Genomic DNA, 72089 nt, shown 5'->3' with positions numbered 1-72089 from the left:
AAGAAAATCTAATATGTTCAGAACTTTAATATTTTTAAGATGTAGTATAGGCTACTGCAGTTTTATGGACCAAGTAATATTTAAACAAACTCATCAATAATTCATCCTGAAAACCCTGTGTAACTGCAGAAATCAAATTAACAAATTACACCTTACTGACTTACAAAAAAGGAATCAATCACACACACGCACGCACACACGTGCACGTGTTACTAGTTCTGTCATCGTTGAAATACGGAAGTTTTGCGTGTCTTTGACTGGTTTTGGCCCATGAAACAGTAGAGGACAAAGCCTTGATGTTTGGGTGAGTGTTGTTTGAGGATGGGTGATAAGAGAGACTCTGACAGATGGATGGATGCAGCAGCAGACAACTGCACCCCTGTTCAGGTCCCGCTGGCTGTGTGGACACATGACACGCCTCAGCCATCTCTTCCAATTCACTCCGATTCAATTGGGCAATTCCTCTTGATTCACAGCAGACGGACGTGGTGTTTTTGCCAAAGCGTTTACACGATTAACGGGTACAACAAACAGGAAAGGGAGCGTGTCTTTGCACATCAAAGATGCAACTCAACATATCTTTCTGAGAGTATTCATCCTGCTAGTCTGTCAACTGCCAGCCTCCGGGTTCTGACTGAAGCTTCACAGTGACTGAGCACCCTTTGAGTGCTGAATGACTTTGGGATGTATCCAGTGTTGGGGAGTAGTGAACTACATGTAGTTCAACTAGTAATTTAAGGAAGTGAACGTTATTTATAATAAGGGTTACATGGAGAATATCGGACCTCTATGAAATGAAAACAGATGGCCCTCCCTTCAGCTAAAAATATTTGACCTAAACCCTCCCTGAACGCTTGAATTTTTTTTTTTTTACCCTACCCTATACCCAAGATAATAACTAAAACAAAGTGGATAGCAGAAAACATGTTTGCAGTTTACTGTCACTTCTTTAACAGACCAGCGCCTTAGATATGCAGTTTTAGAAATTGTTCTTCCTCCTGTAAGTATTACATGGCAAAGCAGGAATTTTGATAGCGCACAGGGCTGTGGGCCAGAAGGTTATGGGTTCGCAGACCACCGTGGACAAGAGTAGGGGTGGAAAGACCTCATTTCTAGTAAAAGCATTGCATGAATCTATCATCATATTTGGAGGTCTGAGAAAAAATAGTATCTCATAATAATGTCATGCAATTCTACGTCATTTGAAAAGCAGTCTGGGTTTTAACTACATTTTACAGTAGTTTGGAGGTAGTTTTAACTACATTGAAATTTTGGTAGTGTTTTCAGTAGTTCATTACTTTTCTGCCATCTAGCGATGTAGCTAACTACTGGAACTACAGACTACTTTTTTTGTAAAAAGAAAAGAAAATATGGGTGAAGTAGGCAAGAATTTCCTTTCTTTTTTGGCATCAGACCAGCCTAATTCTCACCGGAAACATAATTTGGTAACACTTTATTTGGATTTTCCATCTGTAGATGCTCTGCCTGCAGACTAATTGGTAACATTTGCACTAACTGTCTACAAACCCTACCCTAGCTCTAATCCTAACATTAACCCTTATCCTAAGCCTAAACTTAACACTTACCCTAGCCCTAACCCTTACTCTAAACCTAACCCTAACCATAACCTTAGCAAGCAGTTTCTTAGCAACAGATCATTTGTTGACTATCCAAATAAAGTGTGACCCATAGTTTTTGTGTTTAATAGACTATATTACACATTCTGTTAATATCTGACTCCTGTGATCTGTTCTTGCAATTTGTAATCTTTGACATTTCAGATTTAGGAATGATAATTTCAAATGTAGTAGTTTGGCTACTTTTTTCAAAGTAACTTTAGTGTAGGTTTACTTCTTCCAGTTTGAAGTAATTGATAGCTTGGTAAACTATATTTTCATAGTAGTTTCCCCTCTATGTTTTTAACCCTTCAGTGGGGAAGTTGGAGAGCTACTCTGCCTACTGTGTACACAGAGTAGGCAGATCACCCGTGATACAAGTCAGTATTTGACATCCAACCATGTCTGAGGATGTCAGGATATGATGTGGAAACTGGCCACTAGGGGCCAACAGTGAGTGCTGTAGGTTTGGGTTTTGCTAGGGTTTTGTGGATGGGGATGGTGTATGAGCGTAAGCATGTGACACTGATTCTAAGGTTGCATATTCGAATCCAGCAATAGAAAGTTGTTTTAGCTATTTTAAGCTTATCCCAAACCTTAACCCTTACTGTAACCATTCGGAGTTAATGCCTAACCTTAAGAATTCTGAGTTAATGCCTAAACTTAAACTTCAACACTTACAAATTTGAGGTTTGGAACAACTTAGAAATTTGACGTTTGGGAAACATGGATGAACGTCTAATTTTGACTTGACAGTGTGAGAGCTTGTAGACACAGAGAGTAAGAAAGGCTGAAACATACAGAGAGCAAAAGATTCAGTAGAGGGTTAATTGATAAAGCCAATGAAGCTGTCATAGTGAGAGAGGAAGACAGATACACTCCATTAGTTGGCTGGCAGGCATTTCACGAACAGCATGACGATTCATTTCTTGGAACGAGATTGGAAACATCTGGACACCATAAAGTCTGATCTCTTTGTGGACTCGTGTTAGTGGGAGAGTCATTATGTCAATTTATACTGTCTGATCAGAAACATTGAGGAAGTTATTTCCATTGTCAGATTTTAAGATGCATACATTTCCATGTAAAAGAACCCATGATCAGCAACATGTGAGGTTCATAGGATCACATCAAATTTGGTGCCAAATGAAAGCTAAGAGTCTATATAATTTGTTTTATGAAGGGGCAATTCCATGTCAAACAAATATACTCTTAGTTTCACTGTAGTACTCTACTCATGCAAAGGAGGATACTACATTTCTCTACATTTGTGTACCTATTTAGCATACATCACAATGAATACATCACTTGTCCATAATTATGCATTTCTGTATAGTACAGATCAGGGACCCATGCTGTCACTTTGTTACCGGCATTCTGTTTTCAGGTGTTAATCTACTTCACTTACTGTAGTTCAAGGAAAATGACAACTTTGCAGTAGTTTTATTTGTTACATTATTAGCACAGAATTTTTTTTGTGTTAATACATACAGCTGGGAATAACTTTTGGATATCAGAGTGGCGGTAACTCACCACCATTACCAGCATTACGATCAGGAATACGACTTTTCCAAATCGGATCCTTGGTTTGTACCCCCCAGGGCAATTGAACTGATTCCAGAGGCTGATCAAATCATTGCCAGTGGAGAAGAGTGCACACCACCCACCGCTTCTGAGTATATTACTCACTAATGTTCAGTCTCTGGATAATAAAGTTGACGAGCTCAGGGCGAGGATTTCCTTCCAGAGATATATCAGGGATTGTAACATACTCTGTTTCACGGAAACTCTGGATATACTGTCTGTACAGCCAGTTGGGTTCTCAGTTCATCGCACAGACAGGAATACATTTTTCTCCGGGAAGAAGAAGGGCGGGAGTGTATGTTTCATGATTAACTAATCATGGGGTGATTGTGATAACATACAGGAACTCTAGTCCTTTTGTTCACCCGACCTAGAATGCCTCACAATGAAATGCCGACTGTATTACCCCCCAAGACAATTATCTTCGGGTATAGTCACAGCCGTGTATATTCCCCCTCAAGCCGATACCATGACAGTCCTCAAAGAACTTCACTGGACTTTAAGCAAACTGGAAATCACATATTCTGAGGCTGCGTTTATTGTATCTGGGTATTTTAACAAAGCAAATTTGAGGAAAACGCTATCGAAGTTCTATCAACACATTGACTGTAGTACTCGTGCTGCTAAAACACTCGACCACTGCTACTCCAACTTCTGGGATGCCTACAAGGCCCTCCCCCGCCCTCCCTTTGGCAAATCTGATCATGACTCCATTTTGCTCCTCCCTTCCTATAGACAGAAACTCAAACAGGAAGTATCCGTGCTAAGGACAATTCAACGCTGGTCTGACCAATTGGAATCCATGCTTCAAGATTGTTTAAGATCACGCGGACTGGAATATGTTCCGGGTAGCCTTCGAGAATAACATTGACGAATACGCTGTTACGGTGACTGAGTTTATCAGGAAGTGTAGATGTTGTGAAAACCTGTTTTTGCTTCATCATTATGGGGTATTGTGTGTAGATTGATGAGTATTTAAAAAAACAAGGCTGTAACAAAATGTGTAAAAAGTCAAGGTGTCTGAATACTTTCCGAAAACAAAAGTATGTGGACACCCCTTAAAATTTGTGGATTCGGCTTTTAGTGGATTCGGCTATTTCAGCCACACCCATTGATGACAGGTATATAAAACCGAGCACACAGCCATGCAATCTCCGTAGACAAACTTTGGCAGTAGAATTGCCTTACTGGAGAGCTCAGTGACTTTCAATGTGGCACCGTCATAGGATGCCACCTTTCCAACAAGTCAGTTCATGTCACGTCCTGGCCAGTATAAGGGTTAATTGTTATTGTAGTTTGGTCAGGACGTGGCAGAGGAAAGTTTGTTTTATGTGGTTCGGGGTGGTGTGTTTGTTGAAGGGCGTTTGATTTATTATTTCCGGGTTTTGGTTTATGTTTAGGTATTTCTATGTTTAGTCGAGTGAGAGTATTTCTATGTTAGGTTAATGGGGGGGTTGGGACTCTCAATTGCAGGCAGGTGCTTCCTCGTTGCCTCTGATTGAGAGTCCTATATATGGGTAATTGTTTGGTGTAGGTTTTGTGGGAGATTGTTTCTTGTCTAGCGTGTATGAGCCTGAGAAGACTGTTCGGTGATCGTGAGTTCGTTTTGTTATTTTGGTGTCCATTTTGAGTCTAATAAAAGTTCAAGATGAGCAACCACATACCTGCTGCATTTTGGTCCTCCTTTCCCAACGACAACCGTGACAGTTCATCACATTTCTGCCCTGCTAGAGCTGCCCTGGTCAGTTGTATGTGCTGTTATTGTGTTGTCCTTGGTTGCAACTGTCACTACCAAGTTCCAAACTGCCCCTGGAAGCAACATCAGCACAAGAACTGTTCGTTGGGTGCTTCATAATGGGTTTCCATGGACAAGCAGCCGCACACAAGCCTAAGATCACCATGCGCAATGCTAAGTGTCGGCTGGAGTGGTGTAAAGCTCGCCGCCATCGGACTCTGGAGCAGAGGATACGCATTCTCTGGAGTGATGAATCACGTTTCACCATCTGGCAGTCTGATGGACGAATCTGGGTTTGGCGGATGCCAGGAGAACGCTACATGACCAAATGCATAGTGCCAACTAGAGGTCGACCGATTATGATTTTTCAACGCCGATACCGGTACCGATTATTGGAGGGCCAAAAAAAGCCGATACCGATTAATCCGCCGAGTTTTATATATATATTTGTAATAATGACAATTACAACAATACTGAATGAACACTTAATTTAATATAATACATCAATAAAATAAATTTAGTCTCAAATAAATAATGAAACATGTTCAATTTGGTTTAAATAATGCAAAAACAAAGTGTTGGAGAAGAAAGTAAAAGTGTAATATGTGCCATGTAAAAAGCTATCGTTTAAGTTCCTTGCTCAGAACATATGAAAGCTGGTGGTTCCTTTTAACATGAGTCTTCAATATTCCCAGGTAAGACGTTTTAGGTTGTAGTTATTATAATACTATTTATCTCTATACCTTTTGTATTTCATATACCTTTGAATATTGGATGTTCTAATAGGTACTTTAGTATTGCCAGCATAATCTCGGGAGTTGAAATGGCTTGAAGTCATAAACAGCGCAATGCTTGAAGCACAGCGAAGAGCTGCTAGCAAATGCAGGAAAGTGCTGTTTGAATGAATGCTTGCGAGCATGTTGCTGCCTACCACCGCTCAGTCAGACTGCTCTATCAAATCATAGACTTAATTATAATATAATAACACACAGAAATACGAGCCTTTAGTCATTAATATGGTAAAATCCGGAAACTATCATTTCGAAAACAAAATGTTTATTTTTTCAGTGAAATACGGAACCGTTCCGTATTTTATCTAACGGGTGGCAACCCTAAGTCTAAATATTGCCGTTACATTGCACAACCTTCAATGTTATGTCATAATTATGTAAAATTCAGGCAAATTAAAAACGGTCTTTGTTAGGAAGAAATGGTCTTCCACAGTTTGCATCGAGCCAGGTGGCCCAAACTCTGCTTGCACAGAACGCAAGAGAAGTGACACAATTTCCCTAGTTAAAAGAAATTCATGTTAGCAGGAAATATTAACTAAATATGCAGGTTTAAAAATATATACTTGTGTGTTGATTTTAAGAAAGGCATTGATGTTTATGGTTAGGTACACATTGGTGCAATGATGGTGCTTTTTTCAAGAATGTGCTTGTTAAATCACCCGTTTGGCAAAGGAGGCTGTGATTCAATGATAGATTAACAGGTACCGCATCGATTATATGCAACGCAGGACAAGCTAGATAAACTAGTAATATCATCAACCATGTGTAGTTAACTAGTGATTATGTTAAGATTGTTTGTTTTTTATAAGATGAGTTTAATGCTAGCTAGCACCTTACCTTGGCTCCTTGCTGCACTCGCATAACAGGTAGTCAGACTGCCACGCAGTCTCCTCGTGGAGTGCAATGTAATCGGCAATGATCGGTGTCCAAAAATGCCGATTAATAATTGTTATGAAAACTTGAAATCGGCCCTAATTAATCGGCCTTTCCGATTAATCGGTCGACCTCTAGTGCCAACTGTAAAGTTAGGTGGAGGAGGAGTAATGGTCTGGGGCTGTTTTTCAAGGTTCAGTCTAAGCCCCTTAGTTCCAGTGAAGGGAAATCTTAACGCTACAGCATACAATGACATTCTAGACGATTCTGTGCTTCCAACTTTGTGGAAACAGTTTGGGGAAGGCCATTTTCTGTTTCACCATGACCCCGTGCAGAAAGAGAGGTCCATACAGAAACGTTTTGCCGAGATCAGTGTGGAAGAACTTGACTGGCCTGCTCAGAGCACTGACCTCAGTCCCCTCGAACACCTTTGGGATGAATTGGAACGCCGACTGCGAGCCAGGCCTAATCGCCCAACATCAGTGCCTGACCTCACTAATGCTCTTGTGACTGAATGGAAGCAAGTTTTAATTTTAATTTTATTTATTTCACCATTACCAGGTAGGCTAGTTGAGAACAAGTTCTCATTTACAACTGCGACCTGACCAAGATAAAGCAAAGCAGTGCGACACAAACAACAACACAGAGTTACACATGGAATAAACAGTCAATAATACAATAGAAAAAGTCTATATACAGTGTGTTCAAATGAGGTAGGATAAGGGAGGTACGGCAATAAATAGGCCATAGTGGCGAAATAATGACAAAATAGCAATTAAACACTGGAGTGATAGATGTGCAGAAGATGAATGTGCAAGTAGAGATACTGGGGTGCAAAGGAACAAAATAAATAAATAACAGTATGGGGATGGGGTAGTTGGATGGGCTATTTACAGATGGGCTATGTACAGGTGCAGTGATCTGTGAGCTGCTCTGACAGCTGGTGCTTAAAGTTAGTGAGGGAGAGTTGAGTCTCCAGCTTCAGGGATTTTTGCAGTTCGTTCCAGTCATTGGCAGCAGAGAACTGAAAGGAAAGACGGCCAAAGGAGGTGTTGGCTTTGGGGGTGACCAGTGAAATATACCTGCTGGAGCGCGTGCTATGGGTGGGTGCTGCTATGGTGACCAGTGAGCTGAGATAAGGTGGGGCTTTACCTCGCAAAGACTTATAGATGACCTGGAGCCAGTGTGCTTGGCAACGAATATGAAGCGAGGGCCAGCCAACGAGAGCATACAGGTCGCAGTGGTGGGTAGTATATGGGGCTTTGGTGACAAAACGGATGGCACTGTGATAGACTGCATCCAATTTGCTGAGTAGAGTGTTGGAGGCTATTTTGTAAATGACATCGCCAATGTCAAGGATCGGTAGGATAGTCAGTTTTACGAGGGTATGTTTGGCAGCATGAGTGAAGGATGCTTTGTTGCGAAATAGGAAGCCGATTCTAGATTTAATTTTGGATTGGAGATGCTTAATGTGAGTCTGGAAGGAGAGTTTACAGTCTAACCAGACACCTAGGTATTTGTAGTTGTCCACATATTCTAAGTCAGAACCGTCCAGAGTAGTGATGCTGGATGGGCGGGCAGGTGCGGGCAGCGATTGGTTGAAGAGCATGCATTTAGTTTTACTTGCATTTAAGAGCAGTTGGAGGCCACGGAAGGAGAGTTGTATGGCATTGAAGCTCGTCTGGAGGTTAGTTAACATAGTGTCCAAAGAAGGGCCAGATGTATACAGAAGGGTGTCGTCTGCGTAGAGGTGGATCAGAGAATTACCAGCAGCAAGAGCGACATCACTGATGTATATAGAGAAGACAGTCGGCCCGAGGATTGAACCCTGTGGCACCCCCATAGAGACTCCCAGAGGTCCGGACAACAGGCCCTCCGATTTGACACACTAAACTCTGTCTGAGAAGTAGTTGGTGAACCAGGCGAGGCAGTCATTTGAGAAACCAAGGCTGTTGAGTCTGCCGATAAGAATGTGGTGATTGACAGAGTCGAAAGCCTTGGCCAGGTCGATGAATACAGCTGCACAGTATTGTCTCTTATCGATGGCAGTTATGATATCGTTTAGGACCTTGAGCGTGGCTGAGGTGTACCCATGACCAGCTCAGAAACCAGATTGCATAGCGGAGAAGGTACGGTGGGATTCAAAATGGTCGGTGATCTGTTTGTTAACTTGGCTTTTGAAGACCTTAGAAAGGCAGAGTAGGATAGATATAGGTCTGTAGCAGTTTAGGTCTAGAGTGTCTCCCCCTTTGAAGAGGGAGATAACCACGGCAGCTTTCCAATCTTTAGGGATCTCAGACGATACGAAAGAGAGGTTGAACAGACTGTTAACAGGGGTTGCAACAATTTTGGCGGATCATTTTAGAAAGAGAGGGTCCAGATTGTCTAGCCCGGCTGATTTGTATGGGTCCAGATTTTGCAGCTCTTTCAGATCAGCTATCTGGATTTGGGTGAAGGAGAAATGGGGGAGGCTTGGGCAAGTTTCTGTGGGGGGGTGCAGGGCTGTTGACCGGGGTAGGGGTAGCCAGGTGGAAAGCATGGCCAGCTGTAGAGAAATGCTTATTGAAATTCTCAATTATCGTGGATTTATCGGTGGTGGCAGTGTTTCCTAGCCTCAGTGCAGTGGGCATCTGGGAGGTGCTCTTATTCTCCGTGGACTTTACAGTGTCCCAGAACGTTTTGGAGTTTGTGCTACAGGATGCAAATTTCTGTTTGAAAAAGATAGCCTTTGCTTTCCTAACTGCCTGTGTGTGTTGGTTCCTAACTTCCCTGAAAAGTTGCATGTCGCGGGGACTATTCAATGCTAATGTAGTACGCCACAGGATGTTTTTGTGCTGGTCAAGGGCAGTCAGGTCTGGAGTGTACCAAGGGCTATATCTGTTCCTGGTTCTAAATTTCCCGCAGCAATGTTCCAACCTCTTGTGGAAAGCCTTCCCAGAAGAGTGGAGGTTGTTATAGCAGCAAAGGGGGGGAACAACTCCATATTAATGCCCATGACTTTGGCATGAGATGTTCGACGAGCAGGTGTCCACATACTTTTGGTCATGTAGTGTGGTAGAATGGTGTCATTCCATTCGCTCCATTCGCTCCTCCCCTCAGCAGCCTTTAATGTATTTTACTTATCGGCAAACCACATAATGTTCTAGCAATCTGGTGCCCGACGGCATTGTCGATGACATGTCATTCAACCATTGGTTGATGTATGTAACGTCTGAGCAGGGGTACGCAACCAATTTAACAGCACAAAAATTAAAAGACACATAAAGGGTTAATCAGGGTTAAACCTGTATGTATGGTTGTATGTGCCTAACAGCATCACAATCTCACTCAGGGCATAATCTGTTTCTGTAATCCAGCTGGCCAGCCCCCTCCCCTCCACAATATGCCGCCCACCTGACCTCCTGTTAACCCTGTGTTTTACACGCAGAGAACAGAGTCATATGGTCCTGCCGTACATACCTACACGTACGCTACGGTCACAAGACGCAGGCCTCCTAATTGTCCCTAGAATTTCTAAGCAAACGGCTGGAGGTAGGGCTTTCTCCTATAGAGCTCCATTTTTATGGAATGGTCTGCCTACCAATGTGAGAGACGCAGACTCAGTCTCAACCTTTAAGTCTTTACTGAAGACTTATCTCTTCAGTAGGTCCTATGATTAAGTATAGTCTGGCCCAGGAGTGTGAAGGTGAACGGAAAGGCTGGAGCAACGAACCGCCCTTGCTGTCTCTGCCTTGCCGGTTCCCCTCTTTCCACTGGGATTCTCTGCCTCTAACCCTTTTACAGGGGCTGAGTCACTGGCTTACTGGTGTTCTTCCATGCCGTCCATGGGAGGGGTGCGTCACTTGAGTGGGTTGAGTCACTGACGTGGTCTTCCTGTCTGGGTTGGCGCCCCCCCTTGGGTTGTGCCATGGCGGAGATCGTTGTGGGCTATACTCGGCCTTGTCTTAGGACGGTAAGTTGGTGGTTGGAGACATCCCTCTAGTGGTGTGGGGGCTGTGCTTTGGCAAAGTGGGTGGGGTTATATCCTGCCTGTTTGGCCCTGTCCGGGGGTATCATCGGATGGGGCCACAGTGTCTTCTGATCCCTCCTGTCTCAGCCTCCAGTATTTATGCTGCAGTAGTTTATGTGTCGGGGGGCTAGGGTCAGTCTGTTACATCTGGAGTATTTCTCTTGTCTTATCCGGTGTCCTGTGTGAATTTAAATATGCTCTCTCTAATTCTCTCTTTCTCTCTTTCTGTCTTTCTCTCGGAGGACCTGAGCCCTAGGACCATGCCTCAGGACTACCTGGTATGATGACTCCTTGCTGTCCCCAGTCCACCTGGCCGTGCTGCTGCTCCAGTTTCAACTGTTCTGCCTGCGGCTATGGAACCCTGACCTGTTCACCGGACGTGCTTGTTGCACCCTCGACAACTACTATGATTATCATTATTTGACCATGCTGGTCATTTATGAACATTTTAACATTTTAACATCTTGACCATGTTCTGTTATAATATCCACCCTGCACAGCCAGAAGAGGACTGGCCACCCCTCATAGCCTGGTTCCTCTCTAGGTTCCTTCCTAGGTTTTTGGCCTTTCTAGGGAGTTTTTCCTAGGGAGTTTTTCCTAGCCAATGTGCTTCTTTCACATGCTTTGCTTGCTGTTTGGGGTTTTAGGCTGGGTTTCTGTACAGCACTTTGAGATATCAGCTGATGTACAAAGGGCTATATAAAAATAAATTTGATTGATTTGATTTGATTGATATGAGAGGTGTGTTTGCCTGTGTAGAACGGGGGTGGATGCAGTGGGCAGTAGGCCATGGCATGAGTGTGTGTAAGGGTGTATGACTGTGTGTTTGCAGGCATGTATTGTATTCCCCTGGTGTTATTCATGTTGGCACAAGGGAGTGTGTTTAGGAGCCTAGCTGTAGTGGGGGTCCCCGGCAATCTCACAAAATCAATTCCCATTTATACATCTCCCTGTATATCTGTAGAGGGGAGAGTAAGCCAGTCACTATGATGCCCTGTGGAAATCTCTTTTCGGCAAACAGAGGAGGATAAGTGGCTTGAAAACTACTAACACCATCAATACTAAATACATGACCACCCACATATGGTGACTCATATATGCTGAGGCTTCTTTGATCCGATGGATCTACTTCTAGTGATTTGTTCTTGTGTTTTCATCTGTTACGTAATGGCAGATACTGTGATAGATATTCATGCTTTGAGCCAAGTCAGCCTACATGTATATGGCAACACAGCAATACGATATCATAGTTATTGTGATTTTAAGTTCTTTAAATCCTCTGACTTTGTGGTGCGGTTGCGTAAACAATAGCTGTTTATCAGTTTAAGAGTAAACAAATCAGCCTTAGGAAGATGATTTCCAGGAATCAGTGCAGTTGTTGTTATAGGGCTTACACTGGCTTGGCTGGTGTAATTGGATAGCCAGAGAGAAGATGGTGCTCAACTTTGTAATTACGGAAAAACAAGCCAAAGTTTTTTAATTGGGGAGAAAATAAGAGGAGAAAACCCAATGAGAGAAATAGGTGTCTGAAATCATTATTTCAGAGAGAGGCTGACGAGGCTTAGAGACAGGAAGGCGGTGCAGTCTGAGAGTAAATGAACACAGGAACCATTACAGATGTCTCTGACCTTCTGCATGCTTTGTGTTAGCTTTTTCATGTATTGTGTAATTGATGTGTATATAGATATGTAGAGTTCATGATTGTTTATTGATGTGTTCATGCAGGGATCAACTGAAAAAGAGACTGTGGTCTCAGCATGACTCCCTGGCTTAATAAAGGTGAAATAAAAAAAGACTGCTCTCTGCATACTGTGTCTCCTTCCTCATCAGATGGAATAAAGACTACATGGTTTAAAAACATCCTCTGACAGACTGCCCATCTGGAGGAGAGAGGAAAGCAGATAAGAGGAGAGGAGAGAGGAGAGGAGAGAAGAGGAGGAGAGGGGAGGAGGGGATGTGAGGAGAGGAGAGGAAGGAAGGAGAGGGGATGGGGAGAGGAGAGAGGAGAGGAGAAGGAGGGGTTGGGAGGGGGGAAGAGAGGAGAAAGAGAGGGGATGGGAGGAGAGGAGCGAAGGAGAGGGGATGGGAGGAGAGAAGAGAGGAGAAGGAGAGGGGTTGGGAGGAGAGGAGAGAGGAGAAGGAAAGGGGATGGGAGGAGAGGAGAGAAGAGAAGGGATGGAAGGAGAGAAGAGAGGTCAAGGAGAGGGGATGGGTGGAGAGAAGAGAAGGAGAGGGGATGTGAGGAGAGAAGAGGAGGAGAGGGGATGGGAGGAGAAGGAGAATAGAAGAGAAGGAGAGGGGATGGGAGGAGAGGAGAGGAGAGAGGAGAAGAAGAGGGGTTGGGAGGAGAGGAGAGAAGAAGAGGGGATGGGAGGAGAGGAAAGGAGAGAAGGAGAGGGGATGGGAGGAGAAGGAGAGTGGATGGGAGGAGAGAGGAGAAGAGAAGGAGAGGGGATGGGAGGAGAGGAGAAAGGAGAAGGAGAGCAGATGGGAGGAGAGGAGAAGGAGAGAGGATGGGAGGACAGGAGAGGGTCAGTGTAGCAGACTGAAATATGGTCAATACTTGTGACCCAGCCCACAGCCCAATAGCAGCTGGCTAATGTTGATGTAATATGCAGACACCTCTGGAGGGGAACTGGTTAGTGGGTTTCTGGTGCTGATGCAAACAGTCCAAAAAGCTTTTTGCTTTCATTTGGGCTTCGTATGAACTCACAAACACATTTTGAAGTTTATATTCTAAATCCATATACAACATTTTTTTTTTAAGGGCCAAAAACCTCTCAGTTTACCCACAAACCCCTCTCCTTTTTGTGTTTATATTATATAAAACAAATGGAGCTTAATCAGACGCCAGCCCACTTTAGGGATAATCTGAATAAATATTACAAATGAAAGTAAACATCCTGAGGCAGTATGAACCTGCTCTCCTCAGAGACCCATCCCACTGAATCAATGAAATGACATTGAACCAACGTGGAATAGAAGTTGAATTGACATCTGTGCCCAATGGGATAGTATTATAGGACATATCAAATCAAATCAAATGTTATTAGTCACATGTGCCGAATACAGCAGGTGTAGACCTTACAGTGAATTGCTTACTTATGAGCCCATAACCAACAGTGCAGTTTCAAAAAATAAGGATCAAATAAGAGATGAAAGTAACAAGTAATTAAAGAGCAGCAGTAGATGCATAGATGACAACAGAGAGTGGCAGTGGTGTGGAGGGGGGGGGGGGGGGGCAATGCAAATAGTCTAGATGACTAGATGTTCAGGAGTCTTATGGCTTGGGAGTAGAAGCTGTTTAGAAGCCTCATGGACCTAGACTTGGCGTACCGCTTGCCATGTGGTAGCAGAGAGAACAGTCTATGACTAGGGTGGCTGGAGTCTTTGACAATTTTTAGGGCCTTCCTCTGATACCGCCTGGTATAGAGGTCCTGGATGGCAGGAAGCTTGGCTCCAGTGATGCACTGGGCCGTTCGCACTACCCTCTGTAGTGCCTTGCTGTCGGAGGCCGAGCAGTTGCCATACCAGGCAGTGATGCAACCAGTCAGGATGCTCTCGATGTTGCAGCTGTAGAACCTTTTGAGGATCTGAGGACCCATGCCAAATCTTTTCAGTCTCCTGAGGGGGAATAGGCTTTGTCGTGCCCTCTTCACGACTGTCTTGGTGTGTTTGGACCATTCTAGTTTGTTGGGGGGGGGGGGGGGTGCAATGCAAATAGTCTAGATGACTAGATGTTCAGGAGTCTTATGGCTTGGGAGTAGAAGCTGTTTAGAAGCCTCTTGGACCTAGACTTGGCGTACCGCTTGCCATGTGGTAGCAGAGAGAACAGTCTATGACTAGGGTGGCTGGAGTCTTTGACAATTTTTAGGGCCTTCCTCTGATACTGCCTGGTATAGAGGTCCTGGATGGCAGGAAGCTTGGCTCCAGTGAAGCTAGGCATAGGCTCCGGCAGTTGCCATACCAGACTAGGGGGAATAGGCTTTGTCGTGCCCTCTTCACGATTGTCTTGGTGTGTTTGGACCATTCTAGTTTGTTGGTGATGTGGACACCAAGGAATTTGAAGCTCTCAACCTGCTCCACTACAGCCCCGTCGATGAGAATGGGGGCGTGCTCGGTCCTCCTTTTCCTGTAGTCCACAATCATCTCCTTAGTCTTGGTTACATTGAGGGATAGGTTGTTATTCTGGCACCACTCGGCCAGGTCTCCGACCTCCTCCCTATAGGCTGTCTCGTCGTTGTCGGTGATCAGACCTACCACTGTTGTGTCGTCTGCAAACTTAATGATGGTGTTGGAGTCGTGCCTAGCCATGCAGTTGTGGGTGAACAGGGAGTACAGGAGGGGACTGAGCACGCACCCCTGGGGGGCTCCAGTGTTGAGGATCAGCGTGGCAGATGTGTTGCTACCTACCCTCACCACCTGAGGGCAGCCCGTCAGGAAGTCCAGGATCCAGTTGCAGAGGGAAATGTTTAGTCCCAGGATCCTTAGCTTATTGATGAGCTTTGAGGGTACTATGGTGTTGAACGCTGAGCTGTAGTCAATGAATAGCATTCTCAAATACATTCCTTTTGTCCAGGTGGGAAAGGGCAGTGTGGAGTGCAATAGAGATTGCATCAAATGTAGATCTGTTTGGGCGATATGCAAATTGGAGTGGGTCTAGGGTTTCTGGGATAATGGTGTTGATGTGAGCCATTACCAGCCTTTCAAAGCACTTCATGGCTACGGACGTGAGTGCTATGGGTCTGTAGTCATTTAGGCAGGTTACCTTAGTGTTCTTGGGCACAGGCACTCTGCTTAAAACATGTTGGTATTACAAACTCGGGTAGGAAGAGGTTGAAAATGTCAGTGATGACACATGCTAGTTGGTCAGCGCATGCTCGCAGTACATGTCCTGGTAATCCGTCTGACCCTGCAGCCTTGTGAATGTTGACCTGTCTAAAGGTCTTACATCGGCTGCGGAAAGCGTGATTACACAGTCTTCCGGTACAGCTGGTGCTCTCATGCATTTTTCAGTGTTATTTTCCTCAAAGCGAGCATAGTAATTAGTTTAGCTCGTCCGTGAGTGTCTCGTGTCACTGGGCAGCTCTCGGCTGTGCTTCCCTTTGTAGTCTGTAATGGTTTGCAGGCCCTGCCACATCTGACGAGCGTCAGAGCCGGTGTAGTATGACTTGATCTTAGTCCTGTATTGATGCATTGCCTGTTTGATGGTTCGTCGGAGGGCATAGCAGGATATCTTATAAGCTTCCGGGTTAGAGTCCCGCTCCTTGAAAGCGGCAGAACTAGCCTTTAGCTCAGTGCGGATGCTGCCTGTAGTCCATGGCTTCTGGTTGGGTTATGTACGTATGGTCACCGTGGGGACGACATCATCAATACACTTATTGATGAAGACAATGACAGATGTGGTGTACTACTCAATGCCATTGGAGGAATCCCAGAACATATTCCAGTCTTGCAAGCAAAATAGTCCTGTAGCTTAGCATCTGCTTCATCTGACCACTTTTTTATTGATGTAGTCACTGGTGCTTCCTGCTTTAATTTTTGCTTGTAAGCAGGAATCAGGAGGATGGAATTATGGTCAGATTTGCCAAATGGAGGGCGAGGGAGAGCTTTCTATGCATCTCTGTGTGTAGAGTAGAGGTGGTCCAGAGTTGTTTTTCCTCTGGTTGCACATTTAACATGCTGATAGAAATTTGGTAAAACTGATTTAAGTTTCCCTGCATTAAAGTCCCCAGCTACTAGAAGCGCAGCCTCTGGGTGAGCGTTTTCTTGTTTGCCTATGGTGGAATACAGCTCATTCAATGCTATCTTAGTGCCAGCCTCTGACTGTGGTGGTATGTAAACAGCTACAAATAAAATAGATGAAAACTCTCTCGGGAGGTAGTGTGGTCTGAGAAACTCTACCTCAGGCGAGCAATAGCTCGAGACTTCCTTAGATATCGTGCACCAGCTGTTGTTTACAAAAATACATAGACCGCCGCCCCTTGTCTTACCAGATGCCACTGTTCTATCCTGCCAGGAACATCGTATAACCAGCCAGCTGTATGTTGATATTGTCGTCGTTCAGCCACGACTCTGTGAAGCACAAGATGTTACAGTTTTTAGTGTCCCGTTGGTAGTTTAATCTTCCCAGTAACTCGTCCATTTTATTGTCCAAAGTTTGCATGTTTGCTATCAGAATTGAGGGAAGTGAGGGTATATTCGATCGCCTCCGACTTCTCAGAAGGCAGCCCGCTCTCTGGCCTCTCTTTCTCTGCCTCCTCTTCACGCAGATCACTGGGGTCGGGGCCTGTTCCCGAGGGAGCTGTATGTACTTCGCCTCGGGCTCGTCAGAGTCGTGAAAGAAGAAAAAGGATTCTGCTAGTCCGTGGTGAGTAATCGCATTCCTGATGTCTAGAAGTTATTTTGGGTTATAAGAGACGGTAGCGGCAACATTATGTACAAAAAGAGTAAAAATATAAGTTACAAACAACGCAGATAAACAAACAAAAAAACACAATCGTTTGGGGCACGTAAAACATCTGCCTTCTGTTCTGGCGCCATCTTACTCACAGTAGGTTATCACACTTCTAATTATCTTTAAAGTGTTTCAAGCCTCTTACTGTAACCATGGCACTAATGTAGTCCCTTGAAGTAGTAATCAGACACCAGTCTGAATTTCTGCCTATTGTATACCTGTTTCACCTTTCACAGCTGTGGCTTCTCCGCAGTGCAACCCTTCCCCAGGCTGAAGGGAACTTTTTTATGGCTCAGGAAATAAAACAAATGACATGGAAATCCTCTTGAGGACAACCGTATTTCATAACGGAAGCCTTGATGCGGCACCCATCAGAGAGGTACAGTTCCTCCTGTGGGATTTCATCAAAGCTGCTCCGTCCTGTCACAGAAACACAGTCTGTGTTCATTGTTGAACGCATATCTAACTATTTTCATGAAGGCTCTTTGATGATTACTGTGGCGATTGATGATCACTGTGGGGGTTGATGACCACTGTGGGGATTGATGACCACTGTGGGGATTGATGATCACTGTGGGGATTGATGATCACTGTGGGGATTGATGACCACTGTGGGGATTGATGACCACTGTGGGGATGGATGACCACTATGGGGATTGATGACCACTGTGGGGATTGAGATTCACAGTGCCTCTTTCTGCTTTCACACAACCCATCATATCTCATTTAACAGTTGATAAATGTCTAAATATGTGAACGAGACCCCTGTACAGGGGTCATACACTCTTAGAAAAAAGGGTTCCAAATGGGTTCTTTGGCTGTCCCCATAGGAGAACCCTTTTTGGTTCCCGATATAACCCTTTTTTGTTCCAGGTAGAACTATTTTGGATTCCATGTAGAAGCCTCTGTGGAAAGCCTTCTACATGGAACCCAAAATGGTTTTACCTGTAATCAAAGGGGTTCTACCTGGAACCAAAAATTGGTCTTCAAAAGGTTCTCCTATTGGAAGGTTCTCCTATTTCAGGTTCTAGATAGCACCTTTTTTTCTAAGAGTGTAGGACTCCCTCGTGGAAGACCAGGCTACTCTAAGCAAGTATTACCCATGCTTCTCACCCTTCTCATCCTTCTCATCCACCAACTCCCTCTTTCCCTTTTTCATTTCAATACCCATTTTTCAAACAAGTCTGCTGAGATCGTTCATATTTCAAAGTCCCTTTTTCAAAAGCTTCAGTTGTGTTTCATCGCTGCAGCTCTTTCCTAAAGGCGACGGAGAGATGGGCTGGTAAGGGGTAAGGAGGGGGAGCTGCTAGCCCCACAGCAGACACACACTGAGGCTGGGCCCCTATGGACCCCCGGGTGACCTGCATGCTCAAACACCTCCCTCTCCCAGCACGGGACCAGCCACAGCATCAGAGTTTCACTCTCTCATGTCCCATCTCCCAGTACTCAGTGGTGGTGTGGTGTTAGGATTCATCCCTAAATGTGTGTGATTTCACATGAGAGATTGTGTGTGTGCGTATGTGTGTGAGAGAATGAGACTGTGTGTGTGTGTTGGTGTATTTTCAAAGCATCTGATGAAAAAGACTAAAACATTTTTAATAAAATATGTCATGTCTAGGGACAGCTCTTCTTTTTTCTCCAAAAGGCACAGTGACTGGCCTGTTTAAATTATTCATGTACACAAGGAAGAGAGTCAGTGGGAGAGACAGATACAAAGAGACCAGAGGAGGCTGGTAGGAGGAGCTACTGTGCATTCAGAAAGTATTCAGACCCCTTGACTTTTTACACATTTTGTTACGTTACAGCCTTATTATAAAATGTATTAAATAGTGTATTCCCCCTCATCAATCTACACATAATGCCCCATAATTGCAAAGCAAAAACAGTTTAAAAAAAAATGTATTCAGACCCTTTAGTCAGGACTTTGTTGAAACACCTTTGGCAGCGATTACAGCCTCTAGTCTTCATTGGTATGGCGCTACAAGCTTGGCACACCTGTATTTGGGGTGTTTCTCCCATTCTTCTCTGCAGATCCTCTCAAGATCGGTCAGGTTGGATGGGGAGCATCACTGCACAGCTATTTACAGATCTCGCCAGAGATGTTAGATCGGGTTCATGTCTAGGCTGTGGCTGGCCCACTCAAGGACATTCAGAGACTTGTCCTGAAGCCACTCGTGCGTTTTCTTGGCTGTGTGCATAGGGTCGTTGTCCTGTTGGAAGGTGAACCTTTGCTCCAGTCTAAGGTCCTGAGCGGTCCGGAGCAGGTTTTCATCAAGGATATCTCTGTACTTTGCTCCATTCATCTTTGCCTCGATCCTGACTAGTCTCCCAGTCCCTGCTACTGAAAAACATCCCCACAGCATGATGCTGCCACCACCATGCTTCACCGTAGTGATGGTGCCAGGTTTCCTCTAGACGTGACGCTTGGCATTCAGGCCAAAGAGGTGCCTTTTTGGCAAACTCCAAGCGTCAAATGCCTTTTACTGAAGAGTGGCTTCCGTCTGGCCACTCTATCATAAAGGCCTGATTGGGGGAGTGCTGCAGAGTTGGTTGTCCTACTGGAAGGTTCTTCCATCTCCACAGAGGAACTCTGGAGCTCTGTCAGAGTGACCATCGTTTTCTTGGTCATCTCCCTGACTAAGGCCCTTCTCCCCTGATTGCTCAGTTTGACTGGGTGGCCAGCTCTTGGAAGAGTCTTAGTGGTTCCAATCTTCTTCCATTTAAGAATGATTGAGGCCACTGTGCTCTTGGGGACCTTCAATGCTGCAGGAGCTCTATGGACAATTCCTTCAACTTCATGCTTTGGTTTTTACTCTGAAATGCATTGTCTACTGTGGGACCTTATATAGACAGGTGTGTGCCTATCCAAATCATGTCCAATCAATTGAATTTACCACATGTGGACTCCAATCAAGTTGTAGAAACATCTCAAAGATGATCAAGGGAACAGGATGCAGCTCAATTTCGAGTCTCATAGCAAAGGGTCTGAATTTGTAATAAATTTCCCCCCAAAAAACAGTTTTCGCTTTGTCATTATGGGGTATTGTGTGTTGATTGATGAGAACCCCCCCCCCCCCCCCGATTGAATCCCTTTTAGAATAAGGCTGTAACGTAACAAAATGTGGAAAAAGTCAAGGGGTCCAAATGCACTGTATAGGAGGATGGGCTCATTGTATTGGCTGGAATGGAATTAATGGAACCATTCCATATATTCCATTCCATCCATATGGTATGCAACACCTCAGTGAGGTCATATGGTATGCAACACCTCAGTGAGGTCATATGGTATGCAACACCTCAGTGAGGTCATATGGAGTGTTTGGATATTCAAATCCAACCTGTAAACATTTATTCTGTGTCTCTTGTGTTCTATTAATATACTTCTCCTAATAATCTATAATTCATACCCATGTGACACCTCCGAAATCCCACATATAAATGAATAATGCATACCTGAATGGGAGGTTAGAGAGGAAAAATCTGTCCTCATGTTATACATACTGTCGTGTCTTTGGCTATGCCGGATTAAGTGATATGACATGCTATTCTATAAAATTCTTTCTCTGTAATTAATATTACCTGATTGACTAATCATGTAAATGTAATTAACTAGAAAGTCGGGACACCACGGAAGAGTGTTTATAGAGCCGTTATCTTCCGAATAAACTCTTAAAGACCTAGTAATATTTTACATCAATAGCAGTCATTATTAATCGTCACCTTATTTTCAGTCTCATATGAAAGTTGTACATTTTTGGTTATCTTCATGAACCCTGACTAACAAGTTGAATCAGCAATACAAAATTGGGTTTAATTATTTATTTACCAAATACCTAACTAATAACACAGAATTACATATACACAGAATACAAATTATGTCATACAGAAAACGTCCGTGGTGGACGTTACCTGTATGAGGCTTGTTACACAAAGAAAGGGGGTTGGGCTTGAATGAAAGAGCGGGAAGACTGAGGAACAAAAGAAACAGCTATGCTATCATAAATACAGTATCTTATGCATTCTAAATTACCGGCCATTTGAAAAAGGAAAATGCAATAAATATTTACTCTGAGCTGCGCTTCGGTAGGTTGGTCGTAGATGCTGGCCGTGTTGGCCAACAGAGATCTTCCTGTCCTCGGAAGAATGTCACCGGTGGTAAGTTGGATATGTTGTAGTATCTTCGTTGTGTGTTAGACTGGATACGTCGTACGTCCTTTCCTAGCCCACGTTTACAGCGGCCGCTGCTAACTCAACGGCTAGGAAGTATCACTTCTGTAGTGAATAAGAGTTCAAAGTTCATACCATTTACAACCAAAGCTCACGCTGAGGTTGGCTTAGTTCTGTACTTGACATGTTAGTCCTTTTAACGTAGAGGCTGCAGACCTCACGTACCCGGAACAGGCTGGTTACATTTTCGTCAAAGGCTTATATAGAGGAGAGGGGAGGAGGGTGTGTTTCATCGTTTATAACCCATGTCTTTTCACAGGGGCGGGCCACTGATTGAGTAGGGCTCTTTCCTTATGAAAACCCAATTCTCTCAATTGGAAGCTTTAACTACATTTAATCTCCTAACAAACAGTTTCACTATCAAACATTTAAATTGCACAACAATTCCATGTGAATCTGATAACTAGAATGTGTAGACTTTCCCAGGTACAGTTTATGTCATCCTGTCATCAGTCATAATGTCTCAGATGACAACCGAACTGACATCCATACTCATTAAGTACCTGGTATATTTCCAACTGGTTCTATTACCGAAATATGGTTCATTTCCCACCACTTGTTTGATGTTCCCAGACTCTCTATGTTTAACAAAGGCTATTCGAGAGTCCTTCAGTAGGGTCAGAGAGAGAGGGGAAGGGAGAAAGGTATTTATGGGGGGTCATAAACCTTACCCACAGGCCAACGTCATGACAATACCAATGTCAGATGAGGTGCTCATAGATGCACGCTCATGCACGCACACACACACACACACACACACACACACACACACACACACACACACACACACACACACACACACACACACACACACACACACACACACACACACACACACACACACACACACACAGACACACACGGGGACACACACACTCCTAAATACACACGCAGCATACATACAGATATACACACACACTCTTCCTGCGTCATTTGAAACAAAACGCCTTGAAACAACACTGTAACATTCTCTCTGCAATCTCAACAATGTTTTCTTCTCATTCGAGTCACTCTGACCAAAATCCTCATGGACACATTTGACATCAGCATTCACAAAATGATGTTTGATTTAATAGGTCCGTACAGCCAGACCAGATCTATGTCTGCTGGGGATTGACTCAACCACCGTCCAAATCTGGATCTGCCGGCATCCACTTCAGCACATCCAGCACAAATCTGATATATTCTCAGCTGTCACTTCGCTTTAGCTAAAATGGAGCTTCGTGCATATTGTTGCCCTTTAATGTTGTTTCTCACATAGTCTCCCTCTGCAGTGCTTTTCATGATCATCACCATTACCCTTTACAGGACTGTAGAGCAGAACCACTTCCTGACTGATAGTTGCGTAATGATATTTAACAAGGCATGGCCTTTGGTGTTGTGCGAGAATGTCAAGCACTGACACTCTACATTTGACAAGTAAAGTTGACCTTTCTGTAGGAGTCAGTAAATGGTGAAAAAAGCCTATGAAGAGTCCTAACAGGCTGATTAGTAACCATAAACCAGGTGCTGGTTTAATTGGCCCCATTAGTACTGGGGACAGACCTACAATTGGTCGGATTAATCCAGAGGCCAAATCTCTTCATGTTGCAGAAAAGTGTGTAATTGGTTGCAATGAGCCGGGGGCGGGCATTGTGATGTCTGGCTGGGTCTAGTGCAGTCTTCTTCTTTTTTTTCTTCCTTCTCTGCCAGTATGGTCGTCAGACCCCATCATACTTTTGGACTCCTTAGGGGCCACACTCATTGTACTCATCACCCTACAAATCAGTCATGTCATAACACACATGCACGCACACACACGCACACACGCATGGACACACACACAGTTTTGCTCTTCTATCCTTGTGGGGACCTAAAATTGATTTCCATTCAAAATCCTATTTTCCCTAACCCCTAACCGTAACCCTAAACCTAACCACTAACCCCTTACCATTACCCTAATTCTAACCCTAAACCTAACCCCTAAGCCTAAAATAGCCTTTGTCCTCATGGGGACATGGGAATTGTCCCCACAAGGGAGAATTTTTCCTTGTTTTACTATCCTATCCACACACACACAAAGCATGCTGCTTTACTAATTGGCTTCATAGCAGTGTAATTCATGAACACAAGTACTGTACTATATGGAGGAGCACTCTAATGTCTCTACAAATGTGCTCTCAGTGAAGCGAGATGCCAGAGGAGATACTAATAATCATTGACTGGCTAAAAGCTCTAGTCTTTCCCCATGCCCCTTTTCCTCTCTCTTTTAACCCTAAGATAAAACAGCCTACTGCTGCTCACCCTCAGCCACACACCCCCTCTAAACACAAACAGAGCCTTTGAAATACATCAGACAGCCAACTCTTCCTCCAGAACAATATGGCCGCAGGGCCTCCATAATGATGCTAAATGAACTGTGGGCATGGGTGTAGGATGTGCACTCCGATTTGCATGTGAATCTCCTCCTGTCTGTCTGTTAATTGTTCAGGAGACTCTAATTACTGAAGCTATATCAATTATAGAGAACTGAACAGGTGGACGCTGCTTTGTTGATGCTAAGAAATGAGTTTCTACTGAATTGACAGTGTGTGACAGAGCAAGAAAGAGAGGGAGGAAAGAGAGGAGAGAAAGATGATGACACAGTATGAGAGAGAGTGTGTGTTTACGTACTGTACATGCATGTGTGTTCAGTAAGTCTCTGTTTTCAATCTGAGGTGTGTAGTGGTTGTGTTTCTCTCTATAGTAAAAGCCTGAATGTGTATACAGTGGAAAGATATACAGTAGGTTTTATATGATACCTCTTATATCACTTTCTTCTAAGAGATGGTTCAATGCTTTTAAAATTGTATTTTCATTTTAGCAGGATACCTCTTTCCTCCGCAACAGGTATTGTTTGGTGGAGGTCATCCTCAAATAATCTCTTTCACAGACTGTACAGGCAGGCCGAGGGCATGGCAACGGTGTGTCTGTGTGTCTGTGTGTCTGTGTGTGTGTGTTTGTGTGTGGGCGTGTGTGACAGCGAGCGAGTGTGCATACATGGCTGTGTGTATTTATGTGTGTGTGTGTGTTACTGGGTTATTGAGTTGGCTTCAGACACTGTGTAATGTGTCTGTCACCACCAGTAGAACTAGAGGACAAATATTGACATCCACCTCCCCCGCTTCCTCCCTCTTTCTCTCGCCTGTCTGCTACTTGTATTGTTGTGTGGAGAAGCACTGCAAAGAAATGAACACTTTCCCTCCATACTTTCCCTTCTTTTATTCCTCTCTGCTTAGTTAAGTTAATTCTCTCTCTCTCTCTCTCTCTCTCTCTCTCTCTCTCTCTCTCTCTCTTTTTCTCTCTCTCTCTCTCTCTCTCTCTCTCTCTCTCTCTCTCTCTCTCTCTCTCTCTCTCTCTCTCTCTCTCTCTCTCTCTCTCTCTCTCTCTCTCTCTCTCTCTCTCTCTCTCTCTCTCTCTCTCTCTCTCTCTCTCTCTCTCTCTCTCTCTCTCTCTCTCTCTCTCTCTCTCTCTCTCTCTCTCTCTCTCTCTCTCTCTCTCTCTCTCTCTCTCTCTCTCTCTCAGCCCTGTGAGAAATGCAAAGGCTTTTTTCTGCCCAACGGTAAATACTCACTCTAGAGTGTGAGATAAGGAGAGCAAAGAAGTGAAGCAGAGAGAAAATGTAATTTCTTTCTTTTCCAATATTGTCTCTCTCTTTCTCGCTCTTCTCTCTCTTTCAGGACTTGTTTAACTATCTGTGTGAGACATCTCCAGTCTCTGGGTGTAATAGAAACTTTAGTGAAGTGCTTTAGGTCACAGTTTTCTCACTGCATCTCCTGCCACTGTACTAAATCCTGCCACTCTACTAAATCCTCTGGAGGTGTTGTACGTTTTAAGGCCAAAGCACCACCATTACTTGAAGATAGGTACAATGATTTAGAGACCATGAATAAGCAATATATACAGGAAATTACTGTGGGGTTGAAGCAAAGTGCAGAGCAGTGGGAATACAGTTGTTCCAAGGGGCTGAGAGAGACTGACAGAGAAAGAGATATAGACAGACAGACAGACACAGGCCCATCCGGCAAATAGACCAGACTCATCTACTATAGACAAAGACACATTCAAACACAGGGCAGAAATAAACCTGTATGTCTGTTCCTGTCTCTCTGCCTTGGGCTGCTTTGGGGGTCAACGGACTCCATGCCAATCATCCCCACAAGGATGATTTGTCTCATCAAACATTAACAATGTTCACTCAGACTGGACATCTCCAGCCTGCAGCAGTGTAACAAACACAGCCCCTTCAGTAATCGAAAAACAACCTATCACAAAAATTGAGTGACAGAGAGAGAGAGAGAGAGAGAGAGAGAGAGAGAGAGAGAGAGAGAGAGAGAGAGAGAGATGCTGAAGAGGTGGACCTGAAGAGATGAAGAGATGGCTTTGTTTTGTTGTACGTATTTAACTGAAGTGTTTTGTAATTGTGAGTCCTGTCTCTCTCCCTCTCGACCCCTCTGTCTCACACTCTTCATCACCCCCTACCAATTTTCCTCTCAGACTGATAGACAGACACATCTGGTTGCCAAGGTTACCAAGCTTTTGTCTATGCCATTGCCAGGTGACTGGCTGTCATAGAATCCGAACGGCTGCCGGTTGAGCGGCTGATATAAATCTCTCAGTTTCTTTCTTGTCCTTTTCTGTCTTTTTCTGTCTCTATCTCTGTCTGTCATTCACTCTTTATGTCCCTATCTCCCTCACAGTGCCTGCCAATCTCTCTCTGTTTTTGTGACTTATGCCTGAAACCTATGTTGAAAGCTGTGGGTAAAACTCGATGCTCTTACACACAATTGTATATCAATGATTTAGTAGGGGAGTGGGGTAAGTTGAGCCATTTTTTTACATTCAGCATCACTCTGTCAAGGGAAATAGAGTATTCTTTCCATAAAAAGATATCTACATACACTAAATGATCAAAAGTATGTGGACACCTGCTCGTCGAACATCTCATTCCAAAATCATGGACATTAATATGGAGTTGGTCCACCCTTTGCTGCTATAACAGCCTCCACTCTTCTGGGAAGGCTTTCCGCTAGATGTTGGAACATTGCTGTGGGAACTTGCTACCATTCAGCCACAAGAACATTAGTGAGGTTGGGCACTGATGTTGGGTGATTAGGCCTGGCTCGCAGTCTGCATTGCAATTCATCCCAAAGGTGTTCGATGGGGTTGCGGTCAGGGCTCTGTGCAGGCCAGTCAAGTTATTCCACACCGATCTCGACAAACCATTTCTGTATGGACCTCGCTTTGTGCATGGGGGCATTGTCATCACAAGATGGCGCCGACAGACCTGGCAGCTCTGCTTCTAGCTCCTAAGCTAGAAGCAAGTTTTTTTGTGAGTTATTTCTTACATTATTAGCCCAGAAAGTTTTTTGTGTTATTACATACAGCCGGAAATAACTTTTGGATATCAGAGCGGCGGTAACTCACCAGCATTACGACCAGGAATACGACATTCCCAAATTGGATCCTTTGTTCTTACCCAAAGGGCAATTTAACTTATCCCAGAGGCTGCTCCAAGATGCCGCCGGCTGAGAAGAGTTATTTGGAGTGGACTTCTAGTCCGACTCAGAAGGCGTGCACACCATTCACCGCTTCCGAGTATATTACTTGCTAATATTTAGTCTCTGGACAATAAAGTAGATGAGCTCAGGCCGAGGATCTCCTTCCAGAGAGACATCAGGGACTGTAACATACTCTGTTTCACGGAATCATGGCTCTCTCTGGGTTGTCAGTACATTGCGCAGAAAGGAATAAAGAAGTCTTCGTGAAGAAGAAAGGTGGGGGTGTATGTTTCATGATGAACTACTCATGGTGTGATTGTGATAACATATAGAAACTCAAGTCCTTTTGTTCACCCGACCTAGAATACCTCACAATCAAATGCAGACCGTATTACCTCCCAAAAGAATTATCTTTGGTTATAGTCACAGCCGTGTATATTCCCCCTCAAGCCGATAACACGATGGCCCTCAAGGAACTATACTGGATTTTCTGCAAACTGGAAACCACATATTCTGAGGCCGCATTTATTGTAGCTGGGGATTTTAGCAAAGCAAATTTGAGTAAAATGCTACTGAAGTTCTATCAACACATTGACTGTAGTACTCATGCCGCTAAAACACTCGACCACTGCTACTTCAACTTCCGGGATGCCTACAATGCCCTCCCCCGCCCTCCCTTTGGCAAATCAGATCATGACTCCATTTTGCTCATCACTTCCTATAGGCAAAAACTCAAATAGGAAGTACCCATGCTAAGGTCTATTCAACACTGGTCTGACCAATCGGAATCAATGGAAGTGTATAGCGAATGTTGTTCCCACTGTGACTAATTAAACCTACCTAAATTAGAAATTGTGGATAGATGGCAGCATCTGCACAAAACTGAAAGCGCGAACCACCGCATTTAACCATGGAAAGGTGACTGGGAAAATGGTTGAATACAAACAGTATTTGTTATTCCCTCCCAAAGGCAATCAAACAGGCAGAACGTCAGTACAGAGACAAAGTGTAGTCGTAATTCAACGGCTCAGACATGAGACGTATGTGGCAGGGTTTACAGACAATCATGGATTACAAAGGGAAAACTAGCCACGTCGCGGACACCGACGTCTTACTCCCGGACAAGCTAAACTCCTTCTTCGACCGCTTTGAGGATAGCACAATGCCACCATCGCCACCCGCTCCCAAGGACTGTGGGCTCTTGTTCTCCGTGGCTGACGTGAGTAAGATATTTAAACATGTTAACTCTCCCAAGGCTGCCGGCCCAGATGACATCCCTAACCGCGTCCTCAGAGCATGCTTAGACCAGCAGGCTGGAGTGTTTACAGACATATTCAATCTCTCCCTATCCCAGTCTGATGTCTCCATTTGCTTCAGGATGTCCACCATTGTTACTGTACCCAAGAAAGCAAAGGTAACTGAACTAAAATAACTAGCTTTGAGATGCTAGTTAAGGATCATATCATCTCTACCTTACCTGACACCCTAGACCCACTTAAATTTGCATACCGCCCCAATAGATCCACAGACGATGCAATCGCCATCGCACTGCACACTGCCTTATCCCATCTGGACAAGAGGAATACCTATGTAAGAATGCTGTTCATTGACTATAGCTCAGCCTTCAACACCATAGTACCCTCCAAGCTCACCATTAAGCTTGGGGCCCTGTATTTGAACCCCGCCCTGTGCAACTAGGTCCTGGACTTCCCCAGGTGGTGAAGTTAGGAAACAACACCTCCACTTCGCTGATCCTCAACACAGGGGCCCCCCCAAAGGTGCGTACTCAGCCCCCTTCTGTACTCCCTGTTCACCCATGACTGCGTGGCCATACATTCCTCCAACTCAATCAAGTTTGCAGATGACACAACAGTTATAGGCCTGATTACCAACAATGACGAGACAGCCTGTATCACCGCCTGATACGGCAACAGCACTGCCCGCAACCACAGGGCTCTCCAGAGGGTGGTGCGGTCTGCCCAACGCATCACCGGGGGCACACTGCCTGCACTCCAGGACACCTACAGCACCTGATGTCACAGGAAGGCCAACAAGATCATCAAGGTTACAACCACCCAAGCCACGGCCTGTTCACCCCGCTACCATCCAGAAGGCGAGGTCAGTACAGGTGCATCAAAGCTGGGACCGAGAGACTGAAAATAGCTTCTATCTCAAGGCCATCAGACTGTTAAATAGCCATCACTAGCCAGCTACCACCCGGTTACTCAACCCTGCACCTTAGAAGCTGCTGCCCTATATACATAGACATGGAATCACTGGTCACTTTAATAATGGAACACTAGTCACTTTAATAATGTTTACATACTACTTTACTCATTCTACTATATTTTAGTCAATGTCACTCCGACATTGCTCGTCCTAATATTTATATATTTCTTAACTCCATTCTTTTACTTTAAATTTGTGTGTATTGTTGTGAATTGTTAGATATTACGGCACTGTTGGAGCTAGGAACACAAGCATTTCCCTACAACCGCAATAACATCTGCTAAATATGTGTATGTGACCAATACAATTTGATTGATTGATTGATGCTGAAACAGGAAAGGGCCTTCCCCAAACTGTTGCCACAAAGTTGGAAGCACAGAATCGTCTAGAATGTCATGGTATTCTGTAGCATTAAGATTTCCCTTCACTGGAACTAAGGGGCCTAGCCCGAACCATGTAAAACAGCCCCAGACCATTATACCTCCTCCACCAAACATTACAATTTGTCACGATTCTCTAAAGCTGAACCCAGAAGCAGACCAGGACAAGGTGAGTAAAATGAAGGTGAGTATTTATTTACAGTCTCGAAGTGAAAATAGAATAATCCAGGAGACAGAGCGGCAGCGGAGCTGAGTTGATGAGAGTGAATAGGCAGATCCAATGATGTCACTGAAACCACCGACGGCCAGGCAAGGGAGTTGAATGTTCCGGGAGGATGACTGTAGACAGAGTAAACGGGGTGAGTAACCGGCAAAAAGTACAGAACAACAAAACTAACTCTGGTAACATGAGGCTGATACGCTGACACAACATACTGTTCATTGCTAACGATCCGGCAGGGAATGGATGTCAGGTCAGGGCTTATGAAGAGAAGAGGTGATGATCAGGACCAGGTGTGTAGATGGCTGATGAGATGCAGGTGCGGGTAATCAAGAGTTCTCCCGCCTAGCTTCGTCGCCTGGCAACCAGACAGGGTGCGTTCAGGAACCTCAGGAAACAGACTCCAAAACAAAAAACAGTCAGCTCAGGCAGAAAACAGACTCAGGAAGCGGGATTCCTGACACAATTGGCATTAAGCCATGGGGCAGGTAGCGTTCTCCTATCATCCGCCAAACCCAGATTCATCCGTCGGACTGCCAGATGGTGAAGCGTGATTCATTACTCCAGAGATAGCGTTTCCACTGCTCTAGAGTCCAATGGCGGCGAGCTTTACACCACTCCAGCCGACGCTTGACATTGCGCATGGTGATATTAGGCTTGTGTGTGGCTGCTTGGCCATGGAAACCCATGTCATGAATCTCCCGACGAACAGTTCTTGTACTGACGTTGCTTCCAGAGGCAGTTTGGAACTCGGTACTGAGTGTTGCAACCGAGGACATACAATATTTACGCGCTATGCGTTTCAGCACTCGGCGATCCCATTCTGTGAGCCTGTGTGGCCACTTTGCGGCTGAGCCGTTGTTGCTCCTAGACTTTCCACATCACAATAACAGCACTTACAGTTGACCGAGGCAGCTCTGGCAGGGCAGGAATTTGATGAACTGACTTGTTGGAAAGGTGGCATCCTATGACGGTGCCATGTTGAAAGTCATTGAGCTCTTCTTTGATGAATAAACAAGTTGAGGGTGGGTCGAGGCTTGGCCCCTCACTTGCCAATCAGAATGTGCTCCATGGCAAAATTTGTGGTTGCTTCAAGTTGTGTATTTTAGGTATTTTATGTATTGGAATGAACAGCAATTCCATTGATAGTCTGTTATAGTGTCACAACGTCCACAGGTGGTGCCTCTCCCCGTTCGGGCGGCGCTCGGCGGTCGTCGTCGCCGGCCTACTAGCTGCCGCCGATTTCCTTTTCTGTTTTGTTTGGTAATGTCTGGTTAGGGTAGCACCTGTTTTGTGTTTAGTAATTAGTGGGGTATTTAGTCTGTCTGTTTTGTGTTTGGGGTTGTGCGGGATTGTTTCGTGTCTGTTGTTGCAGGTTGAGGGATTATTATTCTTGTCCTTAGAATACGTTACGCGTTTTTGGCATTAGGGTTGCTGGGCTGCGTCCTGCTACATTTTCCGAGACTGAGTTTGTCTTGTTTGGAATTATTTTTACCCTGCCTTGTCAGTTCGGTTCTTTGGACTTTTATTCTTCATTAAACGTGTTTCATGTACCTGTGTCTCCTGCGCCTGACTTCACCCCTCCTGCAGAACTGTTTTTGACATATAGTTTGTTACACAGTTTACAGAAACAAAATAACAAAATGTAGACCTATCCCATCTTTGCTAAATATGTTAACTTCAACCTGTTTGCAATCCACATCGTTCTAAGTAATTGCATGGCTCCATGTTGAAATATATACATAGAATTCACACTGAAATAGGAGCTAGGCCTACTGCAAATTGCATTATGGCTGAGCATGGAAATTCCAAATGTTGTAAATAAGCAAGATTAAATTAACTAAAAAGAGAGTGAATAATTCGAATCAAATTCTAAACAAAACGAAACAACAACTTGTTCTAAATAGGCTATGTCTAAATACATTTCCTGGCACCATGATTGCTTCCCAAAGACATATATGATTAAAACCCTATGGAGGGTTTGGAGGGTTTTACACACATGAAAACTTTTCACAGTAGCTGGAAAAATATCCAATATAAATAGAAAGGGAGAATGTCCAACCACCGTTATACTGCTCCCCAATAGGCCTGTGTTTTATGAACATAATCAGACCCATTTTACAGATCAGATCGCGTTCACACATCTCCAGAAGTTGCATTGCAAGAGCACCACGGACGTTGTCACCATAAAACCAGGGAGGTGAATCATTCTAATAAGCTTGGTTGTAATACAATTAAACAAAAATAAGAAATACTTTTCTTTAAACAACAACAACAATAAATAAATAAATAAGTGAACCAGCCTTCGTTAAAGCCGGCCTAATGGAGTGCTTTTTGAACATGTGCACATTTTGAACATGTGCTTGGGAAAACAAGCCATTTTTACAGGTTACAGAAACATTCTCATCAATCGTTTCATGATAGGCAGGGGGGGTTTTACGAACGTCTAGAACGGGACCTGTATGGCTAAAATAATGTGGGCCTGCTTACAATGCATAGATGGACATGTGAGTTCACTGTTATACTCCTCTCAAACTTGATATTTTAATAAAGCTTTGGTGATTAAGATTTATTTCCAAGCGGTCTCAGGAGCCAAACCCTTTCTGGACAGTCTTGACTAGTTCGCGGTTGCGTTGGGCAGACAAAAACAAAACCTTCAATGAGAAAAGGGGAGGCCATGCTTGTTTTTCTTTTCAAATTAAACGAAATGGTAAAAAACTTTCGTTTTTTATGTTTCTAAATAAGCACCAAAAGCACGTTAGGCTACTCTAGTTCCATGCGCATAAGGGCATTGTGCGTCACGGCTGGATAGGCTGCGTTTCCGTGGTCAAACTGCGTTAGCGATAAAACCAGCATTTGGTTGGTCTTAAATATCTCTATCAGAGTTGCCTGAAATTAGCACTTTGGATAATTGTTTTAAGGACACACCGCAAAAATATTTCCACCCGCCCAACTGAGCGCAAGCGAGCTGATATAAGACAGGTAAATTGCCGAACCTGGCGTTAAGGCTGGAAAGTGCCAGTTTAACACTAGCGCTGCCATAACGCCACCCGAAAATAGAGCCCTAATTGTGTGAATCCAGGTTTGACATTGTGCGTAATTTTGTAGGGCGACAAATTACAGTAGCAGTACCAAACAAAGACAGCAGGGGGATGTAAAGAACTGCAAAGAATGGCCATCACAGCAAAACCACAATCATGCACACCACACACACACACACACACACACACACACCACACACACACACACACACACACACACACACACACACACACACACACACACACACACACACACAGGCGCATTAACGCAGGTCCTAGGTGGCTGCACTGAGTATGAGTGTGGAGGGATGGCCGCCCTTCAGTTGACACAGTTTAGTGGTGTGCTGAGCTCAGTTGGGCACATTTGGCTAATTCTGCTGATGTGCCATGGGGAGATACAGAGAGCACAACATTCTAGCTGAGTGAACTGGGTTAGAACAGAATGTAGGGCAAACTCCCAAACCATTTCTGCCACACGCACGCGCATGCGCACGCGCGCACACACACACACACACACACACACACACACACACACACACACACACACACACACACACACACACACACACACAAACACACACACACACACACACACACACACACACACACACACACACACACACACACACACACATACACACATACACACACACAAGAAGTACAGACACACTCAATCCCAAACCACGGTTGTGGTGCCGAGACAAAAACACAAACATGGACCAGACACAAAACTACACACATACAGTATATGCAAATGATGAATTCAAGCTTTTCTCGCTCTCATTTACATAAGTATAAGTATTTTCTTATCGTCCCACAAACAAAACACATACTAGCATCTCTTTTTGTTCAAGAGTCGTATAGGGAGAAAATAACAGACATCTTTTAATAGAACCAGTGACACAGAGGAAAAATGAGAGAGAGAGGAGATGGAGGGAGTGACAGAGGGAAGAGAGATGAAGACAGCAGAGGAAGAAGGTGAGAGAGAGGAGATGGAGGGAGTGACAGAGGAAAGAGAGATGAAGACAGCAGAGGAAGAAGATGAGAAAGGAGACGGAGGGAGTAACAGAGGAAAGAGAGATGCAGACAGCAGAGGAAGAGGAAGAAGGTGAGAGAGATGGAGGGAGTGACAGAGGAAAGAGAGATGCAGACAGCAGAGCATGCTAGACATGATGGGGGATGATAGGAAAGAAAGTGTTAGGAAGATATGGTGGCCTTCAGACACATGAAGGAGGCTTGAGAGAGATGTACAGTGAAAGAAAGCTTTGTCATAGGAAGTGATACATCAACACACAGTCAGACACAAACATACACACAAGCACACTGACATGCAAGCATGCACCCACACACAGCTTGTAAAAAGGGAATATACATGGCATAAAACTTTGAAGAGATTAGAGGAGAGGAGAAAGGAGGAACGTGTGTCAATCTGATGAGTGCAATTACTGCTCAGTCTGAAGCTGTGGCTCACACAGCAGAGACAAAGACAGAGACAGAGCAGACAAGGTTAATGAGGTCACAGGTCAGCCTTAATTAAATCAATTGTAAGACTGCATTAAAAGTACAGTAGAAAGACGAACAGAGATTGCCTGATTGACTTATTACCTCTAAGTCTGGAAGAGAAGAGAGAGAGAGAGAGAGGCAGAGTGTGTGTGTGTGTGTGTGTGTGTGTGTGTGTGTGTGTGTGTGTGTGTGTGTGTGTGTGTGTGTGTGTGTGTGTGTGTGTGTGTGTGTGTGTGTGTGTGTGTGTGTGTGTGTGTGTGTGTGTGTGTGTGTGTGAGGGAGAAGACTGCACACAGGAGAGAGAGGGAGGGAGAAGACCATACAGGAGAGAGAGAGAGGGAGAACACTGCATACAGGAGAGAGAGAGAGGTAGAAGACTGCATACAGGAGAGAGAGAGGGAGAAGACTGCATACAGGAGAGAGAGAGGGAGAAGACTGCATACAGGAGAGAGAGAGAGAGAGAGGGAGAAGACTGCATACAGGAGAGAGAGAGGGAGAATACTGAATACAGGAGAGAGAGAGGGAGAAGACTGCATACAGGAGAGAGAGAGAGGGAGAAGACTGCATACAGGAGAGAGAGAGGGAGAAGACTGCATACAGGAGAGAGAGAGGGGTAGAATACTGAATACAGGAGAGAGAGAGGGAGAAGACTGCATACAGGAGAGAGAGAGAGGGAGAAGACTGCATACAGGAGAGAGAGAGAGGGAGAAGACTGCATACAGGAGAGAGAGAGAGAGAGAGGGAGAAGACTGCATACAGGAGAGAGAGAGGGATTCTGCATACAGGAGAAGGGAGAAGACTGCATACAGGAGAGAGAGAGTGAGAAGACTGCATACAGGAGAGAGAGAGGGGGAGAATACTGAATACAGGAGAGAGAGGGAGAAGACTGCATACAGGAGAGAGAGAGGGAGAAGAAGTGAATAAGAGAGAGGAAAGGAGGGAGTGAGGAGTGAGATGGAGTGAGACATCCAGGCTGATATGACTGAGCCTGTTGAGTATTGGGGCAAGGTGTTGTGAGGCTCTGTGTGTCTGTGCTGTCGGGGGCTGCTGACCTTTGAGAGCAGATTTGATTTGAGGGTGGATGTGCTTGGCATAGAGTGGGACAAACAGACACACCAGAGACAAACAGGCCGGGGGGGGGGGGGGGGGGGGGGCACATCTGAGACACACATACAGACGGGTTGTGTGTGTGTGCTCGTGCATTGGGCATGGAGGGTGGGCATTGTGTTTATAACCTGCAGACCTGCTTTACACACAGCTCTGTCAGGGTGACATTACTTTTGAGCTGCTCTTCAGTAATCTGATAATTCAGTCATTACCAGCAGTATTCTATATGATGTGGTGCATCATCATGGTACCATGGAGGGGTGCTAAGGTTGAACAGAGGGTACCAGAGGGGCCCGGGAGGGGAGAGAGGCCTGGGGCCCCACAATATAGCTTGTCACTGGTCACAACATTCTAATTACATCCACCATTACAACCACCATGTGCCCCCCTCCCCCGAAACACACCACTAACACAGCACTAACACACACACACCCATTTGATACAGCTCAGTGCCCCTTTGGTCAGATTCCACAGTGTTTTTGCTCTTCGGTTGACAGGTTTTGCTGTGTGGAGAAACCTCCCCTCCCCTCTCCCCCATCTGTCTCGATCTTCTCTCACATGCACATTCCAACGGCAGGGTCAAAGGCCACGGCTATCAAAACAAAACAGAGGGGATGGGTTTGGAAGTTTATTCATATCACAAAACATAGACCTTTTGTCTTAAAGGATGGAGAGAGAGAGAGATAGAGGGAGAGAGAGTTAGAGAGGGACAGAGAAGAGAGAAGTGGGAGGGAGAGAGAAAAGAGAGCGAGAGATAAGTGAGAGAGAAGAGAGAGGGAGGGAAGGAAGAGAGTTAATAACAAGGCTATGCAACATGATATGTTTATAGACAATTTAGATTTTGAGAAATGCTTCTGAAATTGCAATACATGTTGTGGGTTGGTTTAGACAGATAATACTCATCACACAGGGTAAGGTACAATATATTGACTCATAGAACTCTGCTATTCAGAAGAGAATGAGAATAAACGAGACATCACTATTAGGTTCATTCATTTAGAACATTAGATCCTTGTTCTGCTTTGATGTCATGAATCCAAGCTGGTTGAGTGTGTGCCGTAATGGAAGACCCTGTCTGTTGGATGTTCATCTCAATATGTGTGTGTTTAAGCAAACAGATGAGTGTGTGCGCACTCGCGTCTGTGTGGCATGTCTCCATAGGGGGCTGCTGATCTGTGTGTGTGACCTATGTGTCTCTGGGGGCATGTTGGTCTGATGGAATGTTAACCTAGAAACCAGATTAGGGATAATCCCGACAAGATTACACACCTCATTCTGTCAAGAGAGGGATCGACTGTGCAGTGTGTGAGTCACAAAAGTACAGTCATACTGTACTGACAGTCCTTTGAGTATGTGTCTGTGGATAGAATGGGGCGGGTGCATGTGTGGGTTGCTGTAGAACCTATCACCTGTCATTGTTTTGCATACGACTCTGACCTCCCACGTTCGCTCGACCTATCCACGGCAGCCTTTAGTAATCCATGTCATGGCACCAATGTAACGCAGGTGGCTTCCACCACCAGGGCTCGACCCCCACTGATTACAGGCACAACAACAGTGACCTAGCCCCACTACCAATACATGCAATTAACCAAACAAGCTGAAGACTAGGGCCCTTTACCAAGTATCTAATCGCCATGTATTATATCATTGTATGTAAAGGGATGACTTGCAGTTATAATCCACCAATAGATAAATGTATTATTTTACATCAGTGTTTAGCCTCTCATATTGTCCTCTGAGTGGGAGTGAATGCAGTGTTTGACAGTGGACTACCCAGGCAGTGTATTACGTTTTGACAGTGAACTACCCAGGCAGTGTATTACTGTTTGACAGTGGACTACCCAGGCAGTGTATTACTGTTTGATAGTGAAATACCCAGGCAGTGTATTACTGTTTGTCAGTGAACTACCCAGGCAGTGTATTACTGTTTGATAGTGAACTACCCAGGCAGTGTATTACTGTTTGACAGTGGACTACCCAGGCAGTGTATTACTGTTTGTCAGTGAACTACCCAGGCAGTGTATTACTGTTTGACAGTGAACTACCCAGGCAGTGTATTACTGTTTGACAGTGGACTACCCAGGCAGTGTATTACTGTTTGTCAGTGAACTACCCAGGCAGTGTATTACTGTTTGTCAGTGAACTACCCAGGCAGTGTATTACTGTTTGACAGTGAACTACCCAGGCAGTGTATTACTGTTTGACAGTGGACTACCCAGGCAGTGTATTACTGTTTGATAGTGAACTACCCAGGCAGTGTATTACTGTTTGACAGTGAACTACCCAGGTAGTGTATTACTGTTTGTCAGTGGACTACCCAGGCAGTGTATTACTGTTTGACAGTGAACTACCCGGGCAGTGTATTACTGTTTGACAGTGAACTACCCAGGCAGTGTATTACTGTTTGACAGTGAACTACCCAGGCAGTGTATTACTGTTTGACAGTGGACTACCCAGGCAGTGTATTACGTTTGACAGTGGACTAACCATGCAGTGTATTACTGTTCCAGGCAGTGTATTACTGTTTGACAGTGAACTACCCAGACAGTGTATTACTGTTTGTCAATGGACTACCCAGGCAGTGTATTACTGTTTGACAGTGAACTACCCAGGCAGTGTATTACTGTTTGTCAGTGGACTACCCAGGCAGTGTATTACTGTTTGACAGTGAACTACCCAGGCAGTGTAGTACTCTTTGACAGTGGACTACCCAGGCAGTGTATTACTGTTTGACAGTGAACTACCCAGGCATTGTGTTACTGTTTGACAGTGGACTACCCAGGCAGTGTATTACTGTTCCAGGCAGTGTATTACTGTTTGTCAGTGGACTACCCAGGCAGTGTATTACTGTTTGACAGTGGACTACCCAGGCTGTGTATTACTGTTTGACAGTGGACTACCCAGGCAGTGTATTACTGTTTGACAGTGAACTACCCAGGCAGTGTATTACTGTTTGTCAGTGGACTACCCAGGTAGTGTATTACTGTTTGTCAGTGGACTACCCAGGCAGTGTATTACTGTTTGACAGTGGACTACCCAGGCTGTGTATTACTGTTTGACAGTGGACTACCCAGGCAGTGTATTACTGTTTGACAGTGAATTACCCAGGCAGTGTATTACTGTTTGACAGTGGACTACCCAGGCTGTGTATTACTGTTTGACAGTGGACTACCCAGGCTGTGTATTACTGTTTGACAGTGAACTACCCAGGCAGTGTATTACTGTTTGACAGTGGACTACCCAGGCTGTGTATTACTGTTTGACAGTGGACTACCCAGGCTGTGTATTACTGTTTGACAGTGAACTACCCAGGCAGTGTATTACTGTTTGACAGTGAACTACCCAGGCAGTGTATTACTGTTTGTCAGTGAACTTGCAGACTTGTTTGCGTGCTGCTGTGCGTTTTGTTGCCAATCTTACTTTGCTACCTGACTACTTCACGGTTTTTACTTTTTCATTACCGTATATTTTTAGTTTTTCCCTCACTCAACTTTTTTCATTCAACTTTTTCACCCCGGAGGTTTTATCTGGACATGGTTCGTCAGGACTTCAAACAGCCGAAGCTAAGTAACATTAACATGATGCCTTCTAATTGCAGTCGTTGTACTTATAATATACAGGAGAACGATCGCCTTACGGCTGCAAGCCCAGCTTCAGATGCAATCGTTAGGCAAGGGCAATTTCAGTGTAGGAAAGGATGAAACAGCGTCTGTGCCACCAGTAAGTACAGATAGTAACGTTAGTATAAACTCCCTCGCACGGTTCCCGCAGCCGGACAACTTTCTCATGGCTTCTGGAGGGAAACGCTGTAGGAATGCTCAACCGGTGTCGCTTATTCAGCCGACAGAAACTTTCAACCGGTTCTCCCCATTAAGCGGGTCGGAGTCAGAGGCCGAGACTTCTCTGGTCTCTGCTCCTCCCGTTATGGGTTCTGAGACGCCGAAGCCTCTCACCATTAGCTCTGACAAATTGAAAACCCTAGTCATTGGCGACTTCATTACCCGCAGTATTAGACTTAAAACGAATCATCCAGCGATCATACACTGTTTACCAGGGGGCAGGGCTACCGACGTTAAGGCTAATCTAAAGACGGTTCTGGCTTAAGCTAAAACTGGCGAGTCTAGAGAGTACAGAGATATTGTTATCCACGTCGGCACCAACGATGTTAGGATGAAACAGTCAGAGGTCACCAAGCACAACATAGCTTCAGCGTGTAAATCCGCTAGAAAGATGTGTCGGCATCGAGTAATTGTCTCTGGCCCCCTCCCAGTTAGGGGGAGTGATGAGCTCTACAGCAGTCTCACAACTCAATCGCTGGTTGAAAACTGTTTTCTGCCCCTTCCCAAAAGATAGAATTTGTAGATAATTGGCCCTCTTTCTGGGACTCACCCACAAACAGGACCAAGCCTGGCCAGTTGAGGAGTGACGGACTCCATCCTAGCTGGAGGGGTGCTCTCATCTTGTCTACGAACATAGACAGGGCTCTAACTCCTCTAGCTCCACAATGAAATAGGGTGCAGGCCAGGCAGCAGGCTGTTAGCCAGCCTGCCAGCTTAGTGGAGTCTGCCACTAGCACAGTCAGTGTAGTCAGCTCAGCTATCCCCATTGACACCGTGTCTGTGCCTCGACCTAGGTTGGGCAAAATTAAAGATGGCGGTGTTCGCCTTAGCAATCTCACTAGAATAAAGACCTCCTCCATTCCTGTCATTATTGAAAGAGATCGCGATACCTCACATCTCAAAATAGGGCTACTTAATGTTAGATCCCTCACTTCCAAGGCAGTTATAGTCAATGAACTAATCACTGATCATAATCTTGATGTGATTGGCCTGACTGAAACATGGCTTAAGCCTGATGAATTTACTGTGTTAAATGAGGCCTCACCCCCTGGTTACACTGGTGACCATATCCCCCGCGCATCCCGCAAAGGCGGAGGTGTTGCTAACATTTACGATAGCAAATTTCAATTTACCCCCCAAAAAACAACGACGTTTTTGTCTTTTGAGCTTCTAGTCATGAAATCTATGCAGCCTACTCAATCACTTTTTATAGCTACTGTTTACAGGCCTCCTGGGCCATATGCCGCATTCCTCACTGAGTTCCCTGAATTCCTATCGGACCTTGTAGTCATTGCAGATAATATTCAAATTTTTGGTGACTTTAATATTCACATGGAAAAGTCCACAGACCCACTCCAAAAGGCTTTCGGAGCCATCATCGACTCAGTGGGTTTTGTCCAACATGTCTCTGGACCTACTCACTGCCACAGTCATACTCTGGACCTAGTTTTGTCCCATGGAATAAATGTTGTGGATCTTAATGTTTTTCCTCATAATCCTGGACTATCGGACCACCATTTTATTACGTTTGCAATCGCAACAAATAATCTGCTCAGACCCCAACCAAGAAGCATTGAAAGTCGTGCTATAAATTCTCAGACAACCCAAAGATTCCTTGATGCCCTTCCAGACTCCTTCTGCCTGCCCAAGGATGTCAGAGGACAAAAATCAGTTAACCTGTTAGGGCTAGGGGGCAGTTTTTACACGGCCGGATAAAAAACGTACCCGATTTAATCTGGTTATTACTACTGCCCAGAAACTAGAATATGCATATAATTATTGGCTTTGGATAGAAAACACCCTAACGTTTCTAAAACTGGTTGAATGGTGTCTGTGAGTATAACAGAACTCATATGGCAGGCAAAAACCTGAGAAGATTCTGTACAGGAAGTACCCTCTCTGACCATTCCTTGGGTTTCTTGGCTCTGTTTATTGAAAATTTAGGATCTTTGCTGTAACGTGACACTTACTACCGCTCCCATAGGCTTTCAGAACCCGTGAAAAAGCTGAATGATGTAATTCCAGCCGCTGGCTGCACGGGGCGACCTCATGTTTTTACTTTCTCTCTCTTTGAACTAAAACACAGATTCCCAGTCGGAATATTATCGCTTTTTTACGAGAAAAATGGCATAAACATTGATTTTAAACAGCGGTTGACATGCTTCGAAGTACGGTAATGGAATATTTCGATTTTCTTTGTCACGAAACGCATCGGGCGCGTAACCCTTATTTACCCTTTCGGATAGTGTCTTGAACGCACGAACAAAACGCCGCTATTTGGATATAACTATGGATTATTTGGGACCAAACCAACATTTGTTATTGAAGTAGAAGTCCTGGGAGTGCATTCTGACGAAGAACAGCAAAGGTAATAACATTTTTCTTATAGTAAATCTGACTTTGGTGAGGGCTAAACTTGGTGGGTGTGTAAATAGCTAGCCCTGTGATGCCGGGCTATCTACTTAGAATATTGCAAAATGTGCTTTCACCGAAAAGCTATTTTAAAATCGGACATAGCGAGTGCATAGAGGAGTTCTGTATCTATAATTCTTAAAATAATTGTTATGTTTTTTGTGAACGTTTATCGGGAGTAATTTAGTAAATTCACCGGAAGTTTACGGGGGGTATGCTAGTTCTGAACATCACATGCTAATGTAAAAGAGCTGTTTTTTGATATAAATATGAACTTGATTGAACAAAACATGCATGCATTGTATAACATAATGTCCTAGGGTTGTCATCTGATGAAGATCATCAAAGGTTAGTGCTGCATTTAGCTGTGGTTTGGGTTTATGTGACATTATATGCTAGCTTGAAAAATGGGTGTCTGATTATTTCTGTCTGGGTACTCTGCTGACATAATCTAATGTTTTGCTTTCGTTGTAAAGCCTTTTTGAAATCGGACAGTGTGGTTAGATTAACGAGAGTCTTGTCTTTAAAATGGTGTAAAATAGTCATATGTTTGAGAAATTGAAGTAATAGCATTTCTAAGGTATTTGAATAACGCGCCACGGGATTCCACTGGCTGTTACGTAGGTGGGACGAAATCGTCCCACTGGCCCTAGAGAAGTTAACCACCTAACCGAGGAACTCAATTTAACCTTGCGCAATACCCTAGATGCAGTTGCACCCCTAAAAACTAAAAACATTTGTCATAAGAAACTAGCTCCCTGGTATACAGAAAATACACGAGCTCTGAAGCAAGCTTCCAGAAAATTGGAACGGAAATGGCGCCACACCAAACTGGAAGTCTTCCGACTAGCTTGGAAAGACAGTACCGTGCAGTATCAAAGAGCCCTCACTGCTGCTCGATCATCCTATTTTTCCAACTTAATTGAGGAAAATAAGAACAATCCAAAATTTATTTTTGATACTGTCGCAAAGTTAACCTGTTGGGGCTAGGGGGCAGTATTTGCACGGCCGGATAAAAAAACGTACCCGATTTAATCTGGTTACTTCTCCTGCCCAGTAACTAGAATATGCATATAATTATTGGCTTTGGATAGAAAACACCCTAAAGTTTCTAAAACTGTTTGAACGGTGTCTGTGTGTATAACAGAACTCATTTGGCAGGCCAAAACCTGAGAAGATTCCTTACAGGAAGTGGCCTGTCTGACCATTTCTTGCCCTCCTTGATCATCTCTAACAAATACAGGGGATCTCTGGCATGACGTGACACTTCCTACGGCTCCCATGGGCTCTCAGAAGCAAATTACGGACTCTTTAAATGTGCGTATTCCTCCAAAGCTCAGGTGTCCTGAGTCTGCACAACCCTGCCAGGACCTAGGATCAAGGGAGACACTAAAGTGTTTTAGTACTATATCTCTTGACACAATGATGAAAATAATTATGGCCTCTAAACCTTCAAGATGCATACTGGACCCTATTCCAACTAAACTACTGAAAGAGCTGCTTTCTGTGCTTGGCCCTCCTATGTTGAACATAATAAACGGCTCTCTATCCACCGGATGAGTACCAAACTCACTAAAAGTGGCAGTAATAAAGCCTCTCTTGAAAAAGCCAAATCTTGACCCAGAAATTATTTAAAAAACTATCGGCCTATATCGAATCTTCCATTCCTCTCAACAAATTTTGCAAAAGCTGTTGCGCAGCATCTCACTGCCTTCCTGAAGACAAACAATGTATACGAAACGCTTCAGTCAGGTTTTAGACCCCATCAAAGCACTGAGACTGCACTTGTGAAGGTGGTAAATTACCTTTTAATGACGTCTGACCGAGGCTCTGAATCTGTCCTCGTGCTCCTAGATCTTAGTGCTGCTTTTGATACCATCGATCACCACATTCTTTTGGAGAGATTGGAAACCCAAATTGGTCTACATGGACAAGTTCTGGCCTGGTTTAGATCTTATCTGTCAGAAAGATATCAGTTTGTCTCTGGTAATGGTTTGTCCTCTGACAAATCAACTGTAAATGTTGGTGTTCCTCAAGGTTCCGTTTTAGGACCATTATTGTTTTCACTATATATTTTACCTCTTGGGGATGTCATTCGAAAACATCATGTTAAATTTCACTGCTATGCGGATGACACACAGCTGTACATTTCAATGAAACATGGTGAAGCCCCAAAATTGCCCTCACTAGAAGCCTGTGTCTCAGACATAAGGAAGTGGATGGTTGCAATCTTTCTACTTTTAAACTCGGACAAAACAGAGATGCTTGTTCTAGGTCCCAAGAAACAAAGAGATCTGCTTTTGAATCTGACAATTAATGGTTGTACAGTTGTCTCAAATAAAACTGTGAAGGACCTCGGCGTTACTTTGGACCCTGATCTCTCTTTTGAAGAACATATCAAGACTGTTTCAAGGACAGCTTTTTTCCATCTACATAACATTGCAAAAATCAGAAACTTTCTGTCCAAAAATGATGCAGAAAAATTAATCCATGCCTTTGTTACTTCTAGGTTGGACTACTGCAATGCTTTACTTTCCGGCTACCCAGATAAAGCACTAAATTAACTTCAGTTAGTGCTAAATACGGCTGCTAGAATCCTGACTAGAACCAAAAAATTTGATCATATTACTCCAGTGCTAGCCTCCCTACACTGGCTTCCTGTTAACCTGTTTAGGATAGGGGGCAGTATTTTCACGGCCGGATAAAAAACGTACCCGATTTAATCTGTTTATTGCTCCTGCCCAGAAACTAGAATATGCATATAATTATTTGATTTGGATAGAAAACACCCTAAAGTTTCTAAAACTGTTTGAATGGTGTCTGTGAGTATAACAGAACTCATACGGCAGGCCAAAACCTGAGAAGATTCTATATGGGAAGTGCCCTGTCTGACCATTTCTTGGCCTTCTGTAGCCTCTTTATCGAAAATATAGGATCTCTGCTGTAACGTGACATTTTCTAAGGCTCCAATAAGCTCTCAGAAGGCGCCAGAAAGTGGTCGTTCTGAGAACAATGACATGGGTGCGCGCGTGCATGTGACGACTCCATTTTTCTTTTTTCAGTGTTTGAACAGATACAACGTCTCCCGGTTAGAATATTATCGCTATTTTACGAGAAAAATCGCATAAAAATCGATTTTAAAAAGCGTTTGACATGCTTCGAAGTACGGTAATGGAATATTTAGATTTTTTTTGTCACGATAAGCGCCGTCGCGTCACCCTTCGGATAGTGTCTTGAACGCACAAACAAAACGCAGCTATTTGGATATAACTATGGATTACTTGGAACCAAAACAACATTGGGTGTTGAAGTAGAAGTCCTGGGAGTGCATTCTGACGAAGAACAGCAAAGGTAATCCAATTTTTCTTATAGTAAATCTGAGTTTGGTGAGTGCCAAACTTGGTGGGTGTCAAAATAGCTAGCCATGATGGCCAGGCAATCTACTCAGAATATTGCAAAATGTGCTTTCACCGAAAAGCTATTTTAAAATCGGACATAGCGATTGCATAAAGGAGTTCTGTATCTATAATTCTTAAAATAATTGTTATGTTTTTTGTGAACGTTTATCGTGAGTAATTTAGTAAATTCACCGGAAGTGTTCGGTGGGAATGCTAGTCACGTGCTAGTCACATGCTAATGTAAAAAGCTGTTTTTTGATATAAATATGAACTTGATTAAACAAAACATGCATGTATTGTATAACATAATGTCCTAGGAGTGTCTTCTGATGAAGATCATCAAAGGTTAGTGCTGCATTTAGCTGTGGTTTTGGTTTTTGTGACATTGTATGCTAGCTTGAAAAATGGGTGTGTGATTATTTCTGGCTGGGTACTCTCCTGACATAATCTAATGTTTTGCTTTCGTTGTAAAGCCTTTTTTAAATAGGACAATGTGGTTAGATAAAGGAGAGTCTTGTCTTGAAAATGGTGTAAAATAGTCATATGTTTGAAAAATTGAAGTTTTTGCATTTTTGAGGTATTTGTAATTCGCAAGGGTTTGGCAAGGGCTGATTTCAAGGTTTTACTGCTAACCTACAAAGCATTACATGGGCTTGCTCCTACCTATCTTTCCGATTTGGTCCTGCCGTACATACCTACACGTACACTACGATCACAACACGCGGGCCTTCTAATTGTTCCTAGAATTTCTAAGCAAACAGCTGGAGGCAGGGCTTTCTCCTATAGAGCTCCATTTTTACGGAATAATCTGCCTACCCATGTGAGAGATGCAGACTCAGTCTCAACCTTTAACCTCTATGGGACCGGCGGGACGAATTCGTCCCACCTACGTAACATCCACTGCCAGCCTGTGGCGCGATTTTCAAAATCTTCAAAATCCTATTACTTCAATTTCTCAAACATATGACTATTTTACAGCCATTTAAAGATAAGACTCTCGTTAATCTAACCACACTGTCCGATTTCAAAAAGGCTTTACAACGAAAGCAAAACATTAGATTATGTCAGCAGAGTACCAAGCCAGAAATAATCAGACACCCATTTTTCAAGCCAGCATATAATGTCACCAAAACCCAGAAGACAGCTAAATGCAGCACTCACCTTTGATGATCTTCATCAGATGACAACCCTAGGACATTATGTTATACAATACATGCATGTTTTGTTCAATCAAGTTCATATTTATATCAAAAACCAGCTTTTTACATTAGCATGTGACGTTCAGAACTAGCATACCCCCCGCAAACTTACGGGGAATTCGCTAACATTTTACTAAATTACTCACGATAAACGTTCACAAAAAGCATAACAATTATTTTAAGAATTATAGATACAGACCTCCTCTATGCACTCGATATGTCCGATTTTAAAATAGCTTTTTGGTGAAAGCACATTTTGCAATATTCTAAGTACATAGCCCAGGCATCACGGGCTCGCTATTTAGACACCCGGCAAGTTTAGCACTCACCATAATCATATTTACTATTATAAAAATGTCATTACCTTTTGTTGTCTTCGTCAGAATGCACACCCAGGACGTCTACTTCAATAACAAATGTTGGTTTGGTCCAAAATAATCCATCGTTATATCCGAATAGCGGCGTTTTGTTCGTGCGTTCCAGACACTATCCGAAATAGTAAAGAAGTGTCGCGCGCTTGGCGCAATTCCTGACAATAAAATTCAAAGTATTCCATTGCCGTACGTCGAAGCATGTCAACCGCTGTTTAAAATCAATTTTTACGTCATTTTTCTCGTAGAAAAGCGATAATATTCCGACAGGGAATCTCCTTTTCGGCAAACAGAGGAAAAAATCCCAAAGGCGGGGGCGGTCGGGGTCACGCGCATAAGCTAGTGTCTCTTGATGGGCCACTTGAGAAAGGCGATAATGTGTTTCAGCCTGGGGCTGGAATGACGACATTCTCTTTTTTCCCGGGCTATGAGAGCCTATGGAAGACGTGGGAAGTGTCACGTTAGAGCAGAGATCCTTAGTAAATGATAGAGATGGCAAAGAAGTTCCAGAAATGGTCAGACAGGCCACTTCCTGTAAAGGAATCTCTCAGGTTTTGACCTGCCATTTGAGTTCTGTTATACTCACAGACACCATTCAAACAGTTTTAGAAAATTTAGGGTGTTTTCTATCCATATGTAATAAGTATATGCATATTCTAGTTACTGAGTAGGAGTGGTAACCAGATTAAATCGGGTATGTTTTTTATCCAGCCGTGTCAATGCTGCCCCCTAGCCCTAACAGGTTAAGTCTTTACTGAAGACTCATCTCTTCAGTAGGTCCTATGATTAAGTGTAGTCTGGCCCAGGGGTGTGAAGGTGAACGGAAAGGCTGGAGCAACGAACCGCACTTGCTGTCTCTGCCTGGCCGGTTTCCCCTCTTTCCACTGGGATTCTCTGCCTTTACCCCTATTACAGGGGCTGAGTCACTGGCTTACTGGTGTTCTTCCATGCCGTCCCTGGGAGGGGTGCGTCACTTGAGTGGGTTGAGTCACTGACGTGGTCTTCCTGTCTGGGTTGGCGCCCCCCCTTGGGTTGTGCCGTGGCAGAGATCTTTGTGGGCTATACTCGGCCTTGTCCCGGGATGGTATGTTGGTGGTTGGAGATATCCCTCCAGTGGTGTGGGGGCTGTGCTTTGGCAAAGTGGGTGGGGTTATATCCTACCTGTTTGGCCCTGTCCGGGGGTTTCATCGGATGGGGCCACAGTGTCTCCTGACCCCTCCTGTCTCAGCCTCCAGTATTTATGCTGCAGTAGTTTATGTGTCGGGGGGCTAGGGTCAGTCTGTCACATCTGGGGTATTTCTCTTGTCTTTTCCGGTGTCCTGTGTGAATTTAAATATGCTCTCTCTAATTCTCTCTTTCTCTCTTTCTTTCTCTCTCTCTTTCTTTCTCTCTCTCTCTTGGAGGACCTGAGCCCTAGGACCATGCGTCAGGACTATCTGGCTTGATGACTCCTTACTGTCCCCAGTTCACCTGGCCGTGCTGCTGCTCCAGTTCCAACTGTTCTGCCTGCAGCTATGGAACCCTGACCTGTTCACCGGATGTGCTACCTGTCCCAGAGCTGCTGTCCCAGACCTGTTGGAACCCTGACCTTTTCACCGGACGCGCTACCTGTCCCAGACCTGCTGTTTTCAACTCTCTAGAGACAGCAGGAGCGGTAGAGATACTCTCAAAGATCGGCTATGAAAAAGCCCACTGACACTTACTCTTGTGTTACTGACTTGTTGCACCCTCGACAACTACTATGATTATTATTATTTGACCATGCTGGTCATTTATGAACATTTGAACATGTTGGCCATGTGCTGTTATAATCTCCACCCGGCACAGCCAGAAAAGGACTGGCCACCCCTCATAGCCTGGTTCCTCTCTAGGTTTCTTCCTAGGTTTTGGCCTTTCTAGGGAGTTTTTCCTAGCCACCGTGCTTCTACACCTGCATTGCTTGCTGTTTGGGGGTCAAATTTAGAAAATGTGAGAAAAAAAATCAAAAACGTAACACCCCCTTAAAGAAGTGCTTTCTGGACCGTTTTTCAAAATTCTTTCGATTTGTTTGGTCAATTATACATGTATAAGATCTGTATGAACATACTTTTGTCATATTGTATTGTCATAATTATATATATTTTTACTTGTCCATAAGGCATATGTTTTGTCCATTTGCAATATGATTTCATAGGAAGTCAAAAGTTGAAGTCAAAAGTCAGTGAACCATTGCCAAATGCAATAAGAAATGTCCAAATGCAATATGAACGTATTGAAAGTGCCAAATCAGGATGTTTTGTCCATTTGCAATATGATATCATAGAAATTCAAAAGTTGAAGTCAAAAGTCAGTGAACCATTGCCAAATGCCATAAGAAATTTCCAAATGCAATATGAAACTATTGAAAGTGCCAAATCAGGATGTTATGTCCATTCGCCATGTACGATCATAGGAAGTCAGTTTCCAAACCCCAAAATCAGTGAACCATGTCCAAATGGCATATAGCACTATGTTAAGCCATGAATCAACATAGATGGTCTATTTGCATGAATGATGAGGGAGAAGTGGGACTCTGTTTTTTAACAATTTTTTGAAAAACGTCCAAAATGACCCACCCCTATTGGATGGGCACGGGTGGTGGTTGCTCCCTACCCAACCGTAGACCCCTTGCTCCCCCTAAAGGCATTAAAAAACATTTTAATAATGTGCTCCTGGTAACCAATTCCAATCACCAGGTGCATGGCTGTCCATTTGCAATATGTTTCAATGGGCATTTACCATCACGAATTTGACATGCTCAAAAATACTGCAGAATTGTGAAATTGACTGGCCCGATGAACTCGGGATGGCCGGGCAGTGATAGTGGTTCCTCTCCATCGCTTGTTGTGTTGATTTCATCAAGTCCATTTGGTGATGTTTTTTCACTGTTGAAACATATAGCAAATGTACTGTCCATTTGCAATATGTTTCAATTGGCATTTACAATCACAAATTTGACATGCTCAAAAATACTGCAGAAATGCAAAATTGACTGGCCCGATGAACTCGAGATACCCAGGCAGTGATAGTGGTTCCTCTCCATCGCTCGTTGTGTTGATTTCATCATGTCCATTTGGTGATGTTTTTCCACTGTTGAAACTTATTGCAAATGTACTGTCCATTTGCAATATGTTTCAATGGGCATTTACCATCACGAATTTGACATGCTCAAAAATACTGCAGAAATGCAAAATTGACTGGCCCGATGAACTCGGGATGGCCTGGGCAGTGATAGTGGTTCCTCTCAATCGCTCGATGGTGACATGAGAGTAGTGGGACTCTGTCGTTTTTTAACCTCTCTAGGGTATGTGGGACGAAATTGTCCCACCTACTCAACAGCCAGTGGAATCCCGTGGCGCGATATTCAAATACCTTAGAAATGCTATTACTTCAATTTCTCAAACATATGACTATTTTACACCATTTTAAAGACAAGACTCTTGTTAATCTAACCACACTGTCCGATTTCAAAAAGGCTTTACAACGAAAGCAAAACATTAGATTATGTCAGCAGAGTACCCAGCCAGAAATAATCAGACACCCATTTTTCAAGCTAGCATATAATGTCACAAAAACCAAAACCACAGCTAAATGCAGCACTAACCTTTGATGATCTTCATCAGATGACACTCCTAGGACATTATGTTATACAATACATGCATGTTTTGTTTAACCTCTCTAGGCTAGGCGGGACGAATTCGTCCCACCTACGTAACAGCCACTGCTATCCTGTGGCGCGATTTTCAAAACCTTAAAAATCCTATTACTTCAATTTCTCAAACATATGACTATTTTACAGCCATTTAAAGACAAGACTCTCGTTAATCTAACCACACTGTCCGATTTCAAAAAGGCTTTACAACGAAAGCAAAACATTAGATTATGTCAGCAGAGTACCAAGCCAGAAATAATCAGACACCCATTTTTCAAGCCAGCATATAATGTCACCAAAACCCAGAAGACAGCTAAATGCAGCACTCACCTTTGATGATCTTCATCAGATGACAACCCTAGGACATTATGTTATACAATACATGCATGTTTTGTTCAATCAAGTTCATATTTATATCAAAAACCAGCTTTTTACATTAGCATGTGACGTTCAGAACTAGCATACCCCCCGCAAACTTCCGGGGAATTCGCTAACATTTTACTAAATTACTCACGATAAACGTTCACAAAAAGCATAACAATTATTTTAAGAATTATAGATACAGACCTCCTCTATGCACTCGATATGTCCGATTTTAAAATAGCTTTTTGGTGAAAGCACATTTTGCAATATTCTAAGTACATAGCCCAGGCATCACGGGCTCGCTATTTAGACACCCGGCAAGTTTAGCACTCACCATAATCATATTTACTATTATAAAAGTTTCATTACCTTTTGTTGTCTTCGTCAGAATACACACCCAGGACTGCTACTTCAATAACAAATGTTGGTTTGGTCCAAAATAATCCATCGTTATATCCGAATAGCGGCGTTTTGTTCGTGCGTTCCAGACACTATCCGAAATAGTAAAGAAGTGTCACGCGCATGGCGCAATTCGTGACAATAAAATTCTAAGTATTCCATTACCGTACTTCGAAGCATGTCAACTGATGTTTAAAATCAATTTTTACGACATTTTTCTCGTAGAAAAGCGATAATATTCCGACAGGGAATCTCCTTTTCGGCAAACAGAGGAAAAAATCCCAAAGGCGGGGGCGGTCGGGGTCACGCGCATAAGCCAGTGTCCCTTGATCGGCCACTTGAGAAAGGCGATAATGTGTTTCAGCCTGGGGCTGGAATGACGACATTCTGTTTTTTCCCGGGCTCTGAGCGCCTATGGACGACGTGGGAAGTGTCACGTTAGAGCAGAGATCCTTAGTAAATGATAGAGATGGAAAAGAAGTTCAACAAATGGTCAGACAGGCCACTTCCTGTAAAGGAATCTCTCAGGTTTTGACCTGCCATTTGAGTTCTGTTATACTCACAGACACCATTCAAACAGTTTTAGAAAATTTAGGGTGTTTTCTATCCATATGTAATAAGTATATGCATATTCTAGTTACTGGGTAGGAGTGGTAACCAGATTAAATCGGGTATGTTTTTTATCCAGCCGTGTCAATGCTGCCCCCTAGCCCTAACAGGTTAATCAAGTTCATATTTATATCAAAAACCAGCTTTTACATTAGCATGTGACGTTCAGAACTAGCATACCCACCACAAACTTCCGGTGAATTTACTAAATTACTCACGATAAACGTTCACAAAAAACATAACAATTATTTTAAGAATTATAGATACAGAACTCCTTTATGCAATCGCGGTGTCCGATTTTAAAATAGATTTTCGGCAAAAGCACATTTTGCATAATTCTGAGTAGATAGCTCGCCATCATGGGCTAGCTATTTTGACACCCGGCAAGTTTGGCACTCACCAAACTCAGATTTACTATAAGAAAAATTGGATTACCTTTGCTGTTCTTCGTCAGAATGCACTCCCAGGACTTCTACTTCATCCACAAATGTTGTTTTGGTTCAAAATAATCCATAGTTATGTTCAAATATCCTGTGTTTTGTTCTTGCATTCAAGACACTATCCGAACGGTGACGCGCGGACGCGTATCGTGACAAAAAATGTCAAAATATTCCATTACCGTACTTCGAAGCATGTCAAACGCTGTTTAAAATCATTTTCTCGTAAAATAGCGATAATATTCCGACCGGGAAACCCTGTTTTCGTTCAAAGACTCAAAATCTAAAATGGACTCTTCACGTGCACGCGCGCCCCCGTCTCATTGTTCTCAGATCGACCACTTACCAAATGCGCTACTGTTTTTCAGCCTGGGGCTGCAAAGTCCTCATTCAACGTTCTGGCGCCTCCTGAGAGCCTATGGGAGCCTTAGGAAGTGTCACGTTACAGCAGAGATCCTTTGTTTTCAATAAAGAGAGTGTAGAAGGCCAAGAAATGGTCAGAGAGGGCACTTCCTGTACAGAATCTTCTCAGGTTTTTGCCTGCCATATGAGTTCTGTTATACTCACAGACACAATTCAAACAGTTTTAGAAACATTGGGGTGTTTTCTATCCAAATCAAACAATTATATGCATATTCTAGTTTCTGGGCAGTAGTAATAACCAGATTAAATCGGGTACGTTTTTTATCCGGATGTGAAAATATTGCCCACTACCCTAGAAAGGTTAACAAGTTTTGAAAAAATGTCCAAAATGACCAGGGGCGCCCCCTATTGAATAGGCACGGGTGGGGGGTGCACCCTACCCAACCGTGGACCCCTTGCACCCCCCTAAAGGCAATAAAACCCATTTTAAAAATGTTCTCCTGGTAACCCTTTCCAATCACCAGGCGCACGGCTGTCCATTTGCAATATGTTTCAATGGGCATTTACCATCACGAATTTGACATGCTCAAAAATACTGCAGGAATGCAAAATTGACTGGCTATCGGATGAGCTATCGGACAGAAACATTAGGGCCAATCTCTACAGTCACAGTCTACCCACCAACACTACAGTCACTGTCTACCCAACACCACACCAGCCATTGTCTAACACCCACCACCACAGTCACTGTCTACCCAGCACCACTACAGTCTCTATCTACCCCCCACCACCACAGTCAGTATCTACCCCCACCACTACAGTAAGTATCTACCCACCACAACTATAGTCAGTATCTACCCCCAACCACTACAGTCAGTATCTACCCCCACCACTACATCCACTTTCTACCCCCCAAGACTACAGCTACTGTCTACCCCCCCACCACTACAGCCACTATCTACCCCCCACCACTACAGCCACTATCTACCCACCACCACTACAGCCACTGTCTACCTGTCACCACTACTGCCACTATCTACCAACCACCACTACAGTCACTGTCTAACCCCCACCAACACAGCCAGTATCTACCCCCCACCACTACAGTCAGTATCTACCCCCCACCACTACAGTCACTATCTACCCACCACAACTATAGTCAGTATCTACCCCCCACCACTACAGTCAGTATCTACCACCCACCACTACAGCCACTATTTACCCCCACCACTACAGTCAGTATCTACCAAGCACCACTATAGTCAGTATCTGCCCCCCACCACTACATTCACTATATACCCTCCACCACTACAGCCACTATCTTTCCCCATCACTATAGTCAGTATCTGCCCCCAACCACTACATTCACTATATACCCTCCACCACTATAGCCACGATCTTCCCCCACCACTATAGTCGGTATCTACGAACAACCACTACATTGAGGATCTACCCTCCACCACTACAGTCAATAACTACCCCCCACCACCAAAGACACTGTCTACCCACCCCCACTACAGACATCTACCCACCACCACAAAAGTCAGTATCAACCCACCACCACTTCAGTCACCATCTATCTACCAACAACCACTACAACCATAATCTACCCACCACCACTAAAGCCACTATCAACCGCCACCACTATAGTTAGTATCTACCCCCCACCACAACAGTCACTATCTACTCCCACCACTATAGTCAGTATCTACCCCCACCACTACAGTCACTATCTACCAACACCACGATAGTCAGTATCTACCCCCCACCACTACAGTCAGTATCTACACCCCACCCCTACAGTCACTATCTACCCACTACAACTAGAGTCACTATCTACACACTACAACTAGAGTCACTATCTACACACTACCACTACAGTCACTACCTACCCCCCCACCACTATAGTCATTATCTACACCCCACCGCTAAAGTCAGTATCTACCCCCCAACACTACAGTCACTATCTACCCCCACCACTACAGTCACTATCTACCTCCACCACTACAGTCTCTATCTACCCCCCACCACTATAGTCATTATCTACACCCCACCGCTAAAGTCAGTATCTACCCTCCACCACTACAGTCACTATCTACCCCCACCACTACAGTCACTATCTACCTCCACCACTACAGTCACTATCTACCCCCCCACCACTACAGTCACTATCTACCCCCACCACTACAGTCACTATCTACCCCCACCACTACAGCTACTATCTACCCCCCACCACTACAGTCACTATCTACACCCACCACTACAGTCACAATCTAGCCCCCCCACTACAGTCACTATCTACCCCCCACCACTACAGCTACTATCTACCCCCCACCACTACAGTCACTATCTACCCCCCACCAATACAGCTACTATCTACCCCCCACAACTACAGTCACTATCTACCCCACACCACTACAGTCAGTATCTACCCCCCACCACTACAGCCACTATTTACCCCCCACCACTACAGTCACTATCTACCTAGCACCACTGTAGTCAGTATCTTCCCCCACCACTACAGTCATTATCTACCCTCCACCACTACAGCCACTATCTTCCCCAACCTCTATTGTCGATATCTATCCCTAAATCTACAGCCACTATATACCCCCCACCACTACAGCCACAATCTACACCCCACGACTACAGTCGGTATCTACTCACAACCACTACATTCAGTATCTACCCCCCACCACTACAGCCACTATCTACCCAACACCACTACAGCCACTCTCTACCCCCAACACTATACTCACTATCTATCCACCACCACTACTGTCAAAGTCTACCCACCACCATTACAGCTACTATCTACCAACCATCACTACAGTCACTGTCGACCCACCACCACGACAGTCAGTCTCTACCCACCACCTCCACAGCCACTATCTACCCACCACCACTACAGCCACTGTCTACCAACAACCATTACAGCCACTAACTTTAATCCACCAGTATTGTCACTATCTTTCCACCACCACAACAGTTACTATCTACCCACCAACACTACACTACCACTATAGTCACTATCGACCCACCACCACTACAGTCTGTATCTACCCAATTCCACTATAGTCTCTATCAACCCAATACCACTACAGTCACTATCTACCCCCACCACTACAGTCACTATCTCCCAAGCACCACTACAGTCACTATCTACCCACCACCACTACAACCACTATCTACCCCCAACACTATAGTCAATATCTAACCCACCACTGTAGTCAGTGTCTACCCCCCCACTGCTACAGTCACTATGTATCAACCACCACTACAGTCACTGTCTACCCACCACCACTACAGTCACTACGTACCAGCCACCACTACAGCCAGAATATACCCACCACGACTACAGTCACTATCTACCAACTACCACTATAGTCAGATTCTACCCCCCACCACTACAGTCAGGATCTACCCACCAGACCCATAGCCTCTATCTACCAACCAACACTACAGTCTATCTACCCACTAACAATATAGTCTCTATCTACCCAATACCACTATAGTCAGTATCTCCCCCCACCACTATAGTCACAATCTACCCCCCACCACTACAGTCACTATCTACCCACCAAAACTACAGTCACTATCTACCAACCACCACTACAGTCAATATCTACCCACCACCACTACATCTACTCTCTACCCCAACGCTATTGTCACTATCTATCCAGCACTATCTACAGTCACTACGTACCAGCCACCACTACAGTCAGAATATACCCACCACCACTACAGTCAGTATCTACCACCCACCACCACAGCTACTATCTACCCACCACCACTATAGTCAGAATCTACCCCCCACCACTACAATCAGTATCTACCCATCACACCCATAGCCTCTATCTACCCACTACCACTATTGTCACTATCTACCCAATACCACTATAGTCAGTATCTACCCCACCACTATAGTCACTACCTAACTCCCACCACTACAGTCACTACATACCAACCACCACTACAGTTACTATCTACCACCAAAACTACAGTCACTATCCACCAACCACCACTACAGTCACTATCTACCCGCCACCTCTACAGCCACTGTCTACCCCCAAACCTATTGTCACTATCTATCCACCACCACAACCGTCACTATGTACCAACCACCACTACAGCCAGAATTTACCCACCACCACTACAGTCACTGTCTACCCACGACCACTACAGTAAATATCTACCACCACCACTATTGTCACAATCTACCACCACCACTACAGTCACTATCTACCCACCACCACTACAGCCAGAATATACCCACCACCACTACAGTCACTGTCTACCCACCACCACTACAGTCACTATCTACCCACTATCATCACAGTCACTATCTACCCCCCACCACTACAGTCAGTATCTACCCCCACCACTACAGTCACTATCTACCACCCACCACTACAGTCACTATCTACCCCCCACCACTACAGCCACTATCTACCCCAACCACTGTAGTCAGTATCTACCCCCCCACTGCTACAGTCACTATGTACCCACCACCACTACAGTCAGAATCTAACCCCCACCTCTACAGTCAGTAGCTACCCACCACACCCATAGCCTCAATCTACCAACCAACACAACAGTCTCTATCTACCCCCCACCACTACAGTCACTATCTACCCACCACCACTACAGTCACTGTCTACCCACTATCACTATAGTCACTATCTACCCCCCACCACTACAGTCACTATCTACCCATCTCCACTACTACAGTCACTACGTACCAACCACCACTACAGCCAGAATATACCTACCACCACTACAATCAGTATCTAACCATCTACCCACTACCACTATTGTCACTATCTACCCAATACCACTATAGACATTATCTACCCCAACACAGTCACTATCTACCCCACACCTCTTCAGTCACTATCTACCCCCCACAACTACAGATACTATCTACCAACCATCACTACAGTCAGTATCTACCCACCACCACCACAGTCACTATCTACCCACCACCACCACAGTCACTATGTACCCCCCACCACTACAGTCACTATCTACCCCCCACCGCTACAGTCACTATCTACCCACCAAAACTACAGTCACTATCTACCCACCACCACCACAGTCACTATCTACCCACCACCACTACAGTCACTATCTACCCACCACCACTACATCTACTCTCTACCCCAACGCTATTGTCACTATCTATCCACCACTATCTACAGTCACTACGTACCAGCCACCACTACAGTCAGAATATACCCACCACCACTACAGTCAGTATCTACCCCCCACCACCACAGCTACTATCTACCCACTACCACAATAGTCAGAATCTACCCCCCACCACTACAGTCAGTATCTACCCATCACACCCATGGCCTCTATCTACCCACTACCACTATTGTCACTATCTACCCCACTACTATAGTCACTACCTAACTCCCAACACCACAGTCAGTACATACCAACCACCACTACAGTTACTATCTACCATCAATACTACAGTCACTATCCACCAACCACCACTACAGTCACTATCTCCCCACCACCTCTACAGCCACTGTCTACCCCCAACACTATTGTCACTATCTATCCACCACCACAACCGTCACTATGTACCAACCACCACTACAGCCAGAATATACCCACCACCACTACAGTCACTGTCCACCCACCACCACTACAGTAAATATCTACACACCACCACTATTGTCACAATCTACCACCACTACAGTCACTATCTACCCACCACCACTACAGTCACTGTCTACCCACCACCACTACAGTCACTATCTACCCACTATCATCACAGTCACTATCTTCCAACCACCACACAGTCACTATCTACCCCCCCCACTACAGTCAGTATCTACCCCCACCACTACAGTCACTATCTACCCCCCACCACTACAGTCACTATCTACCCCCCACCACTACAGCCACTATCTCCCCAACCACTGTAGTCAGTATCTACCCCCCCAATGCTACAGTCACTATGTACCCACCACCACTACAGTCAGAATCTAACCCCCACCTCTACAGTCAGTAGCTACCCACCACACCCATAGCCTCAATCTACCAACCAACACAACAGTCTCTATCTACCCCCCACCACTACAGTCACTATCTACCCACCACCACTACAGTCACTATCTACCCCCCACCACTACAGTCACTTTCTACCCACCACCACTACAGTCACTATCTACCCACCACCACTATAGTCACTTTCTACCCACCACCACTACATCTACTCTCTACCCCAACACTATTGTCACTATCTATCCACCATCACAACAGTCACTATCTACCCACCACCACAGTCACTACGTACCAACCACCACTACAGTCAGTATCTACCCATCACACCCATAGCGTCTATCTACCCACTACCATTATTGTCACTATCTACCCAATACCACTATAGTCAGTATCTACCCCACCACTATAGTCACTATCTACCCACCACCTCTACCCCCCACCACTACAGCCACTATCTCCCTCCCACCCGCCCTTCACCCACCCCCTACAGCCTGCACCCCCCCCTACGTCCGTACCAACCACCACTACAGTCACTATCTACCCACCACCACTACAGTCACTATGTACCAACCACCACTACAGCCACTATCTACCCACCACCACTACAGTCAGTATCTACCCCCCATCACTACAGCCACTATCTTCCCCCCACCACTACAGTCACTATCTACCCACTACCACTATTGTCACTATCTACCCAATACCACTATAGTCAGTATCTACCCCACCACTATAGTCACTACCTAACTCCCACCACTACAGTCACTACATACCAACCACCACTACAGTTACTATCTACCACCAAAACTACAGTCACTATCCACCAACCACCACTACAGTCACTATCTACCCGCCACCTCTACAGCCACTGTCTACCCCCAACACTATTGTCACTATCTATCCACCACCACAACCGTCACTATGTACCAACCACCACTACAGCCAGAATTTACCCACCACCACTACAGTCACTGTCTACCCACGACCACTACAGTAAATATCTACCACCACCACTATTGTCACAATCTACCACCACCACTACAGTCACTATCTACCCACCACCACTACAGCCAGAATATACCCACCACCACTACAGTCACTGTCTACCCACCACCACTACAGTCACTATCTACCCACTATCATCACAGTCACTATCTACCCCCCACCACTACAGTCAGTATCTACCCCCACCACTACAGTCACTATCTACCACCCACCACTACAGTCACTATCTACCCCCCACCACTACAGCCACTATCTACCCCAACCACTGTAGTCAGTATCTACCCCCCCACTGCTACAGTCACTATGTACCCACCACCACTACAGTCAGAATCTAACCCCCACCTCTACAGTCAGTAGCTACCCACCACACCCATAGCCTCAATCTACCAACCAACACAACAGTCTCTATCTACCCCCCACCACTACAGTCACTATCTACCCACCACCACTACAGTCACTGTCTACCCACTACCACTATAGTCACTATCTACCCCCCACCACTACAGTCACTATCTACCCATCTCCACTACTACAGTCACTACGTACCAACCACCACTACAGCCAGAATATACCTACCACCACTACAATCAGTATCTAACCATCTACCCACTACCACTATTGTCACTATCTACCCAATACCACTATAGACATTATCTACCCCAACACAGTCACTATCTACCCCACACCTCTTCAGTCACTATCTACCCCCCACAACTACAGATACTATCTACCAACCATCACTACAGTCAGTATCTACCCACCACCACCACAGTCACTATCTACCCACCACCACCACAGTCACTATGTACCCCCCACCACTACAGTCACTATCTACCCCCCACCACTACAGTCACTATCTACCCACCACCACCACAGTCACTATCTACCCACCACCACCACAGTCACTATGTACCCCCCACCACTACAGTCACTATCTACCCACCAAAACTACAGTCACTATCTACCCACCACCACCACAGTCACTATCTACCCACCACCACTACAGTCACTATCTACCCACCACCACTACATCTACTCTCTACCCCAACGCTATTGTCACTATCTATCCACCACTATCTACAGTCACTACGTACCAGCCACCACTACAGTCAGAATATACCCACCACCACTACAGTCAGTATCTACCCCCCACCACCACAGCTACTATCTACCCACTACCACAATAGTCAGAATCTACCCCCCACCACTACAGTCAGTATCTACCCATCACACCCATGGCCTCTATCTACCCACTACCACTATTGTCACTATCTACCCCACCACTATAGTCACTACCTAACTCCCAACACCACAGTCAGTACATACCAACCACCACTACAGTTACTATCTACCATCAATACTACAGTCACTATCCACCAACCACCACTACAGTCACTATCTCCCCACCACCTCTACAGCCACTGTCTACCCCCAACACTATTGTCACTATCTATCCACCACCACAACCGTCACTATGTACCAACCACCACTACAGCCAGAATATACCCACCACCACTACAGTCACTGTCTACCCACCACCACTACAGTAAATATCTACACACCACCACTATTGTCACAATCTACCACCACCACTACAGTCACTATCTACCCACCACCACTACAGCCAGAATATACCCACCACCACTACAGTCACTGTCTACCCACCACCACTACAGTCACTATCTACCCACTATCATCACAGTCACTATCTTCCAACCACCACTACAGTCACTATCTACCCCCCACCACTACAGTCAGTATCTACCCCCACCACTACAGTCACTATCTACCCCCCACCACTACAGTCACTATCTACCCCCCACCACTACAGCCACTATCTACCCCAACCACCGTAGTCAGTATCTACCCCCCCACTGCTACAGTCACTATGTACCCACCACCACTACAGTCAGAATCTAACCCCCACCTCTACAGTCAGTAGCTACCCACCACACCCATAGCCTCAATCTACCAACCAACACAACAGTCTCTATCTACCCCCCACCACTACAGTCACTATCTACCCACCACCACTACAGTCACTATCTACCCACCACCACTACATCTACTCTCTACCCCAACACTATTGTCACTATCTATCCACCATCACAACAGTCACTATCTACCCACCACCACAGTCACTACGTACCAACCACCACTACAGTCAGTATCTACCCATCACACCCATAGCGTCTATCTACCCACTACCATTATTGTCACTATCTACCCAATACCACTATAGTCAGTATCTACCCCACCACTATAGTCACTATCTACCCACCACCTCTACCCCCCACCACTACAGCCACTATCTTCCCATTACCACCACAGCCACTATCTACCCATCACCACCACAGCCACTATCTACCCACCACCACTACAGCCAATGTCTACCCACCACCACTACAGTCACTATGTACCAACCACCACTACAGTCACTATCTACCCACCACCACTACAGTCACTATGTACCAACCACCACTACAGCCACTATCTACCCACCACCACTACAGTCAGTATCTACCCCCCATCACTACAGCCACTATCTTCCCCCCACCACTACAGTCACTATCTACCCACCACCACTACAGTCAGTATCTACCCACCACCTCTACAGCCACTATCTACCCCCCACCACTACAGTCACTATCTACCCACCACCACTACAGTCACTGTCTACCCAGTACCACTACAGTCACTATCTACCCACCACCACTACAGTCAGTATCTTCCCCCACCACTACAGTCACTATCTACCCACCAAAACTACAGTCACTATCTACCCCCCAACACTACAGTCACTATCTACCCCCAACCACTATAGTCAGAATCTACCCCCCACCACTACAGCCTCTATCTACCCCCCACCACAACAGTCACTATCTACCCACCAAAACTACAGTCATTATCTACCCCCCACCAATTCAGTCACTATTTACCCACCACCACTACAGCCTCTATCTACCCCCCACCACAACAGTCACTATCTACCCACCAAAACTACAGTCACTATCTACCCACCACCACTATAGTCAGTATCTACCAACCACCACTACAGTCACTATCTACCCCCCACCACTACAGTCACTATCTACCAACCACCACTACAGTCACTATCTACCCCCCACCACTACAGTCACTATCTACCAACCACCACTATAGTCAGTATCTACCCCCCACCACTACAGTCACTATCTACCCACCACCTCTACAGTCACTATCTACCCCCACCACTAACGCTACTATCTACCATCCAACACTACAGTCACTATCTACCCCCACCACTGCAGTCAGTATCTAACCACCACCACTACAGTCACTATCTACCCACCACCACTACAGTCACTATCTACCCAATACCACTATAGTCACTATCTACCCCCCATCCACTATAGTCAGAATCTACCCCCCACCACTACAGCCTCTATCTACCCACCACCACTACAGTCACTATCTACCCACCAACACTACAGTCTCTATCTACCCACCACCACTATAGTCATTATCTACCCCCCACCACTTTAGTCACTATCTACCCACCACCACTACAGCCACTATCTACCAACCACCACTACAGTCAGTATCTACCCCCCACCACTACAGTCAGTATCTACCCCCACCATTACAGTCAGAATCTACCCCCCACCACTACAGTCACTATCTACCCACCAAAACTACAGTCAGTATCTACACCCACCAATCTAGTCAGTATCTACCCCCACCACTAAAGTCACGATCTACCCCCCACCACCACAGTCAATATCTACCCACCACCACCACAGCCACTATCTACCCCCCAACACTACAGCCACTATCTACCCACTACCACTACAGTCACTATCTACCCCCCACCACTACAGTCAGTATCCACCCCCCACCACTACAGTCACTATCTACCCCCCACAACTACAGTCAATATCTACCCACCACCACTACAGTCACTATCTACCCACAACCACTACATTCAGTATCTACCCCCCACCACTACAGCCACTATCTACCCACCACCACTACAGCCACTCTCTACCCCCAACACTATAGTCACTATCTATCCACCACCACTACTGTCAAAGTCTACCCACCACCATTACAGCTACTATCTACCAACCATCACTACAGTCACTGTCGACCCACCACCACGACAGTCAGTCTCTACCCACCACCTCCACAGCCACTATCTACCCACCACCACTACAGCCACTGTCTACCAACAACCATTACAGCCACTAACTTTAATCCACCAGTATTGTCACTATCTTTCCACCACCACAACAGTTACTATCTACCCACCAACACTACACTACCACTATAGTCACTATCGACCCACCACCACTACAGTCTGTATCTACCCAATTCCACTATAGTCTCTATCAACCCAATACCACTACAGTCACTATCTACCCCCACCACTACAGTCACTATCTCCCAAGCACCACTACAGTCACTATCTACCCACCACCACTACAATCACTATCTACCCCCAACACTATAGTCAATATCTAACCCACCACTGTAGTCAGTGTCTACCCCCCCACTGCTACAGTCACTATGTATCAACCACCACTACAGTCACTGTCTACCCACCACCACTACAGTCACTACGTACCAGCCACCACTACAGCCAGAATATACCCACCACGACTACAGTCACTATCTACCAACTACCACTATAGTCAGATTCTACCCCCCACCACTACAGTCAGGATCTACCCACCGGACCCATAGCCTCTATCTACCAACCAACACTACAGTCTATCTACCCACTACCAATATAGTCCCTATCTACCCAATACCACTATAGTCAGTATCTCCCCCCACCACTATAGTCACAATCTACCCCCCACCACTACAGTCACTATCTACCCACCAACACTACAGTCTCTATCTACCCACCACCACTATAGTCATTATCTACCCCCCACCACTTTAGTCACTATCTACCCACCACCACTACAGCCACTATCTACCAACCACCACTACAGTCAGTATCTACCCCCCACCACTACAGTCAGTATCTACCCCCACCATTACAGTCAGAATCTACCCCCCACCACTACAGTCACTATCTACCCACCAAAACTACAGTCAGTATCTACACCCACCAATCTAGTCAGTATCTACCCCCACCACTAAAGTCACTATCTACCCCCCACCACCACAGTCAATATCTACCCACCACCACCACAGCCACTATCTACCCCCCAACACTACAGCCACTATCTACCCACTACCACTACAGTCACTATCTACCCCCCACCACTACAGTCAGTATCCACCCCCCACCACTACAGTCACTATCTACCCCCCACAACTACAGTCAATATCTACCCACCACCACTACAGTCACTATCTACCCACAACCACTACATTCAGTATCTACCCCCCACCACTACAGCCACTATCTACCCACCACCACTACAGCCACTCTCTACCCCCAACACTATAGTCACTATCTATCCACCACCACTACTGTCAAAGTCTACCCACCACCATTACAGCTACTATCTACCAACCATCACTACAGTCACTGTCGACCCACCACCACGACAGTCAGTCTCTACCCACCACCTCCACAGCCACTATCTACCCACCACCACTACAGCCACTGTCTACCAACAACCATTACAGCCACTAACTTTAATCCACCAGTATTGTCACTATCTTTCCACCACCACAACAGTTACTATCTACCCACCAACACTACACTACCACTATAGTCACTATCGACCCACCACCACTACAGTCTGTATCTACCCAATTCCACTATAGTCTCTATCAACCCAATACCACTACAGTCACTATCTACCCCCACCACTACAGTCACTATCTCCCAAGCACCACTACAGTCACTATCTACCCACCACCACTACAACCACTATCTACCCCCAACACTATAGTCAATATCTAACCCACCACTGTAGTCAGTGTCTACCCCCCCACTGCTACAGTCACTATGTATCAACCACCACTACAGTCACTGTCTACCCACCACCACTACAGTCACTACGTACCAGCCACCACTACAGCCAGAATATACCCACCACGACTACAGTCACTATCTACCAACTACCACTATAGTCAGATTCTACCCCCCACCACTACAGTCAGGATCTACCCACCGGACCCATAGCCTCTATCTACCAACCAACACTACAGTCTATCTACCCACTACCAATATAGTCCCTATCTACCCAATACCACTATAGTCAGTATCTCCCCCCACCACTATAGTCACAATCTACCCCCCACCACTACAGTCACTATCTACCCACCAAAACTACAGTCACTATCTACCAACCACCACTACAGTCAATATCTACCCACCACCACTACATCTACTCTCTACCCCAACGCTATTGTCACTATCTATCCAGCACTATCTACAGTCACTACGTACCAGCCACCACTACAGTCAGAATATACCCACCACCACTACAGTCAGTATCTACCCCCCACCACCACAGCTACTATCTACCCACTACTACAATAGTCAGAATCTACCCCCCACCACTACAGTCAGTATCTACCCATTACACCCATAGCCTCTATCTACCCACTACCACTATTGTCACTATCTACCCAATACCACTATAGTCAGTATCTACCCCACCACTATAGTCACTACCTAACTCCCACCACTACAGTCACTACATACCAACCACCTCTACAGTTACTATCTACCACCAAAACTACAGTCACTATCCACCAACCACCACTACAGTCACTATCTACCCGCCACCTCTACAGCCACTGTCTACCCCCAACACTATTGTCACTATCTATCCACCACCACAACCGTCACTATGTACCAACCACCACTACAGCCAGAATTTACCCACCACCACTACAGTCACTGTCTACCCACGACCACTACAGTAAATATCTACCACCACCACTATTGTCACAATCTACCACCACCACTACAGTCACTATCTACCCACCACCACTACAGCCAGAATATACTCACCACCACTACAGTCACTGTCTACCCACCACCACTACAGTCACTATCTACCCACTATCATCACAGTCACTATCTACCCCCACCACTACAGTCAGTATCTACCCCCACCACTACAGTCACTATCTACCACCCACCACTACAGTCACTATCTACCCCCCACCACTACAGCCACTATCTACCCCAACCACTGTAGTCAGTATCTACCCCCCCACTGCTACAGTCACTATGTACCCACCACCACTACAGTCAGAATCTAACCCCCACCTCTACAGTCAGTAGCTACCCACCACACCCATAGCCTCAATCTACCAACCAACACAACAGTATCTATCTACCCCCACCACTACAGTCACTATCTACCCACCACCACTACAGTCACTGTCTACCCACTACCACTATAGTCACTATCTACCCCCCACCACTACAGTCACTATCTACCCATCTCCACTACTACAGTCACTACGTACCACCCACCACTACAGCCAGAATATACCTACCACCACTACAATCAGTATCTAACCATCTACCCACTACCACTATTGTCACTATCTACCCAATACCACTATAGACATTATCTACCCCAACACAGTCACTATCTACCCCACACCTCTTCAGTCACTATCTATCCCCCACAACTACAGATACTATCTACCAACCATCACTACAGTCAGTATCTACCCACCACCACCACAGTCACTATCTACCCACCACCACCACAGTCACTATGTACCCCCCACCACTACAGTCACTATCTACCCACCAAAACTACAGTCACTATCTACCCACCACCACCACAGTCACTATCTACCCACCACCACTACAGTCACTATCTACCCACCACCACTACATCTACTCTCTACCCCAACGCTATTGTCACTATCTATCCACCACTATCTACAGTCACTACGTACCAGCCACCACTACAGTCAGAATATACCCACCACCACTACAGTCAGTATCTACCCCCCACCACCACAGCTACTATCTACCCACTACCACAATAGTCAGAATCTACCCCCCACCACTACAGTCAGTATCTACCCATCACACCCATGGCCTCTATCTACCCACTACCACTATTGTCACTATCTACCCCACCACTATAGTCACTACCTAACTCCCAACACCACAGTCAGTACATACCAACCACCACTACAGTTACTATCTACCATCAATACTACAGTCACTATCCACCAACCACCACTACAGTCACTATCTCCCCACCACCTCTACAGCCACTGTCTACTCCCAACACTATTGTCACTATCTATCCACCACCACAACCGTCACTATGTACCAACCACCACTACAGCCAGAATATACCCACCACCACTACAGTCACTGTCTACCCACCACCACTACAGTAAATATCTACACACCACCACTATTGTCACAATCTACCACCACCACTACAGTCACTATCTACCCACCACCACTACAGCCAGAATATACCCACCACCACTACAGTCACTGTCTACCCACCACCACTACAGTCACTATCTACCCACTATCATCACAGTCACTATCTTCCAACCACCACTACAGTCACTATCTACCCCCCACCACTACAGTCAGTATCTACCGCCACCACTACAGTCACTATCTACCCCCCACCACTAAAGTCACTATCTACCCCCCACCACCACAGTCAATATCTACCCACCACCACCACAGCCACTATCTACCCCCCAACACTACAGCCACTATCTACCCACTACCACTACAGTCACTATCTACCCCCCACAACTACAGTCAATATCTACCCACCACCACTACAGTCACTATCTACCAACAAACCACTACAGTCAGTATCTACCCCCCACCACTACAGTCACTATCTTCCCGCCACAACTACAGTTACTATCTACCCACTACCACTACAGTCACTATCTACCAACCACCACTATAGTCACTATCTACCCACCACCTCTACAGTTACTATCTACCCACTACCACTATAGTCACTCTCTACCCACTACCACTACAGTCACTATCTACCCCCCACCACTACAGTCACTATCTACCCACCAAAACTACAGTCACTATCTCCCCACCACCACCACAGCCACTATCTACCCCCCACCACTACAGTCAATATCTACCCACCACCACTACAGCCACTGTCTACCCACCACCACTACAGCCAGAATATACCCACCACCACTACAGTCACTGTCTACCCACCACCACTACGGTCACTATCTACCCACTATCATCACAGTCACTATCTTCCAACCACCACTACAGTCACTATCTACCCCCCACCACTACAGTCAGTATCTACCCCCCACCACTACAGCCACTATCTACCCCAACCACTGTAGTCAGTATGTACCCCCCCACTGCTACAGTCACTATGTACCCACCACCACTACAGTCAGAATCTAACCCCCACCTCTAAGGTCAGTAGCTACCCACCACACCCATAGCCTCAATCTACCAACCAACACAACAGTCTCTATCTACCCCCCACCACTACAGTCACTATCTACCCACCACCACTACAGTCACTATCTACCCACCACCACTACATCTACTCTCTACCCCAACACTATTGTCACTATCTATCCACCATCACAACAGTCACTATCTACCCACCACCACAGTCACTACGTACCAACCACCACTACAGTCAGTATCTACCCATCACACCCATAGCGTCTATCTACCCACTACCATTATTGTCACTATCTACCCAATACCACTATAGTCACTATGTACCAACCACCACTACAGTCACTATCTACCCACCAACACTACAGTCACTATGTACCAACCACCACTACAGCCACTATCTACCCACCACCACTACAGTCAGTATCTACCCCCCATCACTACAGCCACTATCTTCCCCCCACCACTACAGTCACTATCTACCCACCACCACTACAGTCAGTATCTACCCACCACCTCTACAGCCACTATCTACCCCCCACCACTACAGTCACTATCTACCCACCACCACTACAGTCACTGTCTACCCAATACCACTATAGTCACCATCTACCCACCAAAACTACAGTCACTATCTACCCCCCAACACTACAGTCACTATCTACCCCCAACCACTATAGTCAGAATCTACCCCCCACCACTACAGCCTCTATCTACCCCCCACCACAACAGTCACTATCTACCCACCAAATCTACAGTCATTATCTACCCCCCACCAATTCAGTCACTATCTACCCACCACCACTACAGCCTCTATCTACCCCCCACCACAACAGTCACTATCTACCCACCAAAACTACTGTCACTATCTACCCACCACCACTATAGTCAGTATCTACCAACCACCACTACAGTCACTATCTACCCCCCACCACTACAGTCACTATCTACCAACCACCACTACAGTCACTATCTACCCCCCACCACTACAGTCACTATCTACCAACCACCACTATAGTCAGTATCTAGCCCCCCACCACTACAGTCACTATCTACCAACCACCTCTACAGTCACTATCTACCCCCACCACTAACGCTACTATCTACCATCCAACACTACAGTCACTATCTACCCCCACCACTGCAGTCAGTATCTACCCAACACCACTACAGTCACTATCTACCCACCACCACTAAAGTCACTATCTACCCCCCACCACCACAGTCACTATCTACCCACCACCACCACAGCCACTATCTACCCCCCAACACTACAGCCACTATCTACCCACTACCACTACAGTCACTATCTACCCCCCACCACTACAGTCAGTATCCACTCCCCCCCACTAAGGTCACTATCTACCCCCCACAACTACAGTCAATATCTACCCACCACCACTACAGTCACTATCTACCAACCACCACTACAGTCAGTATCTACCCCCCACCACTACAGTCACTATCTACCCCCCACCACTACAGTCACTATCTTCCCGCCACAACTACAGTTACTATCTACCCACTACCACTACAGTCACTATCTACCAACCACCACTATAGTCACTATCTACCCACCACCTCTACAGTTACTATCTACCCACTACCACTATAGTCACTCTCTACCCACTACCACTACAGTCACTATCTACCCCCCACCACTACAGTCACTATCTACCCACCAAAACTACAGTCACTATCTACCCACCACCACCACAGTCACTATCTACCCACCACCACCACAGCCACTATCTACCCCCCACCACTACAGTCAATATCTACCCATCACCACCACAGCCAATATCTACCCCCCACCACTACAGTCAATATCTACCCACCACCACTACAGCCACTGTCTACCCACCACCACTACAGTAAATATCTACACACCACCACTATTGTCACAATCTACCACCACCACTACAGTCACTATCTACCCACCACCACTACAGCCAGAATATACCCACCACCACTACAGTCACTGTCTATCCACCAACACTACAGTCACTATCTACCCACTATCATCACAGTCACTATCTTCCAACCACCACTACAGTCACTATCTACCCCCCACCACTACAGTCAGTATCTACCCCCACCACTACAGTCACTATCTACCCCCCACCACTACAGTCACTATCTACCCCCCACCACTACAGCCACTATCTACCCCAACCACTGTAGTCAGTATCTACCCCCCCACTGCTACAGTCACTATGTAGCCACCACCACTACAGTCAGAATCTAACCCCCACCTCTACAGTCAGTAGCTACCGACCACACCCATAGCCTCAATCTACCAACCAACACAACAGTCTCTATCTACCCCCCACCACTACAGTCACTATCTACCCACCACCACTACAGTCACTATCTACCCACCACCACTACATCTACTCTCTACCCCAACACTATTGTCACTATCTATCCACCATCACAACAGTCACTATCTACCCACCACCACAGTCACTACGTACCAACCACCACTACAGTCAGTATCTACCCATCACACCCATAGCGTCTATCTACCCACTACCATTATTGTCACTATCTACCCAATACCACTATAGTCAGTATCTACCCCACCACTACAGCCACTATCTTCCCATTACCACCACAGCCACTATCTACCCACCACCACTACAGCCAATGTCTACCCACCACCACTACAGTCACTATCTACCCACCACCACTACAGTCACTATGTACCAACCACCACTACAGCCACTATCTACCCCCCACCACTACAGTCACTATCTACCCACCACCACTACAGTCAGTATCTACCCACCACCTCTACAGCCACTATCTACCCCCCACCACTACAGTCACTATCTACCCACCACCACTACAGTCACTGTCTACCAAATACCACTATAGTCACCATCTACCCACCACCACTACAGTCACCATCTACCCACCACCACTACAGTCACTATCTACCCACCAAAACTACAGTCACTATCTACCCACCACCACTATAGTCAGTATTTAACAACCACCACTACAGTCACTATCTACCCCCCACCACTACAGTCACTATCTACCAACCACCACTACAGTCACTATCTACCCCCCACCACTACAGTCACTATCTACCAACCACCACTATAGTCAGTATCTACCCCCCACCACTACAGTCACTATCTACCCACCACCTCTACAGTCACTATCTACCCCCACCACTAACGCTACTATCTACCATCCAACACTACAGTCACTATCTACCCCCACCACTGCAGTCAGTATCTACCCACCACCACTACAGTCACTATCTACCCACCACCACTACAGTCACTATCTACCCCCATCCACTATAGTCAGAATCTACCCCCCACCACTACAGCCTCT

Source organism: Salmo salar, chromosome 11 (genome assembly GCF_965601325.2).
Source record: "Salmo salar chromosome 11, fSalSal1, whole genome shotgun sequence".
NCBI lineage: Eukaryota > Metazoa > Chordata > Actinopteri > Salmoniformes > Salmonidae > Salmo > Salmo salar.
Note: the sequence above shows the minus strand (reverse complement) of the source record.